The sequence below is a fragment of the Helianthus annuus genome, chromosome 14 (assembly GCF_002127325.2).
Source record: "Helianthus annuus cultivar XRQ/B chromosome 14, HanXRQr2.0-SUNRISE, whole genome shotgun sequence".
In the NCBI taxonomy this organism is placed as follows: Eukaryota; Viridiplantae; Streptophyta; class Magnoliopsida; order Asterales; family Asteraceae; genus Helianthus; species Helianthus annuus.
In genome coordinates, this window is record NC_035446.2 from 60,912,806 (window position 1) to 60,984,894 (window position 72,089).

The following is a 72,089-nucleotide window of genomic DNA, read 5'->3' on the forward strand; positions in this document are numbered from 1 at the left end:
CAATTTCTAACATCTCAAAACTCCTTTTTTCAATACAATTTAGAAGTTAATATAAAACGACTTATAGCATTTGCCAAACACTACAAAATGATTTATTAACTTTTAAAAAGTTAAAAGAAGCTTAAAAATAAGCAATCCCAAACACCTACAAAGTGTTAGGTGTCCCTAATATGATTTGTTTTATAATATAGTTTAGATAGATAGATTTGTTTTATAATATAGTATAGATAGATGAGGTTTAGGATCCTGTAAAAAAGATGAAATTGTGAGAAGGATAAGAAAGAACATGATGAGGACACATTTCATTATTTAATTTATTAGGATAAGGGCAATTAAGTAATTTAATAAATAAACCTAATTAAAGATAAAATTCAAAAACCCACATGCAATGCACATGTAAGTTCCCCCCATGTCTTTTTTAAACGCCAATAACTTTTTATACGTAACTTTTTAAAAAAAAATTAAACCATAATAAAGAGTGTTTTTTTAGTCTTTAATATAAGCACCATATTGCTATACTTATATAGAGAAAAAAAATATATGTTTCAATCGGATGTTTTAGTCCATGATGTTTTCTCTATTTTGTTTTAATTGTATAGTGATCAAGGCGTTGTGTTTTACAGTAAAACACCATGAACATACATAAGATACCATAACATTGCAAATACCATTTACATTCAATCTTTCAGTCTTGTTTTCTATGGTGTTTTATTTTAAGAATTCAAAATAGATTGTGGTGTCTTGTAAAATAAAACACCATAGAAAACAAGATTGAATGTAAATGGTATTTGCAATGTTATGGTGTCTTATATACCTTCATGATGTTTTACTATAAAACACAATGCCTTGAATCACTATACAATTAAAACAATATACACAAAACACCATGGAGTAAAACATACGATCGTAACGTAATTTTTTTCTCTATATAAGTATAGCAATATAATACTCATATTAATGATAAAAAAACACTCGTTATTATGGTGTAGTTTTTTTTTGAAAAAAAAGTTACGTGTAAAAAGTTATTGACGTTTTAAAAAGACGGGGGAACTTGCATATGCATTGCATATGGGTTTTTGAATTTAAAAATATTAAATTTACCTTTATACCCTTAATATAGAAAATTAATTATTTTAATAGTAAACACTATTTACAATTTTTTCATTATAATCTCAACCATTAGATTATAGATTAAAAAGTATATATTTCTTCTTACACTTCTCACAAAATGCATCATTTTTACAATAACGTTACGGTGATGATATCTTACACAAAACTTATGTTTGATGTCTTAAATTTTATTATGAAATTACAATAGATGACAAATAGATCCCAAAACTTATGTTACACGTCTTAAATTTTTTTTTTTTGTGAAATTACAATAGAAAATAGATCCTTGTAAAGTAGTAACTAGTAGGGTGCCCGCGCGATGCGGCGGGGTGACAATTTGCATTGCGGTACACATTTTTGTTAGTTTATCAACTCAGTTGTCATCAATTGTATAGTACTTAGGTTAGTTTTCTAATTCGTATGATGTTCTACAAATTTTTATTACGTTTATTGTTTCCTTAGGTTTTTGAGTTAGTAGCATCAGTTGATCTATATCATAAGTCATTTGTAGCCTTGTTACATAAAATTAGAAACATAAGAAAACTTAAATATAAACCCTGATCTTAACTCGTTTGTGTTTATTTGTGTTCGGTTGTGTTTGTAACCAGTGTTCACGGACTGTTCGTGAACAACTAAATTCCTTAACAGACGGACAAAAACATAAACATATGTTCAACATGTGTTCACGAGCACCTACATTTCCTTAATGAACAAACATGAACATGACCTCGTTCATGTTTTATCGGTTCGTTTACGACCCTTAATTTAAAAACTCTAATAAAGGTGTAACTTGTAATCATAAGTCTGTTTAATATAATGGTTATGCTTTATTTTTCTTTTAACAGTGTATCTAATTTATTTCACCTTTATGGGTTATGCATATTATCATGTGTTGTTTAGTGATTTAACTATTACTAATAATTTATCACCCTTAGCAATAATAGATACTAATATAAATATAAATAAATCAATAACAGATTTCCGTATCTTAAAAAAACAAAAACCTCTAAGAAGCATGATTTAAGTTCATATAAAGCATATAACTCAGAAAATCAGATTACAACAACCACACATGATTTATTTAATGGCAATATGGAACACTTTAATATACCGCCCATTGAAGGAACCATATCAAGATGGTAAGAATAAAGGGTATGGGGGCCGGCTGAGGTCCGGCTAGGACCGGCGCCGGTCCTCCACACCGCCCCCCTGGGCTCGGCTCGGCAAAAGCGACTCCCCACAGCCGGGGAGGACGGGCCTGCTTTCTCTCACAATAACCTATACATACATACATATATATACATAAAGGGGCTCATCCCCCACCCCCTTAGGTCCATCCCCTCCAAGCCGAGCCTACGTGGCGCTGACGTGGCGGCTCATCCCCTTGGGGATGAGACTCTCCATACCCTTTAGCCTAAGGATACCCACCACACAATCAAGTACATAATACAAAAATAAAAACAAACAGTAGCAGTACAACTCAAAATATTACATTCAAAATGCCTTTCCTCATTTGCCAAATGTTCAAAGAGTCATTAGAAAAATTGCATGTGTAACCTTTTCTTTTCTAGCTAACATGCCATAACATTTATACTTAGCATCAACTCTTTTATCGAGTCAACCTTGTACCCTACTGGAATTTCAGCCAGCTAATTATTTGGTCCCAAACCAAGGTGGCAAAAGAGCAAATTATTAAAACATAATCTGCAATCTCTTTCGATGGCCTGCACATCTTGTAAAAGGATGATTGTAATGTCGTATCTCTCGCTGTCACACCCCGATTTCCACGTTTCTCACCGGTGGACCCGGTGGGGGATTATCGTGACGTAGTTGGCAACAATATAGTCAAACCACACAATTATATGAATGCACAGCGGAAGCATAAAGATAAATATATTTCAACGTTAAGTGTAATATCAAAGTATCACTATTGTTGAAATAAAATCCACAGGGGATCCATAATAATAATAAGATATTGTTCAACAGACTTCAGGCATCTTAAGCTTGCGAGACTTCTAATGATGCTAAGGAGAAATCCCAGCCAATTACGCATAGTACCTGCATTTAGTCTTTTGGGGAAAATACGTCAGTTTACACTGGTAAATACATTCAACTGACACTTTTGTAAAATGTTTAATAAAATTGGTTTAAATGCACAAGGCACAAACTCTTTATAACTTGGGATAATTTATAATTAAATCTTGTAAAGAATTACATGTTTACTATGCGTTCGGTCGCCCGAGTCGTGCCGGGTTAAAGTTTAATAGACACACCACATAGTATAAAACCGTGGTGGGAAAACCAACGGCTATACTTTTATAATCATGGACATAATGCCGGGTGTACGCCTACACCCGGATGTCAAGGTCGTGGCCATTTCGTAAAATGCTGCCAAGGATATCCGGGACATGGTCATTAAGCCCCCAAAGGCGTAAAGCCAAACAAAACAAATTTTTAAACGGGTCACATTGATAATACCCAACTACTAATGAGTTGGGGTCAATTGCCCGACCAAGCGGTATTTTAAATACCGTAACCCAAGCCCGTATAACGGAAAATAAGTTAAAAGTATTTACCTTTGCAAGTATAATTCCTTAATTGAAATAAATTGCAGATAGCTTTTACTGGTCCCCTATTCTGGAACGAAGGTTTAAATTAACCTATTAGAATCCTAACGGGTCTTTAATTTAGCCGTAGCTTAGACCGGTCAGTTTCAACGGATAGATACGGTTTAATCGCGTGAAAGGCGAAAACCCGGAATGGAATGTGATTTTGACCCAACAAGTTTGAAGACTTGTTTTATAGGGGTATAATAATCACACTTTGTATCTTGAGGTCGAAACAACAAGATTTGACCCGTTTCGGCTAGCGTATGTAAACTAGTTACATAAACCGAACCGTGCGCGCTAAAGGCGCAACGGGTAACTGTAAGAGTCCTACACTGTTTTCCTAGGTCAGTATGCTTTAAAGAGGTTGTGGTATCAGTAGGATACCTTCCATAATGCCCGTAACGAGTTTAAGTTAATATTATGCCCCGTAGGGGTATTTTGGTCTTTTTAAAGATTATATAAAAGGTTTCTGAGTTCTACAGGAAATCTGAGTTTCCCGAATAGTTTATAAAGTCCAAAATACTTTATTTATTATTTAAAATCAGTGGTCACTGGAATCGGGTCAAAAGACTCTGTAGAACTCAAGTTATGGCCGAAAAGGGTATATTCGATATTTACCGAACCGTTGCCATAACTGCAGGTTATGAGCAGGTTAAAAATAATTACGAATCTTTAAAAATCCCAAAATATTATTTTACATCAGTGTGTAAAAGGTTTGGTGTCGAAATCTGGGTTTAGATAGGCGTTATGCTAATTGCGCTACTTAATTACTAAAGTTTCGCAATTTGCGCTATTTAGCATAACTCCTATTCTGGACCTCGGATTGACATGAAATTTTAGGGACATGCTTAGAAATCAGTAACTAAGGTTATGATTCTTTCACATGTCCAACATTCTCGTTTTAAATCAAAAAGGGCGTTACGGTCAACTTCTAAGCATTTAACGGAAATGTGTAAAAGACTCGGACAAACAACGAACCGGTCACAGAGGGTTATACCATCATGTAACCTGGTCCTAAGAGAGTCCTAAGGCATATCTAATTCATACTTTCACGGGTCAGAACTGAAGTCAATGCAAAAGTCAAAGCTTTTCGACTTTCGGCACCGAACCGGGTCAAAACAGTAAATGGTCGGATCAAACAAGCTTAGATTAGTTAATATACTTATTATCATGTTTTATGCGTGTTTAAACAGGTTACATATCACCTACATTACATATTATGCAAGGAATCGCAAAATAGCATTTATGTTGACTTTTTCTAAGCACGTTTGACTCGACATTTGGACTAGTTAGAGTGGGAATCAGAGGGTGCCCTTTTAAAGCCCACGTGATTACCAACATATAACTATCTTTGATTCGACAAACCACTGGACCATTTGTGACTTATCGCAAAGTCAATCGTTAATTACGACGGATTGACTTTTAAGCTAAACTAAGCAAAAACTAAGCCACAAAAGGGTAGACACACTTACAGAAGCTTGGTGCACGACTAAGGATGTTAGAAGAATGCTTGAGAGCTCCAGAGACGAATTAGAATGCAGGTTTGAGGTGTGTTTCACTTTGGTGCAATGCATTGGCTTTTATAGTGAAAAATTGAGCTTAGGATCATTACACATCAACCTACAAGGGATCATGGATGTTCAGCAGGTGGCCCTGGGTGCTAGGGGTCATGTAGAGGGCGCCCATGCTTCATTAATTGCACATAATGTCGTTCACAAGCTCAAACTATGCATCTGTCCAAAGTTTCTGCATCTGGGACTCGTACGCAGCCCGCATTAGGATTCAGCAACTCGTACGCGGGCCGCATGAATCCTAATGTCAGAAAACGTATCTTCAACTGGCGCGCGGCCCGCATTAGCTCACCCAAAACCTCAACGCGGCCCGCCTGAGGGTTAATTTCCAAGATTTTCAAATCTTTTGTAATGATTAACCTGACCTTTCGGTTTCGAAGGGGTAACTTTGCGATTTGGCCCTCGATTATTTACAATGAAGGGCCTCGCAACTTTTACCCGCATTGTTAAGTCCCCGGTTAGTTTAATTACTATCCGAAAAGCCTTAACTTTTATTGTTGACGCTTTCAACCCCTCGCATCCGAATTTGATCATAACTTTCTCGTTTTAAAACGGAACTTCGCGAAATTTATATAGTATATTCTAGTGAGCGTATTTTACTGTTACAAAGCCTCGGGTTCGTCAAAGGGTCACTCAGAGGTATAAATTGAACATGTTGACACAATTAACCCCTGTAGCTTGTAATCTCTCACTTTCTCTCGCGTTTCGCTCCGTACGATCCATGATTTATTTGTTTGAAGGTACGAGCATTATTTAGGGTTACTATACAGTATACTTACCCTTTGTTGACATTTATAACCCTCGAATTTACATACTTTCAAGGTTTGTCAACTTTAGTCCTTTATTTAATATTTAATGCCACGTGTAAACTCATGACACGTGTTAACACATTATTGGACACAAAATTTCGAGGTGTTACATCCTCACCCCCTTAAAATAAATCTCGACCCGAGATTTACTGAAATAAATAAGGGTATTTCTCTTTCATTGTGGCTTCAACCTCCCACGTGAATTCGGGACCTCTTCAGGCATCCCATTTGACCTTAACAATAGGTATATGCTTCCTTCGAAGCTTCTTTACCTGTCGATCTTCAATCGACAAAGGTTTTTCCACAAATTTCAAGCTCTCATCTATATGCACCTCTGTATGAGGTATCACCAATGATTCATCAGCGAAGCACTTCTTTAGATTGCAGATGTGGAACACATTGTGAATTCCATTGAGCTCTTCCGGTAAGTTTAACTTATAGGCAACGGACCCGACCCGTTCGATAACCTCGAAAGGTCCTATGTATCTCAGGCTTAGTTTGCCTTTCTTACCGAAACGCATCACCCCCTTCCAGGGTGATACTTTAAGTAACACTTTTTCACCTACTTCGAATTGAAAATTTTTACGCTTTGGATCCGCGTAACTCTTTTGCCTATCTCGGGCAGCTTTGAGACGGTCTCGAATCTGGACAATCTTGTCCGTCGTCTCGAAGACTATCTCTAGTCCTGATAATTGGACATCTCCAACTTCCGCCCAACAAACAGGCGATCTACACTTTCTACCGTATAATGCCTCGAAAGGCGCAGCCTTTATGCTGGTATGGTAGCTATTGTTGTAGGAGAATTCGATTAATGGTAGGTTCTTATCCCAACTACCACCCAAATCGATAGCACATGCACGTAGCATGTCTTCCAACGTTTGAATAGTACGCTCACTCTGACCGTCTGTCTGAGGATGGTAAGCCGTACTAAAATTCAAACGTGTGCCCAAAGATTGTTGGAAGCTTTTCCAGAAATGAGACATGTATCTAGTATCTCTGTCGGAGATAATAGACACAGGTATGCCATGTAGGGCTACAATCTTATCAACGTATAACTGGGCTAACATGTCGGAGCTATAAGTCTCCTTGATGGGTAAGAAATGAGCTAACTTAGTCAGTCTATCGACTATAACCCATATTGTGTCATTTCCTTTCCTTGTCTTGGGTAACTTGGTAATAAAATCCATAGTTACACATTCCCATTTCCATTCGGGAAGTTCGGGCTGTTGTAGCAAGCCAGACGGCTTTTGATGCTCAGCTTTGACTTGCGCACAAGTCAAGCATTTGGCTACATAAGCGGCTACAGACTTTTTCAAGCCTATCCACCAATAATTTGCCTTTAGATCCTGATACATTTTATCTGCTCCAGGATGGACAGAATATTTGGAACTATGAGCTTCCTGGAGGATAACATCTCGTAGTCCTCCATAAATCGGAACCCATATACGTCCATTCAATCGTAAAATTCTGTCTTTGCTAAGAGTTAACTGCTCCTCAGTTACTCCCAGCTTCTCTTTAGGATAGTTAGCTTCCAACACAGCTTCTCGCTGTGCAGCTAACAACCTTTCAATCAAATTATTCTTCACTTCAATGCTCTTGGCATTGATTCGGATGGGTTTCACCCTTTCCTTTCTACTCAGGGCATCGGCGACTACATTCGCCTTGCCGGGATGATATCTGATTTCACAATCATAATCATTTAAAGTCTCCATCCAACGGCGTTGCCTCATGTTTAATTCATTCTGATTAAACAGATGTTGAAGGCTCTTGTGATCAGAATAGATCACAAACTTGATACCATACAGATAATGCCTCCACAGTTTTAGTGCGAACACAACGGCACCCAGTTCCAAGTCATGGGTGGTGTAATTCTTCTCATGCACCTTTAACTGTCTCGAAGCATAGGCAATAACCTTGCCTTTCTGCATGAGCACACATCCTATGCCAGTGTGTGATGCATCGCAGTAAACTACGAACTCTTCGGTACCTTCAGGTAATGTCAGCACAGGAGCGTTGCTCAACTTTTGCTTCAGAATATCAAAGGACTCTTGCTGCTTAGGGCCCCAAACAAATTTTATCTTCTTCTTGGTCAGGGAAGTTAAGGGCGCAGCAATCCTTGAAAAATTTTCAATGAATCGCCTGTAGTATCCTGCTAACCCCAGGAAACTACGAATCTCTGTAGGCGTCTTTGGCTCTTGCCAATTCATGGCAGCCTCAACTTTAGCGGGATCCACCTGGATACCACGCTCGCTGACGACATGTCCAAGAAATTGGACTTCTCGAAGCCAAAATTCGCACTTAGAGAATTTGGCATAGAGTTTCTCATGATGCAGGAGTTTGAGAATACAACGAAGGTGTTTCTCATGGTCAGCTCGGTTCTTCGAGTAGATAAGAATATCGTCGATGAAAACGATGACGAATTTGTCTAAGTACGGCTTGCAAACGCGATTCATGAGATCCATGAACGCAGCCGGTGCATTAGTGAGCCCAAAAGGCATCACTAGGAACTCATAGTGACCATAACGAGTCCTAAATGCGGTTTTATGTACGTCTTCATCTCTGACTTTCAGTTGATGGTAGCCTGACCTCAAGTCAATCTTCGAGAAATAACTTGCCCCTTGTAACTGATCGAACAAATCGTCGATCCTTGGCAAAGGATATCTATTCTTTATCGTGACTTTATTAAGCTCGTGATAATTGATGCATAGACGCATCGATCCGTCCTTTTTCTTTAAAAACAGGACAGGTGCTCCCCAGGGAGACGAACTAGGTTTGATGAAACCTTTCGCCAGCAGTTCATCCAGCTGGGTCCTTAATTCCTTCATTTCGGTTGGCGCTAGCCTGTAAGGTGCTCTAGCAATAGGAGCTACTCCAGGGATGATATCGATCCTGAATTCCACTTGCCTATCTGGTGGCAAGCTAGGTAGGTCTTCAGGGAAAACTTCTGGATATTCCGAAATGACGGGAATGTCTTCTATCTTCGGTTTAGGCTCTTCAAAAATCACCTGTGCCATGTAGATGACACAACCCTTCTTTAGACATTTTGAAGCCTTGAGCATAGTCACTTGCTCAGGCAATCCGTACTGGGTATCTCCCCGAATGGTAAGCGATTCACCAGACGGAGTCTTTATCACCACTTGCTTTCTGTTGCAGACGATTTGGGCCTGGTTGTGAGATAACCAGTCCATACCCAATACTAGGTCAAAACCAACCAATTTAAAGGGAAGGAGAGATAGAGGAAAAGAGTGGTTCTTAATGGATATCACACATCCATCTAACACAGTGGAGACGGTTTCTATGGTGCCATCTGCTAGCTCTACCTCGTAATTCACATTTAAGGTTTTGACAGGCATATTCAGCAATTTGCAAAATTTATGATTTACGAAAGACTTATCAGCGCCCGAATCAAAAAGTACTCTTGCAAAGATATCATTTACGAGAAAAGTACCTGTGATCACGTTATCATCTAGCACTGCTTCTTTCGCCTCCATCCTGAAGACTCTTGCATTGGTCTTCTTGGCCTCTTCAGGCTTCTTGGCATATTTAGGGCAGTTGGTTTTAATGTGCCCCTTCTCGTTGCAGTTATAGCAAGTTGCATCTTTTATCTTTTTGCATTCCACGGTCTTGTGGTCCTTGGACTTGCATAACCCGCAAGCAAATGACTTCGATTGAGTCTGCGAGTTTGATTCGAGTCTACACTTTCCAAAGTGATGTCTCTTGCAGTTCTTGCACTTGGGCTTCTCACCAGATTGTTGCCCATCCTTCCTTGACTCAGACCCCCTCTTGTTGTCACCGTTTCCACGGTGCTTCTTGCCCGACCTTCGTGAAGTATCATCTTCACGCTTTCTCTTCTCAGCTTCTTTGTTCCTCAGCGATCTTTGTCGGACCGCATCCAGGGTGAGGGACAAAGAAATGTCAGCTACAGATCTAAAGGTCGCTGGCCGAGAGGCCTTCACGCTTGCCTTTATTTCGGGGGCTAACCCACCAATAAAACGAGCTATTCTCTTTGGCTCCGGGGTTACCAGATACGGAACCAACCGGGACATCGTGTTGAAGCTCGTGAGGTAAGCTTGACAGTCAAGGTTCGTCATCACCAATGACAGGAAGTCAGTCTCTATCTTTTCAACCTCATTTTGAGGGCAGTAATTCTCCTTGATGAGAGAAATGAATTCCTCCCATGTCATGCTGTATAGAACAGCCTTTCCCGAGGCCTGAACCAAAGCCCTCCACCAAGCCAGGGCCTCGCCCTTAAATGATTGTGAAACAAACTTTACCACATCTTTCTTTGTGCATCCACTGATGTCCACCACGGTGTCCATCTCGTCTAGCCACGTCATGCAATCAACTGCGCCTTTCTCCCCAGTGAAGTCTCAGGGTTTGCATGATACGAAATACTTGTAGGTGCAGCCCCTGGCGCGAGATGCGTCAGTATACACTTTTTCAGGACGGACACTGTTTTCATTTGACGAGTGATTATCATCGTCCTTTTTGGGCTTAGATGGTGGTTTGCTGTGAGATTTTGAGTGGGTTTTCGGCTTTGAGTGTGGTTTGGATATGGTTCTGCTCCGGGATTCAGTATACTCCTCGTATTGTCGATCCAGGGCTGCCTTAACAGCATTGTCGACAAGAGTTTTCAACTCTGCGGCCGTCAAATGAACCTGGGCGTTATCGTATTCGTCTTCTTTTGAATGACTATTCTCCCCACTAGGATCAGCCATGGTAACTTGAATCTGTTACAGAAGATAACGAAAAATTTTTATTTCGGAGTTTATTATGGAATTGTCTTTTATGGCAATTCATTAACCATGGTAAACAGAGACCATATCCGATTAATTTGTTACTCATTATTATTTAGGATTTGAACATACTTATCCTAATTACAAATAATATTGTTAGTGGCATAAAAGCCTAGTCACGAGGACGTTTTTATAATATTAGCCGGGATTACAGAGAATCAAGGCATGAAGGTTTGTACCATAGTCCTTTTACCTTTTCTGACAGGGAGTCATAGACCACCACTGCTCTTTGTCTTATATGACAATAATTATGGCCCGTAGGCACTACATCACTAATGGATGTTTAATAATTTGGCCCGTAGGCACTACATCGCTAATGGATGTTTTAATAATTTGGCTCGTAGGCACTACATCACTAATAGATGTTTAATAAGTGATCATATTTATTGATGATTTAACCCATGATTTATAAATCATTAACTTGGGTTTTGGAATCCTTAGAAGGATTCTTATACAGGAATGATGCGTGCGAATTTAACGAATCACATCTGCCATGAACGTTAACATGATTACAGAGGTTAACACGAAATCTGAATCTTTTAATCAGGTCTTACCATCTTGGCCGGGTCTAAAAAGACACCTGGCTAGGTTTCACTCTTAAGATTCTTTATTTAGGCAGATTAAATTAAAAGGAATGATTTTTGATTTATTTCATATATAATAATAACAAAAATGAAATTCATAACATAACATTCCATAAATTTCAAATATGGTTACACGCTGCCCTAAACGGGACTTTTTAAATAAATAAATACCTACGCAGAGGTTTATAGAAAAACAAGTTCACGCAGGGACTAATACTAGATAGATGTCCGCGCAGGGACTAAAAGATAAGTCCACGTAGGGACTGAAATACGATAAATGTCCACGCAGGGACTAAATTGCAAATACAACAATACATAAGGAGATTAATGGTCTCGTTTCTTCCTCCCTTTTAGTAGGTTTGCTAGGCCCTTGAGAAATCCACGATTACTCTTACGTTCTTGTTCGAAGTCTCGTTCCACACGGTTTAAACGGTGGAGTATTTCTTCTTGCTCCAGTGGAGAAAAACGTGGCTGCTGCGACGGTTGTTGAACCGGAGGTCTAGGAGGTATTGGATACCCATGAGCTGAGTAATCTGGTCTCCAAGAGGTTCCATGGAGGGCATTATAATTAGCCGCTATCACATATGGATCGGCATCATAGTTACAGTTGTAGTGCGTGTGAGTCGGCTGCTCAAACGGATTGTACGCCGTGGAAGCGCCGTACGCTGGTATCGGATTGTCATATCCGAATGGTGGCGGAGGTGGTGCAACTGGTGCAGAATTCACCTCTGCAGGGTGTCCCGAAGGTTCCCCTAATTGTGGTTCTTCTTCAGGCACTGATGGAAAGTGACTCGCACTCGAGTGGCGAGGGGTGCTGAAATGGAATTCCCCTCCTCGGGTGGACATGGACATCCGCGCGCCTGATCTTCTACGCCTTGGCGGATCTGGAATTACTGGTTGAACCGGTGGCGGTGGCGGTGGCGTAACTGCCACAAACCGCGAATCCTCAAAAGGATCCTGTTGCTGCTGTTGATCATGAGGCGAGAAGTGGTGAGATGGTGTGAAGTACCAATCACATTGGTCAAATCTTGCCTGATAACTATCGGGACCTTGATAAGGTGTCCCATGAAAGGAGGACCCATCAGAGATCTCGATTGGATGATTGGGAGTACCCCTTGCAGGCTCGACGGGGTCTGTATCCTCGTCCATATCCACTGCATTGTCTTCAGAAAAGTGATCCTCTGGTCCTAAAGGGTTATACCCTATTGGCTCTTGGACATAATCCGCCGGGTTAAACTGTCCTATGAAGAAAGGTGAAGGATCGCCATAAGAACGGTGCGAAGCAGATCGCTGGAGAGGTATAAAGGATGGTTGAGGGTTATTGGGATTGTTTCCGAATCTGGTCCGAATCTGGTCCAAACGAATGACAGTATGAGGGTGTTGAGCTATGCGAGGTCGAATGTCTCGCAGGTTCAAAGAGGTTTCTTCTTCGTCTCTGTGGTTCTTCACTCCTTGTAATGGAAGGAGCTCGCATGTTCGAAGGACCAGCCTCGTGATCATTGTGAGTAATGATCTGTCCCTTGCCTCTTCCTCCTCTTCCTCGTCTGATTGCAGGTGGCATATTTCCTGCTTTCAAAACTTTAAATAGCAATAAACAATAAAAAGACAAACTGGAATAATAATTCGAATTTGTCCTATGTTCTTGTCTAGACTCAAGTATGTGCAATTGTGTCATTGAGATTAAACACATTCGGATAGTGTTTAATTCCCTCAATGTTGGCTCTGATACCAACCTGTCACACCCCGATTTCCACGTGTCTCACCGGTGGGCCCGGTGGGGGATTATCGTGACGTAGTTGGCAACAATATAGTCAAACCACACAATATATGAATGCGCAGCGGAAGTCAACGTTAAGTGTAATATCAAAGTATCACTATTGTTGAAATAAAATCCACAAGGGATCAATAATAATAATAAGATATTGTTCAACAGACTTCAGGCATCTTAAGCTTGCGAGACTTCTAATGATGCTAAGGAGAAATCCCAGCCAATTACGCATAGTACCTGCATTTAGTCTTTGGGGGAAAATACGTCAGTTTACACTGGTAAATACATTCAACTGACACTTTTGTAAAATGTTTAATAAAATTGGTTTAAATGCACAAGGCACAAACTCTTTATAACTTGGGATAATTTATAATTAAATCTTGTAAAGAATTACATGTTTACTATGCGTTCGGTCGCCCGGGTCGTTCCGGGTTAAAGTTTAATAGACACACCACATAGTATAAAACCGTGGTTGGAAAACCAACGGCTATACTTTTATAATCATGGACATAATGCCGGGAGTACGCCTACACCCGGATGTCAAGGTCGTGGCCATTTCGTAAAATGCTGCCAAGGATATCCGGGACATGGTCATTAAGCCCCCAAAGGCGTAAAGCCAAACAAAACAAATTTTTAAACGGGTCACATTGATAATACCCAACTACTAATGAGTTGGGGTCAATTGCCCGACCAAGCGGTATTTTAAATACCGTAACCCAAGCCCGTATAACGGAAAATAAGTTAAAAGTATTTACCTTTGCAAGTATAATTCCTTAATTGAAATAAAATGCAGATAGCTTTTACTGGTCCCCTATTCTGGAACGACGGTTTAAATTAACCTATTAGAATCCTAACGGGTCTTTAATTTAGCCGTAGCTTAGACCGGTCAGTTTCAACGGATAGATACGGTTTAATCGCGTGAAAGGCGAAAACCGGGAATGGAATGTGATTTTGACCCAACAAGTTTGAAGACTTGTTTTATAGGGGTATAATAATCACACTCTGTATCTTGAGGTCGAAACAACAAGATTTGACCCGTTTCGGCTAGCGTATGTAAACTAGTTACATAAACCGAACCGTGCGCGCTAAAGGCGCAACGGGTAACTGTAAGAGTCCTACACTGTTTTCCTAGGTCAGTATGCTTTAAAGAGGTTGTGGTATCAGTAGGATACCTTCCATAATGCCCGTAACGAGTTTAAGTTAATATTATGCCCCGTAGGGGTATTTTGGTCTTTTTAAAGATTATATAAAAGGTTTCTGAGTTCTACAGGAAATCTGAGTTTCCCGAATAGTTTATAAAGTCCAAAATACTTTATTTATTATTTAAAATCAGTGCTCACTGGAATCGGGTCAAAAGACCTTGTAGAACTCAAGTTATGGCCGAAAAGGGTATATTCGATATTTACCGAACCGTTGCCATAACCGCAGGTTATGAGCAGGTTAAAAATAATTAAAAATCTTTAAAAATCCCAAAATATTATTTTACATCAGTGTGTAAAAGGTTTGGTGTCAAAATCTGGGTTTAGATAGGCGTTATGCTAATTGCGCTATTTAATTACTAAAGTTTCGCAATTTGCGCTATTTAGCATAACTCCTATTCTGGACCTCGGATTGACATGAAATTTTAGGGACATGCTTAGAAATCAGTAACTAAGGTTATGATTCTTTCACATGTCCAAAATTCTCGTTTTAAATCAAAAAGGGCATTACGGTCAACTTTTAAGCATTTAACGGAAATGTGTAAAAGACTCGGACAAACAACAAACCGGTCACAGAGGGTTATACCATCATGTAACCTGGTCCTAAGAGAGTCCTAAGGCATATCTAATTCATATTTTAACGGGTCAGAACTGAAGTCAATGCAAAAGTCAAAGCTTTTGCGACTTTCGGCTCCGAACCGGGTCAAAACAGTAAATGGTCGGATCAAACAAGCTTAGATTAGTTAATATACTTATTATCATGTTTTATGCGTGTTTAAACAGGTTACATATCACCTACATTACAGATTATGCAAGGAATCGCAAAATAGCATTTATGTTGACTTTTTCTAAGCACGTTTGACTCGACATTTGGACTAGTTAGAGTGGGAATCAGAGATTGCCCTTTTAAAGCCCACATGATTACCAACATATAACTATCTTTGATTCGACAAACCACTGGACCATTTGTGATTTATCGCAAAGTCAATCGTTAATTACGACGGATTGACTTTTAAGCTAAACTAAGCAAAAACTAAGCCACAAAAGGGTAGACACACTTACAGAAGCTTGGTGCACGACTAAGGATGTTAGAAGAGTGCTTGAGAGCTCCAGAGATGAATTAGAATGCAGGTTTGAGGTGTGTTTCACTTTGGTGCAATGCATTGGCTTTTATAGTGAAAAATTGAGCTTAGGATCATTACACATCAACCTACAAGGGATCATGGATGTTCAGCAAGTGGCCCTGGGTGCTAGGGGTCATGTAGAGGGCGCCCATGCTTCATTAATTGCACATAATGTCGTTCACAAGCTCAAACTATGCATCTGTCCAAAGTTTCTGCATCTGGGACTCGTACGCAGCCCGCATTAGGATTCAACAACTCGTACGCGGGCCGCATGAATCCTAATGTCAGAAAACGCATCTTCAACTGGCGCGCGGCCCGCATTAGCTCACCCAAAACCTCAACGCGGCCCGCCTGAGGGTTAATTTCCAAGATTTTCAAATCTTTTGTAATGATTAACCTGACCTTTCGGTTTCGAAGGGGTAACTTTGCGATTTGGCCCTCGATTATTTACAATGAAGGGCCTCGGGACTTTTACCCGCATTGTTAAGTCCCCGGTTAGTTTAATTACTATCCGAAAAGCCTTAACTTTTATTGTTGACGCTTTCAACCCCTCGCATCCGAATTTGATCATAACTTTCTCGTTTTAAAACGGAACTTCGCGAAATTTATATAGTATATTCTAGTGAGCGTATTTTACTGTTACAAAGCCTCGGGTTCGGCAAAGGGTCACTCAGAGGTATAAATTGAACATGTTGACACAATTAACCCCTGTAGCTTGTAATCTCTCACTTTCTCCCGCGTTTCGCTCCGTACGATCCATGATTTATTCGTTTGAAGGTACGAGCATTATTTAGGGTTACTATACAGTATATTTACCCTTTGTTGACATTTATAACCCTCGAATTTACATACTTTCAAGGTTTGTCAACTTTAGTCCTTTATTTAATATTTAATGCCACGTGTAAACTCATGACACGTGTTAACACATTATTGGACACAAAATTTCGAGGTGTTACACTCTCCCTCTATGCCACAACTGTTGGAATATCCTGGATAAATCGTTCTCTGGGGTTTTCATATCCAGTTGTCTTTCCAATTGTTGCCTGACCCGTTTTACCTAAAAGCTCGTGTCCACATCAGCCTTCCAGCACATAACTAAAAAACCAAGTTGTTATAGAACGACCTAATTAATGAGCAGCAAATTCATAAATATGATAAAGTGGTCTAAGCTTGAGTTAAGTAATAAATGCAAAATTACATATATGGAGAGTGAGAATGGAAAAACAATGGACTAAATCACACAGATGACAGCTGGGGTGGAGAAAATGGACTAATCGAGTGATGATACAGTGAATAAAATGTGGTGGGTTTGGGTTTGTATTCATTCATATATAAAAGGCAAAATTTCCCACCTTTAGCCATAATGTAAACGTCCAAGTTACCTGCAAGTGATACGTATATGCCAAGCCAGCATACATGCTTAAGCATCTTGTTGATAATGCAAGAGCCTTTTAGTAATATGTGATTGCTTTACCGTAGCTCATGATGCAGAGTAATACAAAAAGTAGCATAAAAGTGTTAAAATAGTCACTAAGTAGACATACTTCAACTTTCTTAGATATTGGCTGAAAACGCCCAAGCCACCACCCCGGGTGCTTGGGTTGGGGCGTGGCCCAAGGGGCGGGAGTTTGAAGTCGGGCGTGGGGTGGGCTAGCAATCCTATATGGCTGGCTCCTATTCGCTGTGTTGGCCATGTCCTATTCGCTTTTTTTTTTAATAAACTGCCAAGCCACGCCCCAACCCAAGCCCTGCCATACCCCACGGAAACAAAATAAGAGAATGTGCTTAAGAATTTCATCCAGCTAGCTTATTATGAGAGTTTGATATTTAATATAGCTAAAGCCTTGAAGGCTAGATTAAACTTATTTACCTATATTTCTTGACTTCAAAAGTCGAATCTATTGTAGTGGCATATTATACCTCCATGAATGTGATCTAGCCAGAAACCTAACAAAAAAACAGAAACCCTAAACCAACGAAATAACTAAAAAATCAACAAATTGGATTAAAAAAAGAGAACTATTACAAGTGTTGAAGGGTCCCGGATGAATTCATACGAATCTGCAAGATTAATTAGAGCAAGTTCGTTAAACTGAACAGAACCACCTAAAGAAGAAGAAATCAAACCTGGAATCACTTGAACTTTTAAATCGAACCTGAGAATCACCTAAACATCTTCAAATCAAGCCATTAAACATTATCTACTTCTTGATTTAGGAGAGATAGAGAGGAGAATGTATTGGTGTGAGTTTGAGTTTCAAAACCCAGGTTTGATTTTCACCCACGTATGTTGGGTTTTAAGGGTATGTAATACATGGTGGCGGAGCCAATCAGTACCTTTAATTGTTTCAATTGATTTTGAATTTTGAATTTTGAATTTCCCAAATACATAGTGAGTAGGTTAGGATTTTACAATCCCGGATACATGGTGAGTTGGTTAGAATTTTACGGTTTCAGATTTTAAGATAATAATTCATGCTTGAAAAGCTTGTACATAATGCTTTAACTAATTGTACATTTTTAAAAGTGAAAAATTACTTAATGATATTTCAAATATCTTAGTTACATGTGTTTATCATGTTATTATTTTATATATAGTCGGATTTCGACTCACCAAACAAAACCACCTAGTTTTTATATCGCAATAATCACTTGTATACTAAAGCATTACTTACTTGTACATTTTAATGAATACCTTGATATTGAATAAAATAAGCATCAATAATGACCAAGTATGTTGGGCTTTAATCACTTGTACACTAAGATATCATCTACCTGTATTTATTAATTTGTACGTCAATAATGAACAAGACAACTATCAAAACGTCGACAAAAATGAGTAGATCACCATGGTGCCTTTGGATATTTTTAAAACATTATAGTTTATAAAATATGCCAAGAATAAGTAAAAAATTTATAAGTTTGTTGTGGAGGGGTGAACTGTAACTAATTATCTATAATTTTGTTAAAACCTTAGGGATTTAACTGTAATAAGTTTAGGGACTAAAAAATAAATAATGTTTAAAAGACCAAACTACCCTCATTTTAGGGGTCTTTTTATAAATAAAAGGGGGGAAAAGTTCTTATTTTTTGGGTATTTTAAAATGTCCTTGCCTCATGCATTATAATATAGTATAGATATAGATAATTAATTCTTTTTTTTAGTGCACTACTTTTTTTAAGGACTAAATCTGGCATTGAGTAGTAATCCGAGTACCATTTTCATAAATCACTGTTCTAAATAATAAGAAGAATTTTGTTTCAACACAAAGCAGCAGATTAGGTGCAGAATCGAAGCAGATTGTGGTTCGTCTCGTTGATTAACGGTCAGTTTTCAATCCAATTTCGATTATCTCATAACATATCTCTTGTTTTCCGTATACCAATCGCGCTGCATATGTGTAATTAGGGTTTCTGTTTGAATAGTGAAGTGAACCCTATTATCATGTATTATTTCTTTCTTGATTTAGTTAGTTAGGGTTTATATACAAATTTACAGTGATTAAGTATCAGTTGTTTCAGATATTGTTAACCAAATGAAACACAAAAAACTTTGTGTTAGAACTTTTGGTTTTTTAGTTATAGGTTTGTTATTTAAAGTGTAGCCAGACAATAGTAATCACTTCTAGGGTCTAAACGGAGGCGCAAAGCACATAAGCGCTCGCTTTTTGTACGCGAGGTGTAGTTTGTTATATATATTTATTTTAGGTTGTTTCTTGCATCATTTAGGGGCTGTTTGTTTACCTCTTAATGAGGCTCTTAATGGTTCAGACCTCTTACTGGTTCAGCACTTAATGGTTCAGACTGTTTGTTTCACGAGCAGATGTCTGAATGGTTCAGACATTTGCCTCTGAATGGTTAAGCATTATACAGAGTCTGAATAGTTAAGACCTCTAATCTGAATTGGTCAGACATTTGCCTCTGAACGGTTAAGCATTATACAAGCTCTTTCTTAATGGTTCAGACCTCTTACTGGTTCAGCACTTAACTATTCAGATGTTGCCAAACAGCCCCTTACACAGAAATAAGTTTTGTATATGTTTTTAACATATAAATTACTTACTTGTACAACCTAAAAAGTATGTTGTACAACATACTGCTACACAAAAAATGCCATGTACATCAAACGCGCTTTTTTACCTGCAATTTATACGCCCAAAAACCGCGCCTCACTTGTCAGACCCTCGCCTTATGTAGTCTAAAGTGACAATTACCGAGCCTTGTGTCGCTTTGCGCCTAGGGCACGCTTTTTTAATCCAAGCTTAGGAAAGGTCATGCTGAAGAAGATTTCTTAATGCAAACCACGATAATGAAGGTCCTTAATTTGTTGCTTTACCCTCATCAACAATCATCATCATCATCATACTCAGTAAATCCCACCAATAGCAAAGCTATGGTAGGGTCTGAGGAGGGTAGATGTAGACAGCCTTACTTCTACACCGTAGGAATAGAGAGGCTGCTTCCAATGAGACCCCCGGTTCGATTGTAGTTTTGTATCAAGCCTTGGACCTAAGACACATAACACTCAAACAATCGGGACAGAGACTGATTAGTGCATGTACCCCGTGTCTTTCAGCTATCAACGCCACCACATGATGCATTGATTAACCATCCGCCGCCTTTAACGTTATTTTCACGAAATTAGTAAAATAACGTTAAACTAGTACCATTTCACTTCCCCCCCCCCCCCCCCCCCCCCCGCGAGCACTCACACATATATACATTATATGTTTTGTCTCTATCCTAAAGTTTACTTATTCACCTGTAACCACTGTTAGAATGAGACAATGAGTTAATGTTATGGTGTTAATTTGGGTACATTTTTGGCTTAACAAAAGATTATAATTAATTCACTTAAGTTGCATATCTAAGAACAGTCAGTAATTATAACATTCTTGGGACAGATGTGGGACATCTCACGTTAATTTTTTTTATTTGTGCATGTGAAGCTGACTAATTATCTTTCGTTAGGGGTTAAAAATGAGGCAAGGTGGGCAGTACGTTGATTCTGGTGGGCATGTATACGAAATGCAACGTATGTCTGGTCAGAGGATGGAGCAAAAATCCAATAACTACCAAGGAGGGCACCTTAAATCTGAGAATGACAAGTCGTACGGTGCTCCAAAAGGGGAGGGACAATGGAGATGGGAGAGAGATGGATCATCACACATGTTCAATGAAGGTATGCACCTTTTATATACCTCTGGTTCTAAACCAAACGTTATTCTTGTGTAGACGTGGCACAATGTACTGGTTGGCGGGTTTTGGTAATTGGTTAAAACGTCCGGTTTTTGTCTGGAGATTTTAGTTTTTTAATTTTCAATAAATGCTCCATATATATATATATAGTTGCAATATTTTCATTAATAGTATGATTTTCGAACTAAAATCGTTTTGGCGGTTTCGTGCATTAAAATGCATGATGGGGCGACTTGCGACTTCCGACCCATGTCTTTTTTAGCTGATTTTGTTATGTTTCTAATCCATTCGGAGTAAAACATAACTGAGTCGACTTATTCTTATATAAATAAAGTTAAGATGATTCATGTAGTTGTATTTTACATAAAAGAACATGACTGCATGTACATATATCTAAGCATGTAGTATGATATGTCTTGTAATTGTGTATATGTTACTTAATCCAGGCCAAGGGGCTGATGCGTCTAGATCATATTACCAAAGCCAGGGTCAAAGGTCGGTCTCTGAGAAACAGGGTAATAATGATCTCAGATCTCTTCCTCGTGAGGAAAATATGGAGATAGGTTATGAGGATAATGTTGCAGGCCAGACTTTTGAAGCTCTTGAGCAAAGATTTTATGACGACATCGTGAAACTCACCAAAGAACAAAACGATGCAGAGGATGCCGAGTATGCACGCCACCGAGAGGTTTGTACAATACGTATTTATTTATTTAAACATGGGTGGCTTTCTCTATCTTGAATGTTCGATCACACGCGTCTAGAAAAAGCACTACACAATAGTTTCTCTACAGTTTTCAACTATGTTCAAGAATTATAGGGTGGGAAATGGAGATATCAGAAGTAAATTTCATTTAGTTGAATGGAAGTTGTAGATTTTTTTTTTTTGTAATTGGTTTTCTATGTATGCAGAGAGTAAATGCAATCAATGCACAATATGAGGAGCAACTGGCAGCACTTAGAGCTAGGCACACCAACCGCAGAGATGAATTCTTGCGACGCGAATCGCATGCACGACAGCAGCAGTACCAGCAGGCAATGGAACACCACCAATACAGCTCCAACCCCATGGGGTTCAGTGACCCTCATCATGGTTACAGTGCTGCTGCTGCTGGAGGAGAGTCGCAAAGACCCTATAATAATAATAATAACAGCAATATCCCTCATGTTGATTCTTACAGAGACAGACCGCGGTTTGGTGGAAGGGATTCTAGGGACCCTGGGTTTGAGCCCAGAGGAGGGCAGTACCCTGGTGGTCGGGGTTATGGCTCTGGTGCTGGTTCTGGTTCTGCTTCGCGCTATTATTGATGCCGCTTTTCACCTTCATACTAGTTTGTTAGAATGCGGTTCTCTTAAGGGTTCATCTTTAGCCTTTGTTTTGAAGGGTATGTTTCCGGTCAGATGATGGAATAGCGTTTAGATGTTATTTGTTTCAAATCATTTACCTTCTTTATAATCAAATCAGTTGCTTTGTTATTATTATTATTATTTTCTACTGTTATTACCATTGTTATTATTATCTATTACTAGTACTACTTTATCATTATTTATTTTTATTATATTATTATTACTAGGTTAGAACCCTGTGTATTACACGGGTTGAATAAATATAATTTTATGTATTAAATAATTAAAAATCCTGTATATTTCACAAGTTGAATAAAACTAATTTTATACACCAAATAATAATTATAAAAAGTTTTATTTTTAAAACCCTCATGTATTACACGGGTTGAATATATGTAATTTTGTATAGTAAATAATAAAAGAAGTTATATCTTAAAAAAACCTTGTGCATTACAGTTGTTGAATAAATCTAATTTTATATACCAGATAAGATAATAAAAAAAGTTATATCTTAAAAAAACTAACGGATATACTCGATACATGATAGACAGAGTGATTGCGAGGATAGTTCTTGATTTTTTTTTTTTATATTTATATGTCATTACATTTTCTCAAAACTAAATTAATAATAATGAGGATACACAATGTTTATGTTAACATGGGATTATGGTATTAATTTTTTTATAGTTTATGGCTAATATTCACGTATATGATGATAAAATTACACAATGATCTATGTTTGAATATTATATTTATTTTTATATTATTTTAACAAAATATTAGATTAGATAATAATAATAATAATAATAATAATAATAATAATAATAATAATATTGAAGGATTGGTAAACGGTGATTTGAAATTTGTGATTATATTATGTTTATATTAATTGAATAACATAATATTAGATTTCAAGGATAAATAATTAAATCTGATGAAAATTTCAAAATATTATATTATCTATCACACCCTGACTTTTGCGGAAGCGTGATTTGGTGTGACTTGCTTAATATCATTGCATTCAACCATAACAAACACTTATATGATAAATCCAAGATGTTCATCCATTGATTAAGTTTTGAAACATTACAACAACATTGATTTAACCCCAAAAACAAAGACTTCGTATTCAGAATACAACACCAACAGGTTTTATGTTCCATAAGGACTTTTCAAAAGACACTAAAGATAACCAAGCTTTGAAACATGTATCCTATCCAGAATAGGATACACACTCTAAACCATTCGACACCGGATGACATCTTTTATTCCAGACAACACTTGAAACTTTAACGCCCGCCAGATCCATACTTAGTTTCCTGAAATACATGTAGTTTGAAAACATCAACAAAAGTTGAGCGAGTTCATGTGTGTGTTTGTGAATAAACCTTTGAAACCTTTGAAAGTATGTTTGTATGTAATTGAAATTCGGTATGAAAGCAACAAGGAAACAGATCAATTAATGTGTAGCTAATACATTAATATACGTGACATGGTGCAGGAAGACTCAAACCTAGCAGACTTTGCACCGGGCCTCCGGCTGTAAGACATAGTCACCACATGATCCACTCGACAGACTCATGGGTGGGGTTCGCTACACCCAAATAGATCTATCACTCATGTCCCTTGGTCCTATTACGAGGATTAATGGTCCTACGTTAATCGCCTACCCATTCACATGATCTAGCAGTTCATTCCTTAGCTAACCATACCATTTGTAATCATCGAAACATTTGTAACATGTATTTCACCCCCGAAGTTATAAAACGAAAACAGTTAAAATAAAAGGGGGAACATGAACTCACAGTTTTGCGTTCCTTGTATCCGATGTAACTCAAAGCTTCCTCTAGAACGCACGGCAACCTACATGCGTACTATGGTCCATGAGACGAGCGGGTCGTGCCTTGACTTAGTATTGATTAGTGTCTTTGAGTTATGTTTCATAGTGTCTTCATTATTATTCCAAGTATATAATTATTTGTTAAAATAATTAATATTTTAACTTAAATTATATTTATTAAATTTTGGAATAACTGTTAAAACAATATATATTAACTTAATACTTCCCAAGTATTTATACTTTTATTTCCTTCCCAAGGATAGGGTATCTTATACTTGTATACTTTTGCCATGTATTGTGGTAGTATTCCGGTGTGTATTTATACGTACGAGAATACATATTTTTATTGTATTCATTAAGTATTCTTTATACTTAATTTCATATTAATTATTCCGGAATATTATCTTTTATGAAGATTCGATATATATTTCCAAGATACATATCTGAAGGAATTTCACTTAGAAAAATATTTATAATTTTTCTTTGGCAAAAATATTTGTAATTTCTCATAAGTTCGAAAATAATATATTTTCATGTCTATCTTGGAAAATATGTTTATAAACTCATTTTTCTCCAAAAATGATATTCTTCGTATTTATTTGAGAAAATACATCTTTCATCTCAAAATATTGTATTTCATGTTTGGGTAAGAAGGCATATATTTCTTAAAAATAAAAATAATATATCTTCTAAAAATTTCAAGAAAAATATATATTTCATACTTGCCCAAAAATAATATATTTTTCCTTGTCAAAATATGATATATTTTTATAGTAATTGTAAAAATCATATTTTTATTCCTTGGCGTCCAAAATATTATTTACCAAAATATACTTTGTGAATAAATTTTCGGAATATTTTTGTAGGTTATATTTAATGTTCGGTTTCACCAATATTTTTGTGTAAATGTGTATATTCATTCTTTGGAATTTTGGTAATATTTTGGATGGTAATTCTTGGTATTTTTAATGAGTTATATTATTTCAAGTCCTAAATACTATAACTAATACACAAAATATACAAATAATCACACACATGGTGTCTTCTAAATATATATTTCCGAATACATATTTAGTCACTTTTATTTATGAAAATCAATCTCCAATATTTGTATTTTTGTAACAAAAAATTATGGCAAAGTTTTTGTAGGAAATTCATGGTTAAAATACACTTGTAAATATTTGTTTAAAAACATTTTTCTAAGTGTTTATATATTTTGCCATATTTTCCCCTAAAAATGGAGGTTTCCATGCTTTTAAGCATATCATTTTCTTTTGTAAAAATCGTCATAATCAATTCACAATCATCAACAAACAACCTTTACTTACCAATTTTGCCAAAATCATGCATTTTCTACTACTTCATGAACTTGAATATTTGTAAAAATTTGTAGGAACTTACTAGTGTTATTAGTAAGCCTTGTTACCCTTTAAAATGCAATTAGTTCTTTAACAACTTCATTTTTAAAGAAGTTAGATGTTTACAACTACTTGTCACATTTTCTAAAAATATTTCTTTATGCATCTTCTTGTTACACAAGTGTTTCTACACTTGTTTAACCACTAAAAATAGAGTTTGTTTATGTAAGAACCAAGTTTTAGCAAAACTTATATTTTTAGCTTGGTTTCTTTGAAAGACCATTCATAAATCTTTAGATCTACAAGTGTTACTACCCACTTTGATCATTATTTTTCAAGAAACCACTTTGTTACTTCAAGTTCATGCTTCATGTGTGGATGATCTATCATCCTACAACATTTTTACTTTCTCACCTTGCTAGATTATGTTTTTAATCATGATCTAGAAAGATCTTATGATGATCCACATCATTTCTACGAACAATCAATGATCAACAAGCATAACAACTCATATTCATCAAGTTTACTTCATTAAACAAGCTTATGTTCATGTTTTCTTCTTATGATATTTAGTGTTCTTTAAGATTTTGATTATGATTCTTCTTTAACTACTTAAAATAGAAGTAATATAGCAAGATCAAGACTCTTACCACTAGCACAAGGCTAGGGATGATTCAAGTGTAGAAAACAAGTGTTGATGCATAACGTCTATCGCCTACATCATCAGTCTAGGTCGTGTCAAGTATATGTAATAGCGGTTAAAATGTTAAGTTTATATGTAATTGGGCCAGTTCGCACGAAGTGGCATGTGTAAGGCCAGGTCGCACGAACTGGGAGTTGTCCAGTTCGTGCGAAGTGGGTTGTTCATCCCGTGCAAACTGGTGTGCCTATAAATAGGTGTGTTGAGATTTTCATTTGTAACTTCTGGAAATTTGGTGTACCGAACTGCTGTCCATTTCTCTCCATACGAGAACGTCTAATATCAATGGAAAACCTGTTTAAAGTGTATTTCTACTCTTCTACTCCTATTCTAACACCGATTTAAGGTTTCTAGTCTGTTTCCGCCTTTCTAGACACCTAGATTTGACTCAGATTGACTCATATTGATCGAATCTCGATCCTACAAGTGGTATAAGAGCTCAGGATGAGTCAAATCTGTTGATATCAGTGTTTTGAATGGTTTAGAACTCTATACTTCTACTCTTTCTTGGATTTTTAGACGAATTCATGCACAAAATGGACTGAATTTTGGACATTATGTGTAAAAAACCATTTTAAACAATCCTACAAAGTTACAGACCATAAATCAAACTAAAACTGATCAAAATTGTCAAAAATGTCACTTCGTGTGAAAATGATGCTTACATCATGCGAAATGATCCAGATCGTTTGAGTTTTTACCAAATCGTTTGAAAATCTTGTTCAGCTCGCACGAGTTGGACCAGTTCGCGTGAAAAGTTCAAACCGTTTGACCAGCTCGCACGACTTGGGTGATACCTCGCACGAAGTGTGTTTCCAAATCGTGTGAACTCACCACTTCGCACGAATTGAAATTTCTTTTAAGCAAATTGTGTCACCTCGCACGGTGTGACTGTACAGGTTGTTTGAAAACAGTTCAGGTCGTGTAAATCAGTCCAGTTCACTTGAAAAGTCGAGTTCGTTTGAAAAGTCCAGAAAGTGTGAAAGTTCAGTTCGCTTGAAAGTCTGATTTTTCAAAACTTAAAAATTTTTCGAAACATTTTTCAAAGTACAAAATGGACAACCAAGAGTTTTACAATGCGTTTTTCGGAGGAGGTATACATGTTCAATCTCCAGCGAGTATAGCCCAGAATATGAATTTGGAGAATGAACTTGGAACCATGCAAAAACCACCGAAACTGCTCAACATTGAAGATTATTCAGGGTGGCAGGATAGATTTCGCACGTGGGTTCAAGCGAATCATCTCGAATGTTGGCTGAAAGTTGAAACAAAATATGTAGTTCCTGTGAATGATGCTGGTATTCCGAAAACACTTAACTCGTTAACTCCAGCTGAAGCTGAAAGTTTTAAAGCCGAGAAGAAGATGGTCAGTATATTGCAACAGGCAATTAAGGAAGACATTTTGGTATTACTACAGCATCAGAATGACGCGCAATCTATTTGGAACTCTTTTAAAATGAAATTTCTTGGAAGTGCTGCAATGATCAAAAGCAAAAAGGCACTACTGAAAAAAGAATTCAACATATTTACTGCTATCAGTGGAGAATCAACGAAAGAGTTGATTGAGAGGTACTGTCACTTGGTAGTGGAGATGAAGCGTTTGAGTATAGATAAAACAGACGAAGAGTTGGTTGATAAGTTGGCTGACGCACTACCACAAGAAGTGTGGGGTACGTTCTTAATGGTTTTAAAGAACAACTTGGAATACATTGGTTTCAATTTGAGTACGTTCATCAAGAGAATTGAAGCTCAAGAGCTTGAAATGCGGAAAATGAGTAAAATGAAATCTGCAAACGTACAGCAAGATGTTCAGCTTTATTACAAAGGAAGCTCATCTGCCATATCTACTCCGAGTCCAAAGATTCAAACGGCATTCAGTGCAGATTCTTCATCAGGAGTATCTCAAAGCACGTCTAACAACAATTCACCGTTTCCAAATTATGAACCGAATCCTAAGGTTTAGAATTTTCAAGAACAGGGGTCTTCTCAAAGTTCTTCAGGTTCGAACAATCAGAGTTATAGTCATGGGATACTGTGCAATATCGTTGTTAATATCAAGAATGGTCAAGATTTTACAGAGACAGCCGTAAAGCAGCATATAGCACTTCTAGCTTCTGTACTAGAGTCTTACGAGAGTCTAGTAGCCAGACGAATTGGTAACCCAAACATGACTAAAGAAGATTACGATCAAATTGATCCTGAGGAAATCGAACTCATCGACATCAAATGGGTATGGCAAGCATTGTGAGAAGAGCTCAGAGGTTCATGGAAATTACTAGAAGAAGTAGTCTCGCAGGTCCTGATCCTAAACTTGGATTCAACAAATCAAAGGTGACTTGCTTCAAGTGTAAAGAAAAGGGACACTTCAAGCGTGAATGTCCGAACAGAGAAGTCAATAACCACTAGAATCCATTCACCAACGATTATTACCAACAGGCCATCTATCATAAAACAGTCAACAACCATTCAATCCAAGACCTCAAATCGAAAATAGTCCATCCAAAGAAAAAACTCTTTTGGTGAATCAAGATGATGAAAAGCTTCCAGAAGGTTTCAGTTGGGATAAGTACATTCCAGGAGGGGGTCTTGCAATGATGGCTGAAATTGTTGAAGAGCCGGAACCGGAAATCAGTGAAGTGATGACTGAAGAAAGTTTTGCTGAACTTGAGGAGGCAGCAGCAGCGGTCTAGTATTATCAGTCTGAACAGGAGGTTATTGCTAACACATTTAAATCTATAATGCCTTCTAATGTATTTGATTCTTTTGCAGGATTCTTCAGTGAACTGACTACGGGTTTTTGCCCACAGTATGAAGTTGAAAAAACTCTGGTTCAAGAAATCATTGATGTTTCAAAGGAAATGAATGAAGAGACTTTGAAAGAAATAGCAGACAAAGCTCTCATGGTCAAGCTGCAAGAGGTAGAACAAACTAAAACACCTTCTGATAACAATGAGACCAAAGATGCAACTCAAGAGTCAGTGTCTTGAAAAGGAGTCCGAGTCCGATGGCAAATCAGAAAATGTAAAGACCGAGTCTGATGGCAAATCAGAAAATGTAAAGTCTGAGTCCGATGGCAAATCAGAAAATGTGAAGTCCGAATACGGAGAGAAATCTGAGTCCGAGTCCGGAGAGATTGGTAAAACAGGAAGTAAAAATGATAAACAAGAAAATGTTTTTGAAAAAATTGATCAAATTCTTGAAAAACCATGCGAAAACTGTTTGAAACCATGCATGGATTGTCTTGAAAAAGACAAACAGTTTCAAGAATTGAAAAAGTTTCACGACAAATTAAAATTTGATTTTAATGATGTTAAAGAATCTTATGACACTTTGTCACGATCAATTAAAGCGATTCACAATGAGAGTATAGAAAATGATAAAATTGTTAATCTGCTCAAAGCTACGGTCATGGATAAGCAAATTTCGATTAACATTCATTTGGACAAAATCGCATCTTTAAAGAAGGAACTTGAACTGATGCGCATTGAGACAGAAAGAGTCGACAAAAAGTTGATCAGTTATCTTTCATCTTCATATGTGATTGATCAGATTGTTCCTCAACAACCTGAACGCTTACAAAAATGTTCCACCCCCAATGTGGAATCATTACACTTAGAAGTATCCAGACGGGGTGGAAGAGGCATTGAATCTCAAATTGAGAACAGAGGAGAATGAGTTACCAGAAAACATTGATGTTGCATTCTCTCCGTTTGACACCGACAACGAGTCACAATTGGTTAAAACATCTGTAGACCAAGTGTTGGATGAAGAGAGTGGTAACACTTATTTCGAAACGGTTAAAACTCATTTTGAGAATTCCAGTTCAGATTCTGAAGATGATGGAAACTTTCTTGATAAGTTTATACCAAAATCAGATAAAGTTTTGGATGATGATTCGATCATTGTGGTTTACACGATGACCGGAACTGACAAACTATATACTGACTTTGAGTATCCAATTCAGAATGCGAATCTGGAAAATGTTGAAAAAGTTTTTAAACTCGTGGAAATTGATATCTCAGAAGTCAACAACAATTCGTTTCTATCAAAACCGAAAAAATCTTTTGTTAACAACCCCGGAAAGAAAAATGAAAGGGTGGGTAACATTGCTAACAAGAGACATGGTAATAATTTCAAAAAGAAAGGTGTTGGTTTTGAGAAGCAAATGGCTAAGAATAAGATTTAAACCAAAAGAAAAATTGAGTGAAGTGTTTGTTGCTGGTAATAACACAGAAGTCGAAAAAGATTATATCTTTAGTAAGCAAGCAGTTAACGATTTTATTGCGGCGAAAAAGATAAGAGACGAGGCCAACAGATCCACTTTTGTTGAATATGACAAAAGAATCTGTTATCGCTACAATGAAATCGGTCACATGGCAAAAAAATGTGTCAAAAAGATGATAAAACCAATTTTCCATAAACCAAATCCAAAAATTTCAAAGGATGTTAAGGGAAAATCACCGATGGTATCCCCCCGTGCGTATTCTCAAACGCGGTGAATCATTGAAGTCTGAAGACAAACCAAAATCAACTTTTGAAATTGGTGAATCTTCAAAATCACAAAAGACTACAAAGGTTTATCCTAAAACAAAGACTTCTCAAAGTCAATCATGGGTGGAGAAACCTAAACGTTCTTTTGAAGAAAAGAAAATGGAAGAGGTTTTAAAATCTGAACCAACAATCTTTGAAATCACTGTTGAGCAACTTGAATTTGAATTAGACAAATTGATTGAAGAATTCCCACCTATCAAGGAAGGAACTCTAAAATCAAAACCAAAACCTGATGTTCGACGTTATTTTTAACATTCCAAAACTTGACAAAGTAGCTCCTGATATTGTCTTTGGTAGTATACCAAATGTTGAAAAATCTTGGGCATCATTGATTAAGTAAATGTTCTTTTGATATGTGCAGGGGCTTCCGAGGTCTATCATTTCTAAATGGATAATGGATAGCGGCGCCTCAAGGCACATGACAGGGATGTTAGCACTACTCTACGACGTCAAATCAATCAATGGAGGTTATGTCGAGTTTGCTGGAACTCAAGGTGGAAGAATTTTTGGTGAAGGAATACTTACAAACGGGGTCGTATCATTTGATAAAGTGAATTACATTGCTGAGTTAGAAAACAATCTGTTGAGCATCTCTCAGATTTGTGATAAGTCGTTTACAGTTCATTTCACAAAAGATGAATGTCTGATGGTTTAAGATACCTGAAGAAATGGGGTTGATGCGCGCTCCTCGTGAAAATGATCTTTATGTACTAGACATGAGCGTTGCAGCAACGACAAATAAGAAGGCACAATGTTTTGTGAGTAAGACGAAGGCAACGGAAAAAGAATCAATCATGTGGCATCGTAAAATGGGGCATATTCACGTGAGAAAAATGAACTTCTTATTTCATAATGATCTTGTAAAAGGTGTAAATTTGAAAAGCTTCCATCTGAACGATGATTGTATTGAATGCAAGAAAGGGAAGTAGACGAATAAATCGCATCTGAAAAAGCTTTTGAACTCAATCAGATTACCGCTCGAAAGACTCCATATGGATCTTTTCGGACCGGTAAATGTGAAAAGCATTAGTGGAGACCTATATTGTTTAGTGGTTACCGACGACTTTACAATATTCTCCTAGGTGTTGTTTCTAGAGAGAAAAGACAAAACGTTTGATTTTTTGATGAAGCTATTCAAGAAGATGGAAAATCTTTACAAACTGCCGATTAGACGTATTCGAAGCGACAATGGCACCGAGTTCAAGAACAACCGTATGCTAGAATTCTGCAACGATAAGGGTATTCTTCATGAATTCAACGCACCGTATACTCCTCAACAAAATGGTGTTGCAGAAAGGAAAAATCGTACGTTGATCGAAACAGCTCGTACCATGTTAGCAGATTCGAAATTACCTGTATATTTTTGGAGTGAAGCGGTTGCAACGGCATGTTACACACTCAATCGTGTTCTTACGGTGAAGAAGTACAAGAAAACTTATTTTGAATTGCAACATCGTTACAAACGAAATCTGAAATTTTTAGAACCATTTGGATCACCATGCACATTTATTGATCCAGACGGTAAATTTGGTGCAAAATCTAATGAAGGTTTTTTTGTAGGATATGCAAGTCCGTTGAAGAGAGTATTTGTTCTGAATTTGGGGAAGATCATACAAGTTCAACACGTTGACTGTCAAAAGTTTACTGATCCGAGTCAACTTCCCGTAAACAGGTTGTTATTTGATTATGATAATCTTTGGGAGTCATTCCATTTGCCGATAGAGCCGAATGAAGAGGAACTGACATTCTTATACCAACAACAACAGTCTCTTTCAGAAGAAAAAGTGCCGAGACCGTTGGTAGTTTCCTCGCCCACATTGGGTTCAAATGATCATGAGGCCGGTCCTAGTGGAACTGCACATGAACCCCCAGAAGAAACAGCTCCAGTATTTGATCAATCTGACGACTCAGAATCGGAAACCGATCCGATTTATGACGAGGAACCAAATATTGCGACTTCAAATGCTGTTGATCACACGGGTGATCAGGATATAACAAATTTGCAATCGGAAGTGAGCGTACCGGATACAGTCATGCCAAGAACGTTATCTTACCATCCTTCAGAGCAAATCATTGGTGACCTTCAAAGCGGAGTGAAAACCCGCGATCAAATAAACAAAGGGCTTACATGGTTTTACGCTTCTGTAGCATCTTTACAAGTTGACTTCTCATTAAAATGTTTTATCTCGCAGGTAGAGCCGAAAACATATAAAGAAGCATTAACCGAAGAGAGTTGGGTAAATGCAATGCAAGAAGAGCTACAACAATTTGAAAAGCTTGGAGTGTGGAGGTTGTTTGATCTCCCGGAAGATCAGAAGTTGATCAAGACCAAGTGGGTCTTCAAATGTAAGCGAGATGATAGAGGGGTTATTGTAAGGAACAAAGCACGTTTGGTAGTCTAAGGATTTAGTCAGCAAGAAGGGATTGACTTTACTGAAGTATATGCTCCCGTTGCTCGACTAGAGGCAATCAGAATCTTCTTGGCGTTCGCGTCATAGAAGGGATTCAAGGTCTACCAACTGGATGTCAAATCTGCATTTCTCTACGGAAAGATTAAAGAAGAAGTGTACGTCGGACAACCACCGGGGTTTACCGATCCTGTGCACAAAGACAAGGTGTATCTACTTGACAAGGCGTTATACGGTTTACACCAGGCTCCGAGAGCCTGGTACGAGACGCTTTCCCAGCATCTGCTGACCAACGGTTCACCAGAGGGATTGTCGATAGTACCCTGTTCACTAAAGAGGTTGCAGGACATCTACTCATCGTGCAAATTTATGTTGATGATATAATTTTCGGATCAACGAACGAAGAGTTGTGTAAAGAGTTTGAGAAGGTTATGAAAAAGAAGTTTGAAATGAGTTCAATGGGGGAGATGAAGTTCTTCCTAGGGCTTCAAGTTGAGCAACTGCCCGACGGAATCTTCATACACCAGACCAAATATGTGAATGACGTGTTGGAAAAATTCAATATGTCCGAATCATCTCCCACATCAACCCCCTAGCTTTGAATCATGGCATTTTTCCGGATGAAAGTGGTGAAAAAGTGGATGAAACGCAATATCGATCTATCATTGGATCGTTAATGTATCTGACAGCATCACGACCGGACATCATGTATCCAACTTGCCTCTGCGCCCGGTACCAGTCAAGTCTGAGACACTCACACATGGTGATAGTGAAGAGAATTTTACGGTATCTCAAAGGTTGCCCAAGCACTGGCTTGTGGTATCCCCGATTCGGTGACTTTTCTCTAACTGGTTATGCTGACTCTGACTTCGGGTGCTGTAAGTTAAATGCATAGTCCACAACTGCTGGTTGTCAGTTCTTCGGAACTCGACTAGTCACCTGGCAGTGTAAGAAACAAACCACAGTCGCTCTCTCGATCTGTGAGGCTGAATACGTTTCAGCTTCCAGCTGTTGTTCACAGATCCTCTAGATCCAACAGCAAATGAGGGACTATGGTTTGCAGTTCTTAGACACGCTAATTTATGTGGACAATGAGGCAGCCATTAATATCACTAAAAATCCGGTGCAACACTCAAAAACAAAACATATTGAGATTCGACATCATTTTATTCGTGATTGCTACGAAAAGAAATTGATTCGAATTGATCATATACACACCGACGATTAGAGAGCTGATTTTTACACAAAACCCTTTGATAAAACAAGATTTAATTATCTTTTAAAATTGAACGGGTTAAAGAATTTGTTTTCTGGGAGGGTGGTAGAGTGTGTGGCTGAGGAGGACGGCGATCAAAAGTGATCTGCGTCTAGTTGTCATGTTTTCTGTACAGTTTTCTTTACTGCTTTTAATAAAACCAAAAACACAAAAATATGTTTTTGATTTTAGGGGGAGAAAGTTTATAGAAAATACAAAAACATGATAAAATTTCAAAAATGAAAAAATATTGAAAAAGACAAAAAGAGTTTTGTTTTGAAAAAGAGGAAATGATAGTACATTAGTGGACTGTCACAACATGCTAAAGAAATGGAAAGTCAAAATGATTTTAAACAAGTCTTACTGATGATGTGTCAGTAGACTTCACATGAATAGTAAATTGAATTCGAGATATAAACCTAAATATCAATACTTGCTTATCTCGTGGGTAACATCTCTCGGATATATGGGTAACCCCCGAAATCTTGTTTGAGAGATTGCCTGATTCTGAGATACTAGGTCTTTATACTATTTGATATCTGGGTTATTATACCTGGTCTTCTGATATTGCGGAAGCAATGGCCTAGACCTAGTATAATACTTTACGCGCTTTTAAAGCTCACCCTCTGCATAAAAATTGATAAAATATCGAAAGATACAAATCAAGTGCAGTTGTAAAGAAGATTCCCAAAGGGAACACACCTAAAGTCGAGCCTTCATCTCTTTGATTGAACGGTAGTTCATACCTGAGCTCTCAAGGTCTCGCACTAACCCAAATACAGATATCAGATTGGTATACTCACCTGTAAGACTGAATCCAGGGAATTTTGATACAAGAGTATATTCTAAGGTGGGACACGCGAATAAGTTTAAGGCTTTAAAACACTAATTCATATCTTGAATCAATTGAAACTCGTGAAGAAGTTTAAGTGGACAACAATACTGACAATCAGAAGTAAATTTGTTTAAGATTTAAAGTTAAATCAAGATCAACGGTGTTGGTGATATGTCTCAAAAACTGATATGATCCTCTTACGCAAACTCACAAAAAGATGTCTGTAAATATGTTTGTACAAGTTTTCAGTTTCTTAAAATCCAAAAATATTTCCTGTTTGTTTAGCAAAATGTTGTAAAATCCAAAAAAAATTGATATTTCACCTTATTTTCGACAACAGACGTTGGGGAACTTATGATCAAAGTCTCACAGTGCTAAACATGTTGGATCATTTGGGTTGGATAAGAAAAGTTTGTGAAAGATGATGGTAATTGCTCAAAATTTTCAAAAGTTCATTAATTTGAACTTAATTTGTTTCAAAATGTCAGCGAGATCAGAATTTGGTCAGCCAAGGTCATTAACTTGGACTTGGCAGGCTAAACGGTTGACCAGGGTCATTAATTTGGACTTGGTTAACTGAGTGTGTTGGTAAATAGTTAATAAAAATAAAAAAAAATAAAAAGTTAAAAATTTGAAAAGATAAAAAAAATATACCAACTCGTACGAACTGGCCAAACCATTTCAAACAAGGCCAGTCCGCACGAACTCCTCAAAATCATTTCATCTCGCATGACCTGGCTCTCCTATATAAGGAAGAGACCAGATCGCGTGAACACATCAGTTTCACCACTCCGCACCAAACAGAAACCCTTTGAGTGATCTGAAGCAATTTGTCTGATTCCTTCGTATTCAAGTCTGAATCTTGTGAATCTATGTTCGTAATCATCTTATAAGTTGGTTTGCTCAACTTATAACATGGGAAAGGTACTGGATGATGTTAATTTGAACCAGATCTAACGAAATCTCATGAACTCTTATGAACCAGAACTTTGAACTTAGATCTAGGTTTATTTTGTGGACCAAATTGAATAAAAAAACACATCAATGTGATCGGAATTCATTATAGAACAAATCTATGACTTCAATTTCATCATCAAAACATGTGTTTAGTCAACCTGCAAATCACTGTTCATTTTGGGTTATTCAAACGAAGCCACGATTCAGTTCGCACGAAATGGCCACACTGTTTGAATCATTCAGTTCGCACGGGATGGCCAGACCACTTGAGATTGGCCAGATCATTTGAGTGCCACATCGTGTGAGTTGATCAGTTCGTTTGAAGCTACATCGTATGAAATTGTTCAGTCCGCATGAACATCAGACCGCATGGAGTGATCACTTCGCATGAACACCAGTTCGTGTGAATGGTAGTTGTGTTTTGAAAATTGTATTAAGTGTTTCAGGCATCGAACGTGCAGTTTGATCCAACGCACAAAATTTCCTGGGTTTATGATGAGACGTTATCAAAGATGGTTGTATTCAAGGATATTTTGCCGTTCGTGAAGCGTTTACCGATTCAAAAGGCGTTGACGAATCAGCACCAAGTTTTCAAATCTCATATTGATCGTTTCTGGAAAAAGGCTACTTATGATGAAGTGAATGATGTCATTAATTCAATTGTTCATATTGATGGTGAAGATAAAGAGATCATAATCACTTAACAGCTTGTTCGAGAAGTGTTAGATTTTCCAGATGATGAAAATTCTCCGACAGGTTTTCCAGAAAGAATGGTCAAAGGTTGTATGCTGAGAATGGGATATAGTGGTCCGTTGAACAAAGCAATTATCTAAAAGCATGTTTTACGAAGCCATACAAGTTCTTTATTCACTCAGTTATTCATGCGCTTAGTCACAGAAAGGGTGGTTATCATGTGATGAAAGATTATCAGATGTGTATGGTGACAGCGTTGGTGTTGAACAAGAAATACAATTTTTCTAAAATCGTTTTCCACTACATGAAAGATAACATTACTTCAGGAAGTCGAAGTTGGGTGTATCCGAGATTTGTGCAGATAATGCTGGATCACGCCTATCCGAATCTGGTGAAAGATGAACAGAATGATCTCATGGTGTTACATCATATGGATAACGAAACGTTGATCAGATTATCCAAGTATACCAAGAATTGGCCAGAACCGAAGAATAAGATAGAGTTCTTTGGATTCATCAAAAGTGACAAGTATTAAGATCCTGATCCATTTAATCATTTGAAGTGGAGAAATGATGTTGAGATGAAAGAAAAAAGTGCAATCGATGAATTGATGAAGTTGGAAGAGTTCGTTGAAACTCGAAATGAGTGGTGTACAAAGGTTGAAAAAGAAAAGAAAAGAGGTGGAAAGAGAACTCCAAAATTTCAAATAGAAGAAGGATCGTCTTCTCAACCTCAAAAGAAACTCAAAAAGAAAGCAGTTGATACAATGTTGGTTGATGAATCTGAAGAAGATGAAACAGAAGCTGACGTTGAAAAAGATCAAGATCAACTATCTCCTGAAACTGAGCGTTTGTTGAAATCTATTGATGATATGTTAGAATCTGTGAAATCAGCTAGTCAGAAAGCAGTTGATGATGAAGAAAAGAGTTTATCTGCTGAAGAAGGTGATTTGGATGCTGAAGTTGATCGTTGGATCAAAGAAAACTTCGATCCAAGAGATAGAGTGCAACAAAAGAAAAGAAAAAGGAGTGTGGACGATGATGATGAAACGTATGTACCACCAGAAAATGTTCAGGTCGTAACACCACCATCTTCTGAAGGCAGAAAGGAATCTACATCAAGGAAACGTGTTGTAACTCCTATAGTACGAAAGTTAAAAATCAAGCTGAGTTCAAAATTTATCCAAGATCCACAACCACCATCACCACCACCTGAACCACAACCAAAATCACCACAACAACAACCATCACCACCACAACAACCATCACCACCACAAAAACCATTACCACAACATTTTCAATTACTACAATCACCACCACAGCATCACATTTCTTCACCCATTCATGAACAGCCTCAAATAACTTCACCACAAATTCAACAAACACCACCAATCCCACAATCACCAATTCAAACAACTCCTGGATCATCTGTTTTTACAAATTTTCCACCTATTCCAGAGATATAGGTCTTGAACAACTTGATGATTTTAGCTTCGTAAATGATGATCTTGTGAAAAAGCTGCAAAAGAAGGTAGAAGAAGTGTCCAGTGAGAAAAAGAAGTTGGAAAAACGTGTAAAGTCTGTTGAAGCTGAAATTCATCTTTGTTGAAGAAGGTTGAAGCTGATCAAGTTGATATTGATATTCTGAAAGTTCGCATAGCTATTTTGGAAGAAGAAAAGGCTCGAAGGGATGAGCAAAATGAATACTTCAAGTTGAAAAATAAAGAATTGGAAGCCCAAAATGCTAAGAAGGAACATGATAAATATATGTTAAAGAAAGTGATTGAAGACTTGATTGGTAAGTCGATAGAACAAAGATTTGAAGAGATTGAGCTTGAAGAAGTTAGAGCGAAACGTAAAGCTGAAATTGAAGCTGAAATGAAGAATAAGGGAAAAGATGTTCAAGTTGAAGGTGTTGCTCAAGTTACGGAAAGGGCAATTGTTCCATCAAATGTTCCTGAATCATCTATTCTAGATCCTTGTCCAATTACTTCAGTATCTGGTGAAATTGACGACGATGATGATGATATTCTGAAAGATGATGCAGATGATGTATATTCTGTTCACAGTGATGATGATGATGATGATGGTAATGATGATGATCAAGGTACTTCGGGTATCAAAGTCACTGAAGCGTCATAAGAAGAGAAAATTGATGAATATCTTCATGATGATGCTAATGAAGAACCAGAGAATGCTAGAGGTGAGGGGGAGCATGATGATGCTGAAAAGGTTGATGAAAGTGTTGATCAGAGTATAAGGTTGATTCTACGTCTTGAACATGATGTAGAGGAAGAGGAAATATTTCATACTTACACTTTAGCTGAGATTGTTAAGATGACACATGTTGAAGAAAATAATTTTAACTTTGATTTTGAAGAAGAGTTGAACAAGTTTGATATCAATCAGCAACCAGACTATCAGTACAAGTATGTTGAAGAAGCTGATAACTATGACAAAGTTGAAGTAGAAGACTGGAGTGATGAAGATCAGTCTGAGAATGTGAATGTTGATACTTCTAGCTATCCAACACTTGCTGAATTTTTCAGTCAGGCGAATGAGGATGAGCTGAGAAGAAAAGTTACTGAAAGTGTCAAGAATAAAAATTTTCAAGAAATGTCAAAGGAAGAACAACGCGAAGAACGTAAAAAGTGGTTCAGGAAAGATACAGAAAGGAAATTCAAAAGACCACTGAAGTATTACAAAAGAGATAGAGAAGTTTCTTTGGGAGATATCATAAGTCGGGGTATCTGCCACAAGTGAATGCTTATGCAATTCGAAGAGAATTTGGCGTTCAGTATTTCGAGTATATTCAAGATATAATGTCTCTGCCTTGGTGGGATGTTGAAGAATTACCCAAAGTCAGAACATTATCTTATCCGGTCAGGGTTCACGATATTCCTACATGGGGTTTGATGAAGTTTGAAGCATTCAAAGAATTCAAACACTGGAAGGCACATTATAGGAAGAAAGTCAAAAGGATAGATCCAGTTACACGCATTGAAGAACCAATTTTGCAGATCAAGAAGCCCATAGTTATAAAGAATATTCCATTGCCAAAAATGGAACAGAATTTTCACAAAGGGTTCTTATGTTGGGTGTATAGCTGCATGTCGACTGAAGCAGTGATTACGTACAAGGTTGAGAATGAAGTCAGATATATCCATCTGTATGATCCGATGTGGATAGTGAACTGTTCTGCAAAGGATATTGAATGTTTGTTCGTAAACAAAATTGGATACAAAGCTGAAGACAAAGATCAAGCTCTACCATTTCAAAAGATAGCTACGGTGTGTTTCCAGAAAGGCATAAGTTCTGAGAATATGTGGTTATCGAATTGGAGAAAGATTGAAAAGGAAGAGTTTCTGAAAGCTGAAAAGGAGAGAAAGGAGCGTGAAGAGAAAGAAAAGAATGCTAGATTTACGTGTGTACAAAGGCTAGCTGAAGAATAGCAGAGAGCTGCGAAAGAGAATGAAAAGCTAAGGAAAGCGTTACTGAGAAAGCCAAAGCAAAGAGAAGAGATTTTCAAGTCTTTATGAAAGAAAGTTTTGAAGACAGGCTGACTGAAGAATGCGGCAATATCCAAGGGGAAGTTTGTTGATGTATAATGTCTATCGCCTACGTCATCAGTCTAGGTCGTGTCAAGTATATGTAATAGCGGTTAAAATGTTAAGTTTATATGTAATTGGGCCAGTTCGCACGAAGTGGCATGTGTAAGGCCAAGTCGCACGAACTGGGAGTTGTCCAGTTCGTGCGAAGTGGGTTGTTTATCCCGTGCGAACTGGTGTGCCTATAAATAGGTGTGTTGAGTTTTTCATTTGTAACTCTGGAGATTTGGTGTACCGAACTGCTGTCCATTTCTCTCCGTATGAAAACGTCTAATATCAATGGAAAACCTGTTTAAAGTGTATTTCTACTCTTCTACTCCTATTCTAACACCGATTCAAGGTTTCTAGTCTGTTTCCGCCTTTCTGGGCACCTAGATTTGACTCAGATTGACTCGTATTGATCGAATCTCGATCCTACAACAAGTGGATAAAAGCAAACAAGAGAGGTCCTTCAAGCTTCAAGGCCACCAAGCTTTCTAACTTAGCTTCTTACACCATTGTATCATCTTAGAAAGGTTGGAAGTGATTGAAAAATGGGGGTGTTGTGGTGGTGGTGTGTGGCCGTGAGGTGAGGGAGGCAAAGAAGAGAAGTCTTCAAGTGTTGGTGTGAAGGTTATGAGAGATAGTGAAGGTCTTAAGGTTTATATAGACTTTTATCCAACATAACTTTAACTAATGTGCATTGTGTTGGAAATAATTAGACAAGATCAATTAAAATAAACCAACAAAATCCATGGTGGGGCCATGTTGGGCGATTACATAGGGGGGGGGGGTCTAGGTGTAGGCTTGAACTAAATAGTTAGTTATTAAGTTAAAATCCAAGTATTAGTTAGGATTCAGTTACTAGATATTTTTATGATGTGTTATGGTGTTCGGGGATCATAACTAGCTTGGTAATGTTAAAACAGTGCTTCTAGTGTAAATTTGGTGTTTCGGGTAGTGTCCGGTTGTTCGGTTGGTTACTGGTTCGTTAAGGTGCTAAACTTGCAGTTTAGTGTTTAGTGTGCTTTATGTACCCTTTTATGACACTTTCGATTTCTCACACTTGGGAAAGCATTCAGGACCATTTAACCATATTTCTGCATAAAATTAGATTGTTAAATTGCTGATTTTTGCTGAATTTGCTGATTTTCTGCAGAATTCTGCAGTTTATGTAAGTTTTAGGCACTTTCCGGCACTTAAAATATCACTAGGAAGGTAGTTTTGTGATCCTTACTTTCCTACACACTATACTAGTGTAACTCTTGGTTTCTGGCCCACTCTGTATCTCAATACCATGTCTATCTATCTACTGAACTCTGTCAACATTTTTCTGATTTACCGGATAGCTGTGCTAACTGTGTTTCGTGCATCATTTAAGTCAATAAAGCTCTCATGCAATAATGATATGACACTAAACATTATGTGATGCACATGTAAGCATAAAACAATAATCAGAAAGCAATTCAAACAATCAGTTGTAATTCAACACAGTCATTAAGCACTTAATCATTATTTATTAATTGTACGGACACCTGGAATTTTGACAGTTGTCACATTATCTCCTATACGAATTGTTTTTATGAAGTTAAGATATGAGTGTAAAATTAATAATTGAATTTATATTACATTCAATTGTATAATTATCTTTTAATTAAATTAATTATTGATAATTCGGTATAAAAATAGGTGGGAAAACTAAAAAATAGATGGCTCCAATGAGTGACATGTGTCCTATAAACGGTTTCTTTTATTATATAGTATAGATATAGAAGATTGAGTTTTTTTCCCAAAGAGGTGTAGGTGGAAAAAATATTTACTAAAATAGGTGATTTGAAAAATATTACCAAAATAGATGTTTTTCTTTATTTTCTTTCTTTTACTAATTATATTATAAATCTTCTTTTTTAGTTCAATCAACCTATTATCACTTTTATACTCTTTTTCTTCAATCGACACATTTTTTAAACAAATAGAAATTGTTGAGAAAGATCTCTCACCTACTTTTTTATTTATTTTCCTGAGCTAATATTTCATTTATTATTTGGTTTGTGTAAATAATTAACAATTCAATACTCATGTTAATTTAATTTTATGAAATTAATAATGAAGAGAGAAAACTTTATATTTGAATTATTTAACTTGCGTAAATATAAAGAAAATAAAAGAAAAACCTTAAAAAAGAAAAAAGAAAAAAGAAAAGAGATATAATAAGTTAGTTAAAAATAAAATAAAAAGCATTTTGAGTTGTTTGAAAAAAAAAAACGTGATATTGAATAAAAACAAAAATAAAAAAAATACAATATATTTGTTTAAATTAATAAAACAAATAAAAATACCCATTTTGGTAAATATTTTTTCTAAATCACCTAGTTTGGTAAATATTTTTTCCCATCACTATAATTTTGGAAAAAAAAACTTAAAAAAACACCTATTTTAGTAAATATTTTTCAAATCACCCATTTTAGTAAATATTTTTTCCATATAAGCGAAAAAACTCCTTTCCTTATGGATCAACAAATAATGTGTATTAATAGTTCATGTTCACTTGTGAGTACATGCAAGTGCCATATATTTTATTATTTTCTGTGAATCACACTATTATCAAAGTGAACGTTTTTCATACCAAAGGGCTTCTCTAACGGTATTAAGGAGGTAATCCTAATGCAATATCTTGTGACGCTTCCGTAGAAAATAGTGCAATGCTTTAGACAAACGAAACAAGTAATAGTGTAATCACGATGAATACACTAATGTATCCTCATAATCCACGAATAGAGTTTTCACCAATGAATATACTAGAATATCCAATACTAGGTTATTGCCTCATGTAATACACGGGATGAATCATAATTATAATGTGAAATAAAAAAAAATATATTCATAATATGATCTAAGTATATATAATATAGAGTAATATGCAGACCAAATATGAAATAAATATTGAAGTTTGTATAGCCATTCATAATAATATGATATATTATTTGTTTTAAGATTTGTCATAGGAACTTAAAATTTTATACCACTACTAATATTTATTGTGACATTTTCTTGTTCAAAGGTAACGTGTCTGATTTTATCTGATAATTGATTATTCTGACGGTTAATGTTGGCATAATATGATATTTTATACCATCCAAATATAGTTTCCTCACTTTCGCTATCATTAACATTAATAAAAGGTATGCTCGTATTCAAAGCTATAAACCAATATGAATTGTACGAAATAATTACTTTTATCACAATTAGTAAGGAACCAATAAAAACTATTGATAATGTAATATGTCTCATACCATTTGAAAGGTCTGAAAATGGACTTCTAGACAGATAAAAGTAATGTAAATGAATAGACAAAAATTGAATCAATAAAACCAATTAACTATAGTTGAGAAAATACTATGTATAGTGTAATACTTTACATGTACAATTGAACCAATGAAACATATATATAAGTGAAAAATAGAAAGAAAGACATGAGACCCCATACGACAACTAAGTAAATCTAAATTTAAAAAAAAAAAGTTATGACATTCCGGACAACTAAGTAAATCTAAATTAAAAAAAAAAGTTATGACATTCCGAATGTGAAGATACCTTTCACAGACCTCTACATCTTAGTTACAATAGGAAAAAATATGTATCTTAAGAGTTTACCTTGTTTTAAAACACATATATCTAACTTATCTAAAAATACATGATGTTTTCTATGTGACATAGATATTATACATATCATATGAAGAGTAAAAAAACATACCTAGTATTTAGAATGAAGTGGAGTTTAATTCTAAATATTTGATGTAATATATTGAATATTAAATAATGATTTTTATATTCTTGACAAAACTTTAATTATCACAAAAATCTAATTTGATTCTAGAAGGGAAAGTAAAATTTACGAAATTGATTAAATGGTTACTAATTTTATGGGTTTTTGTTTAACGATTTCAAATCAAAATTAAATCCATAAATTATAGATTAGATTTAAAACATATTTTAGACTTTAGATTTACAATCAAAATAAAATTCTAATATAATATTTAAATCTTTTTAATTTAAAATTTATCATTAAATTATTGATGCCCTCATTGAATGACATGTGTCTCAAATCAGGTTTCTTTTATTATATAGTAGTATAGATAGATTTACTTTACCCGATTTAAATAAAATTAGATTGGATAAGCATATAAAAATACAAGAAATAAACGATAAGAAATAACATATGTTTACAGATTGAGTGATATAAATTTTTTACTCAAACTTTAAAACATGCTTTATGAAAATTATGAGAAGATAAACTAAATAATGTAACTAAAATTAGTAGAAATCCACGTTATTAACCTCTTTGAATAACAAGAAGCGTATCACATATAACAAATTTTAAAATATTGATATGATAACTATTTTAACTCATTACATATAAATTTAATCTAATCTAATTTGATTAATAAAATGTTTTTGTTTAATAATTTCAAATCAAAATTAAATCCATAAATTATAGATTAGATTTAAAACACATTTTAGACTTTAAATTTACAATCAAAATAAAATTCTAATATAATATTTAAATCTTTTTAATTTAAAATTTAAAATTTAAAATTTATCAATAAATTATTGATGCACTCATTGAATGACATGTGTTCCAAATCAGATTTCTTTTATTATATAAGTATAGATATGGTATTATGTGATTTATACATTTGTTCACCGATGTATACATTCAAAACTCCATATTCAAAAATAGTGTATTCACCGATGAATACACTAACGTGTCCTAAGAATCGACAAAATAATGTGTTGGTCAAAAAATTACACGAAAGTATCCTCAAAATTCCACAACACATTCTTTTAGGTACAAAATGACGTTTATTTCACTTATGTCTGACAGTCAGCATAAATGTGCTACTTTAGGGGAGGCATTGCTTAATGGTGGTGGTATTGACGGTTACAAATGGGTTCTTAAAGCACATTGTAAGCAACCGTATTGATGTTATTGTTTTTACTAATTCAGAACACATAATTTACATGTGGTATATTGTGAACAAACTACCCCACCGGTTCAAATCTTATTTCCATGTGTTTTGGTTTTCCATCATGACCTTTTGAAGCCACCGGTTCAAATCTTATTTCCATGGGTTTTGGTTTTCCACCATGAAGACAACAATTCATCTGGTCCCGTTGGTTGCTTATTGAAAGGGTCCATAAGTTTTCTGATAATTGGTTCTCATCTTTTTATCTTTTGTGCCATTTATAAATATTTAACGTCGTGTAAGGTTTGTACAATTATACTTGAAACATGTATATTTATCAAACATTAAAAAGGGGAAAAATAATACACAAGTTTAATCTATATTTTTAGAGTTGGTTGACGGATATGTTTGTACAAAAGAAACGCATATTCTTACATATTCTAAAGATCTGCTTACATATTTTTTTTTATTTATTTATTTCATTCGAATCATCAGGGCAAATTATATAAGGATAGCAGGTAGACGAGCAACAAACTGCGCCGCCATCCCTTCAAAACGAGCACATATGGTTTCAGGAAAACAACTTTGAGACTAGAGAGGTCAAGATTTTTATTTTTTTCTTAAGATAATGTGTAGTGGTTCAACTAAGAAATGAGTCACCTAGGGACTTTAACTAACTAAACTTTTAAGTGTGTAATGATTTAATTAAACAAGTTAAATAGAGTGATGTATAATTCTTGGTTGGCTAAAAAAAAGGCTTTCACGCCCGTTACCAGCTTAACAGAGAAGGGGCCTTGACTAATTTTGGTGCCTACCCGTAGTGGTTTGGATGGTGCTAAAGATGAGGTGGAGTGGGGTTGGGGCTCACTACGCTTATAAGATTTCAAATGAAGTTGATGTGCTCGTTTTGATGTTGTAATGTAAAGGCAGGGGCACATTCAAAATGTCGGCCACTTGACACATTCGACAACACCAAAATTGATGCAGTCTTTACATATTAAACGCCACGCCTCGACCTTGTACACACACGTCATGTAATCTAACGAGGTTCAAAAATTGAAGATATAACTTAACATCCTACTTGTCCTTATGATTACTCCTTTCAATGGTACATACGTTTATTCACGATCGGATACACTATAGTTGCTAATGGTTCTACATATTGTTGATTAACGATCCACTTGGATTATATTGCTAGCTAACATCAAGAACCCTAGATCCAAGAACATTACTAGCTAAACCTTATTTAGTAATATCATATATTATTAATCTATAATCTATTCTTTCAACTCCCTAAAGAAACATCTCATAATTTATCTAATAAATAATCCAGCCAAACAGGCTATATAATCACAAGATGAATAATCACATGATGAATGTACATATATAGTTTAAAAATCCTAACCATCATCTTTCGTTTAAATTTGGTTTTGACCAGATACACACCCACACCCCTGGGCTAACAAGGCCGGCATGCAACCTTGATAGACGCAAAGCGATTCAAAAGCGGACCCACAAATAAATCGGCATCCGATACGAGTAGCGTATAGATCTCAAGTCTTAAGTCAAATACTACAAATTTTTGTAGTTTATATGAAATTAGTAACAAGATAAACTATAACATGTCTTACACCGGTGGTGATGGTGGTGGTGGTGGCGGCGGTGGCGCACGTGAGCCCATCATCTCATTCCGACTTCCAGAATTGTTGGCGGAATTGTTAGTAGAGTCGCTGGTATCTGAGACGGGTGACAAATCGTGTTGCAGATGGTCCATCATACGTGAGAGTGTCGCGATTCCTGCACTGCCCTCACCAGTGTCCTTAGAACCATGATCAGTGGGACTGTTGCTGCGAGAGAATAATCTTTCCTTCCAATTCTTTGTGGTTTTTGTAATCGATTCTTTATATCTTTTTTGAAAATAAAAATAAGTTAATGACGAGGTCGATTAAATACGTCGGATGAATAGATGTAAACATATGTTATACTTGTACCTACCTCATAGATATTGCATTAACTCGGGTTTTGAAATCTGAAAACGAGTTCTGTTCAGAGGGTCCTGCCCTATCTTGGTTGTTCGGAGATGACTGCATAACCGACCTACTAAAAAATGAAGAATAATCAATCTGTGATTATAAAACTATATTCTTAATCATAAAAAGATAGAGTAAAATGCCATTTTCGTCCCTGAGGTTTGGCTAGTTTTGCGACTTCCGTTCAAAGGTTTTTTTCCGCATCTGGATCCAAAAGGTTTAAAATCTTGCCATTTTCATCTGACTTGTTAACTCCATTCAATTTCTCCATTAAGTCAGGGGTATTGTCATCTCTTTTGTTAACTTAAAGAGCAATTCGGTCATTTTCACTTTATGTACAAGTGAATCCTTAAGTGAAAAAGACCGAACTGCCCTTAAAGTTACCAAAAATAGAGAAAAATATCCCAGCCTTAACGGAGAAAAATGGATGGAGCTAACGAGCTGGATGAAAATGGCGGCAAGATTTCAAATCTTTTGGACCCAGATGCGAAAAAACAAACCTTTGGACGAAAGTCGCAAAACCGACCAAACCTTAGAGACGAAAATGACGTTTTGCTCAAAATATTATTATAATAATCGCTGAACCTTTCAGTAGAGGGAGATTCACGTGGACGTGCAGGAATGATGCTCGGGGTCAATGGTGAAGAAGGCAGTTCACTAGCATGAACAGAGGACGATGATGATGATGAGGGTGCAGTCCCTCCTAGCGGTTCCTCATGCACAGTTACCAAGGGGGGTCCACCACTAGCAGGGGTAGTAGGTTCAACATCATCAGTTGAAGTAGGTCGGGTAGGGGAAGGTACACTAGGTTGTGCAGAAAAGCCCAAATATCGAGGGCGGGCCTGGGCTGATGTTCGACTTCTATGACCCTCCCGTCTTGCCATATGACGAGCCCGGCCCATTGCTGCTGCAGCAGCCAAGTGTTGTATAATACGCTCCTCAAGCTCAGCCTCAGTTGCACTAACAGGCAACTGCATCATTATGATCATTCATGTGATTACGTAAACTGATTGGAATTAAATATTGCACATGCTAGAATATAGAGATAGGTGTGTACATGCTGTAATTCAAAATCACCAAAGGTTGGATGATGAAATATTGTAGTATTCATAGATGGGTTGTTTGCCATGCTTCTTTCCTGCTCTATTGCATCAAGCAACTCCTGACTGCCAATCAGAATATCGTGATGTAAGCACAGGGTGATACAAATATAAATATACACCAAGGAAAATGACAGAGGGGTAATTTATAAACAACATAACCTGCTTGGGTCCTTCAAGCTTATAGACTGCCAACACATTGGGCATTGGGAGCTCCTTTGACACCTACATTTTTTAGTTGAACAGAATTTAGTTAAAAGTGATGAATCCCATAGCAAAAAACCTAGAGGCGATAACTTTGACACGTATAAATCTGCTAACTTGGGTTATATTTAATGAGTCAGGTTGGTAAAATTCTAAAAGGTATTTAAATCAAATGGATTGGAAGGCGCCCAAAGTGTAATTAAAAGCCATTAACCTTCTAAATTGCTTTATTTTAATAGCATTATATTATTATTGTTATAATAATACATCCTTTGCGGTCAGATTTAACATATTAATTATTTATAAAGCAGAGAAAAAAAAACAGAAGTGCTTCTGGTCAACCCAACCCAACCCATTTTGACATGTACCGCAAAAGTAGGGTTTATCCAATCTGCACATTTTGCCACCTATGTCATATATAGCATATCGAACAATCTTACTCTAAATAGTTGATAGCCGGCACATCTAAAGTACAAATCAAAACATCCAACCATGTAACAACAATACAAAATTTTGGTTCCTTTCTTTCTGCGTGTTCTTATGTAACTTAAATTCAAAACAGGCAGGTGACAGAATGTTAAAAGAAGCGAATAGTGAAGAATTCTTGTACAAAATAAGAAGAATTAAAATCACACTGCTACGTGATTCTAAATCACATAGTCGTGTGACACTATAGCAATATATCCCCTCGAAGAACATTTCATAGGCGTATGTGGAAGTCCTGAGGTTGAAGAAAACAAATGTGTGCATAAACCTATTTACATAGCCGTGTGGTTTTGTTGTTTTAAGAGAAACCTGATTCAGAAACACATGGGTGTGTAAAACCATATACAGAACCGTGAACTAGATAAATCCGCTGAAGCTCCTGCATACTTTTCAGATTACACGTCGATGTGAATCCAAATCGCATAGGCGTGTGGTTTACGACTGAAGTGCCTATAAAAGCTAGGTCAAACTGTTGACCATGTACCCACCACTAAAGAACTCGACAGAGCTTTTAAGCAGCCAAATAGATCAACTTTTCATCTTTTTTCATTCAAGTAGCTAAAGACAAGCTTCCAGATCTGAAGTAACAGCATTTGACATGTGCAGATTCAAGATTCAAACTTTTCTCAATTTTGTTTTAGTTTTTGTCAACTTTCTTATTTACTTTTCTAGAAGTTTTATATTCTTGTTTCATAATCCATGATTATGAAGTAGTTCACTTGAGAGGTGACTATTTTTATTAAAAGCTATGATTTTTATATATGGTTAATTCGTTTCAAGACTTTGTATTAGTTCCACTTGTTTGTCTAGGTGATCGGTTCAAACTAAATGATTACTCTTTTTGGTCGTGAATAGACATAGAATCTACGTATTATAAATGTAGTTAACACAGAATCGTCTATGATTAAGTTATGCATTAACACGAGAACTTGTGCTTAAAATTAGGTTTTTAGACTAACTGATTCTATACAAAAGAGTAATTGCATACAAAAGAACTTTTGGTGTAAAGTAATTTTGCAGCATGTTTTTGAGATTAGTAACAGAACCCTAAGTTAATTTTCCACTAATTAAAGTTAGGTTAAAGGAAGTTGATAACCATAATTGATAATTTACTGAGCTTTAATCTTACAATTGGAATTAGTTAGCATATGGCAACATGAAAACTTGGCGTTAAATAATTATTTTCAAGACAGTAGTAGATAATTAAGTTGATAAATTTAACTTGTTTGGGTTGATCTTGCGAGTACTTTTTCTGTTGTTAAACTTTAAATTGTTTTCTTCTTAAAGTTCTAGGATTTCCAATTTATTCTTATTCCAAATTAATGTTTTCAAACTCTAGATTTTTTTTAGATTAGAAAGTGATAAAAGACTTTTGAGTATTATGATTTTTTACATCATTCCTTGACTTCCACAACCCAATTGCTTACCATCACCTTTGCTACTATCAATTTGGTCATTACGTCACACTTGCCTATTCGTACATGAGTATATTTAATTGTGTTAATTGGACGTGCCTATTCATCCGACGTCAGTCCGTCATCATCTGTGTTTTCATCCAATACCTCAAAACAAATAGATGCCAACAAGCGCCTCGTGATAGGGCTAATTATGGCCCCATCTCCGATCTCTTAATTATTATATTCTAGTGTGAAATGATAACCGTGTCGATATTTCTTTAATATACAGCCTACAGATCAGGAACATTCTCGTTAAAATTTTGTTTGTTTAGAACCTAACTTCTTTAGGAACCATATCTCATTCAAGAAACAGCCTACTCCCAAACTCGAGCTCTCTAGATCTAACATACTAATGAAAAATAACACCAAATAACTTTAAAAATGTTATATCTGATTCAACAAGGCCTTTTACCTTAAGCATTTATAGTGACTATGAAAGATTATAATTAAAAAAACTAAAGTTAATTTAAATACATGAAGATTATCTACCACAAGAGAGTATCTACCAAAAATAAATCACTTCTTGTATAACAAATAGGTTGTCTTTGTTATGAGTAGGTTATCATCTGTTAGTATCTTTTTATGTGACTGTACCTAACCTACTCATAAAAAAGACGACAACCTATTTGTAATACAAATAGTGATTTACTTTTTATTAGAAAAAAATTTTCTACATACAAACCATGCATGTTGCACGATTGTCTTTAAAAAATCAAACCTGATTAACAGTTCTCTATTCATAAACCTAAAATGGTTACTCTGACAAGTGACTTCTTCAGTGAATTTGAGATTAGAAGGATACGTAATTATACTATTTTCTAATTAAGAGAAGATTATATCTACAAAAAAAGGAGTATCTGCATAACATCACCAATTATGTAATTGGAAAAGATCACAAACAAGAATTTAGCATGTACGGAAATAGTAATAGTGTCTACATAACATCACAATTTATAACACACCGAGTATCTCCACAAAAATTGAATGATAGTTAGATCTGGAAGTAGGTTAACAATAGAGCTAGCATGAAGCACCTGGTGTTTAATATTTCACCTCCCTAACCTATATCAAATCTACTAGAAGCTAGGTTTTGCTAAGGTTATTCAATAATTAATGAGAGAGATTGACCTAAACAACAAGCTCCACTTTATCATCCTAATAGACAACTTTCAACCACTCCTTTGAAATTATGAGTAGTAGTAGTTGGACATATAGTTTGGGTTTAAAATTAGTATGTAGCTATGTATGCATTAAACTAAAATCATAGATAAAAACATGCACAATATGAGCTATTGAAGCATGAGAATAAGAGATACAAGTTTATATATAACAAATGTGGATGAATAAATCAATTCATAGCAGTATAAGTAAAGTAGAATGCAGTTTAGATTACCATTCAAGAATGCACTGGAGATGAAACTCGTGCTTGCAACCCGTAACCTGCAGCAAAAAGATATAACTACTTGGTAGAAAGAAAGAAAGAATACTGTTAGTTAACGGAAAAATGCAGTCTCAAAAACGTACCGTAGGAGGATCACTGTCAGAGAATGCTTCAAGGCATATGCTGCAAGCATCGTCACAAGCATCTTGAGCTCCAGCTTCAACAAAAGCTGCAGCTGATATCAAATGGTCCTTAGACTTGGTGCTCTCCTCCATTGCAGTAATAAAAACCTTCAAACCAATTCCATTTCTCAGTTCTCAACACCAAAACAAAATAAATTTATATGCTGTCGCTTGCAGTTGGCCACTCGTATAGTCGTATCACGTTACAGAAAATGAGACAACCATTTAATACTGAAACATCACCCAGATAAACCCCCAAATTTTCACCTAACAGTAAACTAACAACTTCTCATATCAATTTTCCAAGACAAATGAAATATCGTACAGTCATACCCCAAAAACTACCCCGATCGAAGTCAAAACTAAAAACTTAAAACATAATTCTCCTTCATTTCAATGAAAATTGCAAGGTTCAGTTTGTTTTTGTTCTTTTTCAAATTTCAAGTTAAAGACAATTATTTGCCCATAAATCATTACAACGAATCTATAGTGATAATTTGGCTCCACAGAAATTTGTAATTATTTGATAAATAGTCAAAACTTCCAATTATTACAGAGACTGAAAAACAAAAACCTATCAACAAAATGAGAAAAACTAGGAGCACAGACACAATCAACAAAGCTCCAAATTTCCAAACTTCATACACAAAAGCCAAAACAAACACAATCAATCAACGTATCATGAATCAAATCAAACAAAATCTTTTCATACAACCAAAACCTACAATCACCAAACAAATCGATACAAACAGCATCTGAAAGCACAAACGTACACAGCTTCATCCACACAACAAGTTCAAACCTAACTTCTAACACAACGACGATTCAAAATCAAAGTTAACCTGAAACGACAATCACCGAGCACATAACTACGGAACAAAGAGCATCTGAACACACAACTTCATCCACACAACAATCACACACAGTTTAAACCTAACTACTTACATCACGAACAAATCAAAACTAACCTGAAACAACAATCACCGAGCACATAGCTACCAAACAAACCGATACAAACAGCATCTAAACACACAAACTTACACAGCTTCATCCACAGAACAATCAGACACAGTTTAACCCTAACTTCATACAAAACAAACGAATCGAAATCAAAGTTAACCTGAAAGAAGAAAAACGTTACCGGAGTTGAACGGTTCAGAAGATACGGTTGAATCGGAGTTTGATCGATCGAGATTGCGTTGACGGAGCTGCAGATTGATTCGGTGGTTGAATTTATCGGTGAGACAAGGATCAAAGGATGAAGATAGAGAGAGAAAGAAGAGAGAGAGAGAGAGAGGCGAAGAAGACCAAGTTCCTTTTCAACTATTCTTTTTCTTACAAATTCCAAAGTACGCGTTAAAATAATATCTTGCCGACCACAGTAAAAACTTAGGGCTAGAAGGGTAATTTCACTCTTGTCATTGTGGAAAAGAAGTAGAACTTTGGAAGTGTCTAGTGAACAAAACCTTTTTTGAATTGCTGAAAGAATAAAGAAATTGTTTTAGGGTGTATTATTGGGACACCTTGAGGATTAAATTGACACCCTCAATACGCATCGTATACGTATTGAGGTGTGTTCAAACTTTTATGTTTGCCAAAGGTTGTCAATATCCCCTTACCAAAAAGTAATACGCATCGTATAGGCCTATATGATGCGTATTGAAGGTGTCGATTTAATTTTTTAATTTTTGCAAGGTAGCTTCATGTCACGCGGTAGCTTTTCGTTACGCGAACGAAGAAGCAGCACTTTGGACATTCGTCGGTCTTCAAACATCTAGGAAACATTATTTGAGATTACCCCTAAATTTATCGAAGCTGTAGAATGAGATCCTCCACTGTTGGGTTGTCATCTTTCAACCCCATTTTCCCTAAATTTGTCGATTTTGTTTTTCAACAGGGATGTAATGCAATGATTCCTCTCAATTGAATAGACCGACACTTGCTTCATAGGACTCACCTGAATCGTCTCGGATGTAACAACAGTATGTAATGCAATGATTCCTCACAATTGAATAGACCGACACTTGCTTCATAGGACTCACTTTTATCGTCTCGGATGTAATAACAGTATGTAATGCAATGATTCCTCTCAATTGAATAGACCGACACTTGCTTCATAGGACTCACTTGAATCGCCTTGGATGTAATAACAGTATATAATGCAATGATGACTCTCAATTGAATAGACCAACACTTGCTTCATAGGACTCACTTGAATCGTCTCGGATGTAATAAAAGTACGCTTAGCATCCGTGCCTGCTTGAATTGCAGAAAGCAAAGGATAACGAAGATGAACATTGTATTTATCACGAAAGTACTGAACAAACGAGATAACAGCTCCGGTTTCATCAGCTGCATTTGGAACAAGAGAGTTGAAAAAACTGTAATTGGAATTGATCTTGGAACAGCATACTCTTGTTACCATATGACACATGATAAAAACGCTTCTCTAGAAAATCTGGGATTATGTTCCGCAAATTGGGAACCACATATTTGCTTCAAGATTTACGTCTAATGTCCATGTTTGATCACATTTGGCTTCATCTGCGATAGTCCACTGACTTTCTTCCCCCGTGTTTGCACCGTGATCTTCATATTCTTGGTTCAATAGCAACTCATCTTTAGTAGTGTTTGTTTGAGAACCTGATTCAGATACACAACGGTTCTCAAATTCCAGATCAGCAAGCAACTACACAACGGTTCTCAAATTCCAGATCAGCAAGCAACTACACAACGGTTTCAGTTTTTTTCCGACTGTTTCAGTTATGTTTCAATAAATAATATCTGATTGAGAAGCACTAGATTAACAACGGTTCTCCATTTCCAGATCAGTAATGGAAGGAGAAGCGTTGAGATAACGGACATCCATCAAGCTCAAAAAGAAAACTTGTGTTTCCCATAGTCACAAACGATTGCGATTTGTATCTCCCATAGCCACCGTTTCCGTAGTCAAAAACGGTTGCGGTTTGCACATTCAATCTTCAATACTTCATTAAAATACCACTAGTAGAAGAACCCGACACATCTTCATGTAACGGAGAATGTTCTCGAAATTGAAGGAAAAGGAAAAGATTTGTTGAAATCGAAGAAAAGAGTAAAAAAAATGAATTGAGGCGTGCATTGTTTAAATCTGAATCAGTTTGTATGTGTTCATATCAGCGTTGTTTATCACTCTATGTGAGCATTGGAAGCCCGACAAACAGTCTTGCAATTATATTGTGTCAAGATGTTTCAGTTTGCACATTCAATATTCACAGTTGCATTTGGAACAAGAAGTCCAACAATCCGTTTATTATCTATTGTTGTCTAAACAATATGAATGCACGCAACGAATTTGACAACTGTGATAGCTTATTAAAAGTACACGTCACCTCTAATCCTTTCCTGGTCAAATCACACACTATAAAGTTTAAACTTATCGTGTGTTATAGTTTGGAAAGATGACTGAATAGACATCTGAATAACAAACTGTGGAGAACTTGTTTGCGTTATCCTTCAACATAACCTAAAATACGCTAAAATACGCTAAAATACGTTAAAATACGCAAAAATAGGTTAAAATACGCTAAAATAGGTTAAAATACGCTAAAATACGCCAAAATATGCTAAAATACGCTAAAATACGCCAAAATACATTAAAGTTCGCTAAAATACGGTAGAATACGTCGAAATACATAAAATACCCTAAAATAGGTTAAAATAAGCTAAAATACGTTAGAATACGCTCAAATACGTCAAAAATACTATTAAATACGCAACAATATGTTAGAATACGTCAAAATACGCAAAAATACGTCATAATACGCGACTAATGATATTTCCACACGCGTATACATATAACACGGCACTATGGAGTACAAGCGGATTTCAAACTGTACGTAATCATAGAATACGATATTCGCACGCAACCGAACGGCACCGAAATGACTTATGTTGAAGGTATACGTCATAAAACGACAAAATATGCGAAAGTTCGGCAAAAAATGAGACGTATACGCGTCGAATCGAGGGAAACACGATAAAATTAAATTTAAAATAATGCCATGTACGATCGTACAGGCCTATGTTGTATCGTATGTCAGCTTAATACGGATCGTATAGGCCTATACGATGCATATTGAACTTTGAATTTTCTCAAAAATACCCCCGAATTTATCAGGAAACCAGGGGTATTTCAGTAAATTCATCGATTAATACGCTTCGTATAGGCCTATACAATGCGTATTGAACTATAAATTTCTCAAAAATGTTTTTCAAATCAAGGGTTCCATCATTACAACCACTTGTTTTCAACGGGGATGTAATGCAATGATTCCTCTCAATTGAATAGACAGACACTTGCTTCATAGGACTCACTTGAATCGTCTCGGAAGTACTATTCGTTTGCAAATTCAATCTTCATTGCTTCATTAAAATTAACAAACGATTGTGTCTTTCAAACTCAACGGAGATAGCATCGTTTTCCATATCCGTCTTTCAAACTCAACGGAGATAGAGACTTTGAAGAGACAATCTAGAGGGTCAAAACGCACAAAAAGTGGCCCATCGAGTGGGCATCAGGAAAGAAGCATATAAAGAACCTTCAAAATTTAAACATATTTTATTAGTTATTATACCTCGTTTAATAGCAAGATAAGAAGGATGAGATATCGGCAGTTAGCTCGAAGAATTTTCTCTCGATCAGGTGTTCCAATAGAATCCCCCTGTTAACAATGTCCTGTTAATTTTTCAAATGACATGCTTGGTAACAAAGAGGAACACTTTCTTTTGTTTTATTTTTTTCTAGTTTTAGAAAGGTTTGATCATGCCATATCATGTGTCATGTGTCATAAAACGGAACATAATCCCAGATTGCCTAAAGAAGCGATCTTATCCTGTGTGATCCAGAGGTCGGTCTCGGGTGGGCATAAGATCCGTGGGCCCTATTGTCGGATCTGTGACTCCATGGAAGATGTGATTAAGGTAAGCGTGTCGTGTCATGTGTCATAAAACAGAACATAATCCTAGATTGTTTAAAGAAACGCTTTTATCATTTGTCATATTAGAGTAGTATGAGTCTGAGTCCATTTGTGGTTCCTGAATGTTTCGAATCATCATAGAAGACGTGTCGGGTTTGTATTTCCCATAGCCACCGTTTCCGTAGTAAAAAACGATTGCGGTTTGCACATTCAATCTTCATTGCTTCATTATAATTAATAATGTGGTCTCCATTGAAGATGTAATTGCAAGACTCTTTGTCGGGCTTCCAATGCTCACACAAGTTGATAAACCACTAGTTTGTTTTTTTTATAATTTTACAGACGATTTAGAGAAACAAAGAATACGTTACGAGATTCTTCGAGAATTAGAAAAGGAGAAAATACGAAACGACAAGGGTGTTGGTCTTTTCTCCCACGTGTGATCCAGAGGTTGGTCTCGGGTGGGCATAAGATCCGTGGGCCCTATTGTTGGATCTGTGACTCCATGGAAGATGTGATTAAGGTAAGCGTGCCGTGTCACGTGTCATAAAACGGAACATAATCCCAGATTGTCTAGAGAAGCGCTTTTATCATGTGTGATCCAAAGGTCGGTCTCGGGTGAGTTGTGGTTGATTTATAGGAGGAGGTTATGAAACGAATATATGTTTTATGCGAATTTAAAGGACAATACTGAGAGGGGTGCTGGTCTTTTCTCCCACTGTGCAAACTTGAAAAATCTGACCATAACACATTGTAGACTGGTGGGCTTAAATGGTTTTAATATATTTCATCCTGAACCGTGATCTTCGTATTATTGGTTCAAGCAGTTGGTCGATGACATGATAGATAAAGATCTTGATGCGAAACGAAAGGGATTTCAAGAAACCAATGATGTATACAGATCTCTATTCGGTCATCTTTCCAAGCTTTTGCACACGAATATGTGGTTCCCAATTTGCGGACATAATCCCAGATTGTCTAAAGAAGCGCTTTTATCATGTGTCATATTAGATGCGTATCACGTGTGAGAAACTAGCTAGGACTAGACCCCTCAAGTTTTCATTTGATAATCACACCTGTTTCTTACAATCCCTGTTTCCAACTGCTCGAAATCCCTTTCGTTTCTCGGGTTCGCATTCGACAACACAACAAAAAATCAGTGCCTTGATACGCATCGTATAGGCCTATACGATGCGTATCAAGCCCGCCGCCAGACATAACCTACACCTGTCATCCGGCCATGTTTATTACTTTATTTCAATACGCATTGTATAATCCTATACGATGCGTATTGAATTGAAAAAGTGCGCGGATAAACAGGGGGTGTGCCATTAGAAATCCCCTTGTTTTATTATAATATAACTAGCGGTAAGACCCGTGTGCAAACACGGGTGGTTTCTTAGAAAGCCATGCATAACACATATTAATAGAACGTATAGATACGTGTATAGATATTGTACCAAAACTTGTTATCTATTATAGATAACAGATACCTATAAACATGCATCATCAGTTAATATATAAGATACATATGAGTATTTCCATTGTCCTATCCAAAAAAAAAAGAGCAGTGTAGGTGATTTAGATAACGAAACGAGTGTAATACAATAAGAACATGGTAGATACGCCGCTGGTACTTCCTATATATAACTGTTCTTATTGTATTACCCTTCGTAGCATTATCCGAATCACTTTAGGATTTTAGGTTTTGATGAGACAAGACAATGACACAAGCCAAATCCTTATAGGATCTTTCTATCTTAATAGTTAGATTCTTATAGGATATTTAATGTACTAATTCAATTCCTTGATTGTATTTCTATGAGTACTTTATAATGTATGAGACAAGACAACGAGACACAAGCCGAATCCTTATAGAATCTTTCTATTTTAATAGTTAGATTCTTATAGGATATTTAAAGTACTTTTCAGCGTATGAGACAAGTCGATGAATGCGTGTTTATGTGTTTAGTAGTGTAAGTGATTTAGATAACGAAACGAGTGTAATACAATAAGAGCATGGTGGATACGCCTCTGGTACTTCCTATATATAAATGATCTTATTGTATTACCCTTCATGGCGTTATCCAAATCACTTTAGGATTTTGTGTTTAGATAAGACAATGTTCAATTGCCAAATCCTTGTAGAATCTTCCTATTTTAAATATTTTAGATTCTTAAAAGGATACCCAAAGTCTATTATAAATTCTTGGTGGATTTCTAAAACTACTCCCAGAAGTCCTTGACCGAATTCAATGTTATAACGAAACAAAGTACAAGACAAACAAAGAACAAAGTAAACTTTCAATGACATAAAAATCACTTAATATTAATCATATTGCCATTTACAAAACACTTTTGCCACAAGTTTTATTATCAAGACAATGTATTGCAATACTAAACTTTTTGCCATTTATTGGTTTCAAAGATTCTATTTTTATTTGACAACTCGCGTAGTTGTCAAACCATTGCTATACTAAACCTTTTGCCATTAATTTGGCCAACAAAACCTATGTCCTCAGGTGCTATTATGCGTAAATGATTATTCAAGTATGCTACACATAGGAACGGACTCGGGCCTTAGTCTTCTAAACTTAAAAACAATTACTTGTATACTTGTGTTGTAAAACAATGTTGTTAATATAATGAATAAATGGATTATTTTTGTGATAAACGATACTTACAAAGTGTTTGTAAACATTGCATTTAGGCTGATAGCATGGTTGTAAAAGTCCCTTCTAGGCTCCGAGTACTCTCCAAGCACTCACTACAAGGTAGGTTGCCGAGGCCCTAATACTGTTCACCTAGGCTGATCACTCCTCGAGTAATCTCCGCATAGGCCAAGTACTTCCCGAATACTCTCGTGTACTCTCAAATCCGACTAGGGAGCGTCTAGCGACTTTCGCAACCATGGCTGATAGTGCTCCTTGTAGCAAGCTTTAAGATAAGGATAATTTCCTGACATGGAAAACTATATATTTAAAAAAGCGATGCAGAATATCATGTGTATTAAGATTAATTAGTAAGATTAATGAAGAATTGGAACTTATGGAAGTAATCATAAATAATGACCTCATTGCCTCATAATAAGCAATTGGTTGATTGCACACATGGCATCTAAAACATTCTGGATACACATAAAAAAATCTCACCAAGAATCTTACATCAAAACTGAAAATGGGTCTCAGCTCACAACCAATACACAACAAGTCTTCCATCGTTTTCAAAAAAGAAAAGAATAACTAATAGTTCGAGAAACCATCACTAGTGCTCTAGTGGTGGCCATGGGTATTTAAGTTTCACTTATGGTGGGCACGGGTGAGTTTTCCCCTCCAGGTCTCAAGTTTGAGTCTATGTGATAGGGATTTAAATTGGGGGTCTATTGTGCGAGGGGGCTCTCTAGCGCGGACCCGGTTAAGACAACGTATGCTAGGCCTCCCGACATTCACAAATAATTCACATATTTCAAAAAAGAAAAAAACTAGTAGTTCAAGAGGAAGAAAAACGATTATAGGTTTTGGCGTCGTGGGTACCAGACGAAGAAGAAAGGGCGATGGTGTTGTGTAGGGTTTGGTTGGGTCGTGAGTATAGGAAGGGAAGAGAAAACAAAGTGATGGGTTTTTACAAGGGTAATTTCTCACAATAAAAAAAAAGGATATATGTAATTGAATTTTTTGTTTGGGAAAATATGTCATAACTCCTATTATGAGAGGGAAATATGTAAAATCCCTAAAAAATATTCAAAAATCATGCGACTATTTCCAAGCCTCCAGCATGCCAAGTCCCAACGGTCAAAACACACTCGCAAATCAACTAGCCGTTAGCAGCTTTCAATACCCATTTGGGATACCTTGTTCCAAGCGGGTTGGGGCTTTCTACGGTGTAGATCAGCGACCCGCATGAGCCACGACCACTGTTAGGTGTAGATGAGCTACCCGCATGGGCCCAACCACAGTTAGGATCGCGTTAATAGCACCCTTAAACATCACTTTTTATCTTCATGACATAACCCCGAGCACTCAAACACTATGACTTAGATGATTTATCTAGAGATGGGCATAATAACTGGTTCCAAACCCGATCTAGAACCGGTTCCAGTTCCTACCCGCTTTATTGAAGAACCGGTTTCGGGTTCAAAAAACCTGTAGGTTCTTACCTGGTTTCACATTTTATAAAAAAAAAAATTGGTTCGTGCCCGGTTCCTACCCGGAACCGGTTCCTCCGTAACCAATTTCAACCCGGTGCATTAAATTCTACCATTTAATGGTTATGTTACCTTTGGAATCGATTTCTAGCCTTTGGAACGATTCCTAGCCGGTGCAAACCACCCATTTTATGCATTGTTACCGTTGGAATCAATTCCTTGCCATTGGAACCGATTCCAGTTAGTATATATAGTGAACATAATTCATTTGATTATAACACCCATCTTCATCTTCTTCTTGTTTATCACCCATTTTATGCGTTGTGTTGAACATATTATTAATTTAGTTGTGCAAACGGGGCTACGGAATAAATATGTTTCAGATTTAATTAAAGTTTTTAGAATTATGCTACAAGATGTTTTCAAAAGTGGAAAAGAAAGATATCAAGATTATAAAAAAACTTTGTAAAGATGTCAATCAAAAAAATTATTGTACCTAATTAGGATGTACCAACTCGTTGGAATTTGTAACGCCCAGATTTCCTAATTCGAAAAAGTACTATTATCATACTATTATTTAACAAAATTCGGGTATGACCGTTCGTATTATGAACAATTCCCTGTAAGACCAACTTGTAAGAACTTAAATACGACACAATGGAAATTATGAGCCCATAAATTTCGTTCTTAAAAAGTCATATTATTACATGAAGACTCAATTGCAAATTGTAATACATTCATTAGAAAGGATTCACAATGTTACATTATATCAAGGGTTCATGACCTGTTTAAAACAAACTATGTGACCTTTCTTTCTCGTACAATCCTTGCTCTCAACTCGATCTATGTCTGCTTCACTTCGCTAGTGGTAGAGGAAACCCGAACGACACCTGTGGACACCACATACAACCCAACCATTAGTCATTAACACACCATACGACATTAAAGCATATAATAGAAATTCGTAAAGCATTCTATGAAGTAAATGTGGAATTGTCCAAGTGCTTTCTTAAATACTCTTTATCCAAACCTGATTTGATTCCTTCATGAACCCGACAATCTCATACCTGCATTACATTCCAACTCAAGCACATCATTAGTAATCATAAATACTCAAACGCCTTGATAATGTTCATACATATGTCTCTAGCATTGTACATTCATTCACACATACATTCACAATTACGCACTTATTAGCATATATACATCTATACATACGTACCTTCATACATGCCTATGTCCCTTCCTACGCACAAACAATTATTCACGAATATATACACAAGTTCCTGTTTACCACTTCTTACATATAGGTTTATGCCGAAATGACATGTTCATAACTTTACATAGTATAGACGATATACAAATCGACCCGCGTGCCTTCTAGATTCTTATACATATATGCTTATAAAATTTCCTACACTAACACGAAACAATCCGTTCAGTCACTAACCGACGACCTTTAACATCAATTAAATTCGAAACCATTCTTAACATAAGTTATGAGCCCTTAGAAAACCCTTTTTAGTCAAGTCCCATGCTCAGAATATCAAAAATTCAGCAAAATGCCAGCCGCACGGTCCCTCGCGGGCTGCGTAAGCCTTGGCTTACTATTTCGCGGGGCGCGACAGCTCCACCGTAAGCTACGGTGGCCATAAAATCCTTACGGTGAGATGCTACTGTCTTATGGTGGCCAAAAAGACGTCAAAACTTACCGTAGCTTACGGTGGCTACCGTAAGCTACGGTAGTGCCCAGTTCAACTCCCATTTTAATCACTAAAACTCCCATATCTTGACCCATACACATCCGAATCATATAAAACTTGTTCCTAACAGTCCGTAAAATATTCCCCTTACATAATTGACTAAAAATCCTTACCCCGGAGTCCTAACCATTAAGAATTACGTTAACATTATATTATTCATGCGCATTAATTTGACCCGTTTGATATTTATTATGCACTTCCCGACTTACCTAACCACATTCGACTCTTTTCCATTGGACCCATTTGCCTTCCATGCTCATGCGATACCTATCCTTTCATGCCATCATTCCCATGACATTGTCAGTATATATGTTCATTCCATATCAACATCCATTTTAATTTCATAGTTACATTGACTTTTCTTAATCAATCATTCATCAACGTGCATAAGACACGAATCAGCAATCACATTGTTCCACATCTATGAAATCTAATTCCTCATTATACATAGCACATAATTAGTCTAACATATATCATATGATTCCTCATAATCTTTCGTTCATATTCGTAAATCTAACCATGCTATTAACTTATTCGTTGACTTTTTAGAAAGTCAACGATCAAGCATACAAACTCCCAACTTAGTAACTTATGTCCATATTGATGTAGTAGGCCCTAATATCGATACCATATGTATTTCATACTCATGTTTTAGAACACATTCAATCGCATGATCAATTAATTACACCATACACATGTATAGACAATTCATTACAACTAACGCTTTCATCATCCTACAATTGTCAACCACAATCAAAGTTAGTACTTTAACATAATCTCAATGTCATTCTTTACTAATAAACCCACAAGCTACACATTTAGTGTACATCCATTTCTATATTACCATTGAACAACTAGTCCGACACATGAGGTGCACCACACCATTCAAGTATAGAGTACAAACTCCTAAAACATACTTTTTACCAAAATCATCTCGTTAACTAATGCCCACATGTATTCCATGAAAACATACATCTCATGCTAATTTCACTATCAAACACCTCATTATCACATTCTATACCTAACTACCAAATTCTTGCATACAAATTTCACCTTCTAACTTCACCTAGTCATTTCATCAAACACTTGGCGCGCATACAAAAATTTAAGCCTAATGTACAAGTATTTTCATACTTTTTCTTCCTAGTTCTTCCTTTCAATCATCAACAACACAACATATCCAACTAATTACATACCATGTTCAACCTAACTAGCAAGGATTAATCATGCCACACCTCAACCGATGGCGGAAACATCAGGGTGCGAGCACTAAGCGTTCAGATTGTTCAAGAGAATTCCACAACTACTAGATATTTCAATAGTTTTAAATAGATTTCATAGTAATTGTCTAAAATAAACATCCATCAAACAAATATCAAATTTCATCATCAAATATTGTTCAAAAGTCTTAAATTAACTAGGTGGCGTTTCTAGGCATCATCCTAGCTTGTTTTCCATGAGTTCCACAGCAACCTATCAGCCTGCAACATGTATTAAAATATCAATACAAAAGTATTGGCGAGTATTCAAGTTTGATACTAGAATAATAGATTAAAAACAACTCATATCCACAATGTAAGTATATAAAAATAGTTCAGCTGTAACAACTGCCACTAAAATCCATAATTAGGATGGTAATTAGGTAATAAGGAAACCCTAATTGAGAAACCCAAGTAATTCTGCACTAACCCTAAAAATTCCAGAATAATCAGAATCAGGATCAGGGCCCCTAAAACTCAGGGGGGGCAAAACCCTAGCTACGATTATCATCATAACTCTCTGTTGAAATAGAATTTTAAAAATCTATCGACTCAGCAAGCCTACACACGCAAAAACCTAGTCTATGAAAATAGGGTGGTCACTCGCGTAGCGCGACGCCTAAAGGGGTACCCCCTCGCGCTACGCGACGGTGACAAATTTTCAGTATAAATAGCAGGGGTTGGGACTTGAAATCTGGCACTTGAACGACGTTAAAATTCATAATATACGTCGAGTTATAAGCAAAACAGTCCAACACACACACAATTATCGAAACGCTGCCGCAATCAGGGTAATAACTCGATCGCTATTACGATTCAACGTCCGATCGATTATAACTATCCAACGATAGTCCGGGTGCTGCTCAATTGAGCTTGTACTTTGATTATTCGTCGTGATTTCGACTTGAATATTAGAGTGCTGTTCGAATTCGGACTATGCTCTGTTATTCGTTGTGAATCCGATTGAATTAACGAGTATTGCACTGATTAATCGTTGTGAAGGTTTAATCTCGTGAATTGATGTAATTGCTGTATTAGTTACTAACCTGTGTGTGTGCATTGTGTTAAATTAGGTTTAAGCAAGGCTAATCAGTAGGCTTATATCTATTGCTCGTTAATCTGCAATGTGAGTCATTCTCCTTTTTAAACTGTTTTCTCACAGTTTGTGAGTAAGTATTACAATACCTCAAATTATTTTCAAAGGTTATAATTACAGGGATTAAGTCTTTGTAATCACCAAATTACAGCTGGTATGTGGGGTATTGTGCACAGTACTGTTATTATCACTCTATGTGAGTGAATATTACTCTATGTGAGTTATTTCTACTCTGTGTGAGTACACCGTCACTATTTGGGCAACGGGACCCAATAGTGGTATGACCACAGTCACAGAAATGAATCGAGTGACAAATACCCATTCTTGATAATTGGTTGATAGAAACATTGTAATCGCTCTTAATACTGTAAATTATAACTAACGGGTCGTTTTAGAAAACAGAATGATTCACTCAGTATTTCCCCGCTGACAAAACCTTTTTCAAACATGTTTCAGGTGATCTGTGTGATCCAGGAAAAGTGCAGTAAAGCACTATCAAGCTCAGAGAAGTGGCTCAGTGTAAATAAATGAATAAAACGTGTTTTGAAAAATAAAGATTTCTATGTGAAATCAACTTACTGTAAATTATGGGATGTATCCCTTAAACTTGGTGTAATATATTAAACGAGCATATTTCACGGATAAAAGATCCTGTTATAAAAAGACTTCCGCTGCCGCATTAATTAAATACCACGGGAACTGTCTCGCGGTTCCCCGACTCCGTCCAGGGTGGGTCGGGGAGCCGTGACAGCGAAGGTGGTATCAGAGCTAATAATTAAATTGAGCCACTGATCGAGCCACTGATTAAGCCTAAATTAAAGCATTATGGACCACGATACTTAATTTTACTAATTGTTATTCTGTGATTATTTGTTTTATTAACTGATTATTTGATAGTTACAGTATGGGTAAACAAAAGTTGTCTGCTATCTACCACAAACTAGATGTGGCATCTTCTTCTAGAAATCCGGTAAATCTAGAAGAAGGAATCTTTGTCCGCAAGGCAAACTATGAGAATCCACTTTCCCCAGAGAAAAGGGATTCGATACTTAAAAAGAGTCAGGAGACAAAGAAACCCCGAACCAAGAGAGTTAGGTTTAACCCCGAAATCCAAGAGTTGGGTAATAGTACACCTTGGGAAGATAAAATAGACGGGAAATGGGCAAATCTCTATATGCTAGCTACTGTAGCAGAAAATGCTAATCTTTAAATATCCGATAAGTTGGGTCTAGTAAGAGAAATCACAATCCCGTAAATAAATAAAGTCCTAAGTGTGTTTATTTCTGTTGTTCTTTGTATAAATTAGTATGCAATAAAACTTCAGTATTTTGTTTGTTAAACTTTGTTCCAAAGTTTTAACATTGCATTTTACATATATGCTATGCAGCATGAATGAGATGTCGGAAACATTCCAGAATCTCAACTTATATCCAGTGCCTATCGAAGTCTCTCACGACTTTACTGGTTACATTGCTGACATAGAAGAACCTGTGGAATTCCAAGCTCCACCGCTGGAAAAAGCCAAACCTAAAAAGAAGAGAAGATATGTAGGGTGGAGGAAAGTGCGCCGTAGGAAAACTGCCACTAGGAAACTCCCTAAAATAGAAAATCCTGTGAGTGTGAGCAAGGGAAAGGAAATAGAAACTGGAGAAGGTTCGAAATCACCTGAAAAAGAAATAGGAATAGATCTGAAACAAAAGGGAATAGAGATTGGCGAAAGCTCTAAACAATCTGAGGAATTCACGTTCCAAGACGAAATAGATCGCCTACTGGAAGAATTGTGATGTTTTAGAACCTATCAACGATAATCTCTTTTCTTACCCGGCTACAGTTCAATTTCCACTAAACCTAGGACCAGCTATTCCAGACCCACTAGTTCATACCAGACCATTAGGCCAAATGGAGGAATGGTGGACTAATGATTGGCAATTCCAAAACATAGTTAACAGTCCTTATAGCTTCCTTCCACAATTTGACCCAGAACCACTCCCAAATCCTCCCATGAGTAATGAAAACCTAGCTGAACTCCGTCAGTTCGGTGAAGAACTGATAGGTACAGGTAATAGGATCAGGGAAATGGGGGAGCATCTAACTTGGAAGTACGATGAGAGGGAGCACCGTTACTAGAACCGTCAGTTAAACCACAGAAAGCCGTATTATATGATAGTAACTTAAAATTCTGTAAAATGGGCAATAAAACTCTGTAAAATACGATGTGTATGGATGCATATACAATATACTAACAAAGTAAAAGTCAAGAAATCGACAATTTTGGTTATATTCGTATGATGTGATAATCTATGTGTATCTATGTGAATGTTGTCATTGATAAGTTAGACACTAATAATTTTACCAATTAACAGATGGAAAACGCTAATAATGAACCAATTAATGAAGAAAATCAATCTGAGCAAGAACAGGAAGATCAATATATAACTCGACAAGATATCGAGCATTTTATCGCCCAAGGGATAGCTCATGCTATTCCAGAAATTGTAGCTGCTGTTCGAAAACCTGCCGAACCACAATTAATTCCTAGTAAACGTATTCCAGAAGATAACGGCAGTAACAGCATAAATGGAGGCGGTAATCATGACAATCATGATCCGCAACAGGCCCCACTCCCTAAAAGAATGAAAGCTGCAACGCCTGGTTGCACTTACAAAGAATTTCTTGCTTGCAAACCCGCTGAATTTGCAGGTAACGAAGGGGCAACTGCAACACTGCGTTGGTTAGAGAAAACCGAGGCAGTAATTGCAATAAGCAAATGTGCCGAGGGAGACCAGGTGATGTATGCATCAAATCTGTTCAAAGAAGGAGCACTCGAATGGTGGAACACGGTCCTCCAGGCAAAAGGAAGAAGGATAGCTTATGCAATGAGTTGGGAAGAATTTAAGAGTTTAGTAGAAAGAAAATTCTGTCCCGAATACGAGAAGGAACAAATGGCAAACAAGTTCCTAAGTCATCGTATGTTAGGAGTAGATTGTCGGGGATATACTTCGACATTCTTTGAATACGCAAGGGTAGTGCCATCACTGGCTTCGCCAGAACCGGTACTTATCTCTCGTTACATCTGGGGGTTAATTAGTGAAATCCGAAACATCGTTAAAGCTGCGAGACCTCGTACTATTGACGATGCTGTAGAATTAGCTAATACCCTAACAGATGAATTGGTACGCACAAGAGAGGAAGATCGCAAGAAGGAATTAGCTCACAAGATTACCCAAGGATTTCGTATGGGTAATGTCAAGAAGAGAGGAACCGGACAATCCTCATCATCTCCTTTCTGCAAAGTTTGCAAAAAGAAGCATTATGGACAATGCAATATGGTTTGCAATTTTTGCAAAATGAAAGGACATCGGGAAGAAGACTGCAGGAAGAAAACAAAAGTTTGTTACAATTGCAGAGAGAGGGGACACTTTCAATCTGAATGTCCTAAGTTAGCTAAACCTATAGTTAACCAAGCCAGACCCACGGAAGGAACAACCAAGAAAAATGCTCGTGCATTCCAGCTGACCACTCAAGAGGCCGAACTCATTCCAGATGTGATAGCTGGTACGTTCTTAGTTCACAACGTCTTTGCAAAAGTATTATTTGACTCTGGTGCGAACCAAAGTTTTATAAATACTTTATTTTGCCAAGACCTTAAGTTACCTTTAACCCCTCTTAGGCAAATTTTCACAGTTGAAACCGCAGAAGGAAATTCTGTGAACATAGATAAAATCTGGCAAGGAGGAAAAATAGAACTATTAGGCCATAAGTTTTCCGCAAATTTGTTACCAATGAATTTAGCAGGATTCGATGTAGTATTAGGAATGGATTGGTTAATAGCCAACCATGCACGAATCCTATGTGACAAAAATGCAGTAGAAATTCAAACCCCTACAAGAGAAGTAATTTTGATTACTGGAGATAAACCTCGAAAACCACTAAAATTCATCTCAGTAATGAAGTTGGCTAGTTATTCGAGAAAACAGGAAATGATGTATATGATTTCAGTAATCATTAATACTAAGGATAAGGAACTTCAGGACATCCCAGTAGTGTCAGAATACCCAGACGTTTTTCCAGAAGAATTACCTGGATTACCACCTGATAGGGAAGTAGAGTTTAGAATTCATTTAATTCCAGGTACTGCACCAATAGCTAAAGCACCATATAGATTAGCACCTACCGAAATGCTAGAATTGAAAAAGCAATTAGATGAATTATTAAGCAAAGGATTCATACAACCTAGTTCATCCCCTTGGGGTGCACCGGTACTGTTTGTGAAAAAGAAAGATGGATCGATGAGAATGTGTATCGATTATAGAGAATTGAATAAGGTTACAATTAAGAATCGATACCCATTACCTAGGATTGATGATCTTTTTGATCAATTGCAAGGAGCTAGGTATTTCTCTAAGATAGATTTAAGATCCGGATACCATCAGTTGAAAATACAAGAAGAAGACATACTTAAAACTGCTTTCAGAACTAGGTATGGTCATTATGAGTTTACAGTCATGCCCTTTGGATTAACGAATGCCCCAGCAGCATTCATGGACATGATGAATCGAATCTGTAAACCATACTTGGATAAATTTGTGATCGTTTTCATCGACGATATACTTATTTACTCCAAAAGCCAAAAAGAACATTGTGAACATTTACATGTTCTCTTAACCTTGTTAAGAAACGAAAGGCTTTATGCCAAATTATCAAAATGTGAATTTTGGCTGCAAGAAGTACAATTCTTAGGTCATGTGGTAAATCACGAAGGTATCCATGTAGATCCTGCTAAGATAGAAGCAATTACGAGGTGGAAAGTTCCACAAACAGCTATGGAGATAAGAAGTTTTCTAGGCTTAGCTGGATACTATAGACGATTTATCAAAGATTTTTCTAAGATAGTCGTACCATTAACTAAGTTAACCTGTAAAGCTGCTAAGTTTGAATGGGGACCTAGACAAGAAGAAGCCTTTAAGATTTTAAAGCATAGGTTGACAAATGCACCAATCTTAGCTTTACCCGAAGGAACAGAAGATTTTGAAGTATATTGTGATGCTTCAAAATTAGGATACGGATGTGTGTTAATGCAACGTAAGAAGGTAATTGCGTATGCTTCTAGACAATTGAAAAAGCACGAAGAAAATTATACGACTCATGATCTAGAATTAGGAGCCATAATTTTTGCCCTTAAGATATGGAGACATTATCTGTATGGAAGTAAGTTTACTGTCTATACAGATCATAAAAGTTTAAGATATATATTTGGGCAAAAAGAATTAAACATGAGGCAAAGAAGATGGATGGAGATGCTAAGCGATTACGACTGTGATATCCAATATCACGAAGGAAAGGCAAATGTAGTTGCAGATGCTTTAAGTCGTAAGTATCATGAGAAACAGAAACGAGTCCGTGCTCTGAGGTTAAATCTACAAGTAGATTTAATGGCACAAATTAAAGAAGTTCAGAAAGCAGCAATCCAAGACGATGCTGAAGGAATGAAAGGTTACCTAAAAGAATTAGAACAAGGAAATGATGGAATTTGGAAATTCCATAAGAAACGAATTTGGGTACCTAAGCAAGGAGAATTAAGAAATAAGATCTTAGAAGAAGCTCATAAATCTAGGTATACTATGCACCCAGGAAACAATAAGATGTACCAAGATTTAAGGAATAATTTCTGGTGGATAGGAATGAAAAAGGATATAGCCGAATACGTATCCAAGTGCTTAACTTGTTCACAAGTTAAAGCTGAACACCAGAAACCTTCAGGACTACTACAACAGTTAGAAATGCCTGTATGGAAATGGGAACTTATAACAATGGACTTTGTTACAAAGTTACCCAAAACCAAAAGAGGTAATGATGCGATTTGGGTAATCGTAGACCGATTAACCAAGTCAGCTCATTTCCTACCAATGAAAGAAACCTTTAGCATGGAAAGGTTAGCACAACTGTACGTGAACGAGGTAGTATCCCTACATGGAGTCCCGCTCTCCATTGTATCGGATAGAGATAGTCGATTTACTTCGCATTTCTGGAAAAGTTTTCAGAAAGCAATGGGAACTCGACTAAATCTAAGTACTGCTTATCATCCACAAACAGACGGACAGAGTGAAAGGACCATACAAACGTTAGAAGACATGCTCCGAGCATGTGTAATTGACTTTGGTGGTAATTGGGATAGCCATTTGCCATTAATTGAATTCTCCTATAACAATAGTTATCATTCAAGCATCGAAGCTGCACCATTTGAAGCACTCTACGGACGTAAGTGCAGAACTCCAGTATGTTGGGCAGAAATCGGAGAAAGTCAATTATCAGGTCCTGAAATTGTACAAGAAACTACTGACAAGATAACTCAAATCAAGGAAAGACTAAAAACAGCTCGAGATCGTCAAAAGAGCTATGCAGACAATCGTCGCAAGCCTTTAGAATTTCAAATCGGAGATAAAGTACTTTTAAAAGTCTCTCCTTGGAAAGGAGTAGTACGATTCGGTAAGAAAGGAAAGCTAAGTCCAAGATACATTGGACCATTCCCCGTGATTCAACGAATAGGACCAGTTGCTTATCGTTTACAACTACCAGAAGAATTAGCTGGAGTACATGATGTATTTCATGTATCCAATCTTAAGAAATGCTTAGCAGACGAATCCCTGGTAGTACCTCTTCAAGATGTAGAGGTGAACGAAAAGTTGAAGTTTATAGAGAAACCACTACAGATCGAAGATAGAAAAATCAAGTTTCTCAAGCACAAACGATTAGTGTTAGTAAA

General features: G+C 36.6%; 4 protein-coding genes and 1 long non-coding RNA gene across 11 annotated transcripts; 3 read left to right on the forward strand and 2 right to left on the reverse strand.

The window, feature by feature from the left end:
* Positions 1–13,322: 13,322 nt before the first annotated feature.
* LOC110940213 lies at positions 13,323–17,938 on the reverse strand. 6 transcript variants are annotated; one of them, XR_004879064.1, is made up of 5 exons: positions 17,727–17,938; positions 17,597–17,631; positions 17,441–17,517; positions 16,923–17,318; positions 16,443–16,665 (listed from the first exon to the last, which is right to left on the reverse strand). It is a non-coding gene; the product is annotated as an uncharacterized LOC110940213 (long non-coding RNA). The 6 variants fall into 6 exon arrangements; XR_004879063.1 differs by having other exon boundaries at positions 16,953–17,318; positions 17,727–17,936; XR_002592904.2 differs by lacking the exons at positions 16,443–16,665; positions 16,923–17,318 and adding an exon at positions 13,323–13,495 and having other exon boundaries at positions 17,727–17,926.
* An 823-nt stretch (positions 17,939–18,761) lies between these two features.
* On the forward strand, positions 18,762–22,270 carry LOC110940212. Its single transcript, XM_022181766.2, has 4 exons — positions 18,762–18,896; positions 20,542–20,752; positions 21,216–21,457; positions 21,682–22,270. Exons 2-4 carry the CDS (start codon positions 20,551–20,553, stop codon positions 22,075–22,077), a joined length of 840 nt encoding a protein of 279 aa, XP_022037458.1. The 5' UTR covers positions 18,762–18,896; positions 20,542–20,550; the 3' UTR covers positions 22,078–22,270.
* A 6,338-nt stretch (positions 22,271–28,608) lies between these two features.
* On the forward strand, positions 28,609–31,220 carry LOC110942838. The gene is made up of 6 exons (XM_022184601.1): positions 28,609–28,666; positions 28,784–28,932; positions 28,976–29,551; positions 29,631–30,138; positions 30,248–30,480; positions 30,927–31,220. Exons 1-6 carry the CDS (start codon positions 28,609–28,611, stop codon positions 31,218–31,220), a joined length of 1,818 nt encoding a protein of 605 aa, XP_022040293.1.
* Positions 31,221–37,293: 6,073 nt separating this feature from the next.
* Positions 37,294–39,475, forward strand: LOC110942837 (glutamic acid-rich protein-like). Its single transcript, XM_022184600.1, has 3 exons — positions 37,294–38,142; positions 38,324–38,819; positions 38,898–39,475. The coding sequence occupies exons 1-3, from the start codon at positions 37,294–37,296 to the stop codon at positions 39,473–39,475; spliced, it is 1,923 nt and encodes a 640-aa protein (XP_022040292.1).
* Positions 39,476–46,594: 7,119 nt separating this feature from the next.
* On the reverse strand, positions 46,595–53,444 carry LOC110940211 (E3 ubiquitin-protein ligase RHF2A). Of its 2 annotated transcripts, none has more exons than XM_022181765.2 (8): positions 53,248–53,444; positions 52,068–52,214; positions 51,937–51,983; positions 48,559–48,621; positions 48,354–48,462; positions 47,882–48,267; positions 47,262–47,366; positions 46,595–47,173 (listed from the first exon to the last, which is right to left on the reverse strand). In XM_022181765.2, the coding sequence occupies exons 2-8, from the start codon at positions 52,197–52,199 to the stop codon at positions 46,894–46,896; spliced, it is 1,122 nt and encodes a 373-aa protein (XP_022037457.1). In that variant the 5' UTR covers positions 52,200–52,214; positions 53,248–53,444; the 3' UTR covers positions 46,595–46,893. The 2 variants fall into 2 exon arrangements, with proteins under 2 accessions (XP_022037457.1, XP_022037456.1); XM_022181764.2 differs by having other exon boundaries at positions 47,262–47,363; positions 53,248–53,439.
* Positions 53,445–72,089: the final 18,645 nt, after the last annotated feature.

What these genes read in the sequence shown, in the direction of transcription:
- LOC110942838 (XM_022184601.1), top strand. Translation starts at nt 28,609, where the DNA reads ATGGCTGAAATTGTTGAAGAGCCGGAACCGGAAATCAGTGAAGTGATG. An exon ending in TGAAGTGATGACTGAAGAAA is followed by an intron (nt 28,667 to 28,783) that starts GTTTTGCTGAAC and finishes ATTCTTTTGCAG; the next exon opens with GATTCTTCAGTGAACTGACT. An exon ending in CATTGCTAACAAGAGACATG is followed by an intron (nt 30,139 to 30,247) that starts GTAATAATTTCA and finishes GTAATAACACAG; the next exon opens with AAGTCGAAAAAGATTATATC.
- LOC110940211 (XM_022181765.2), bottom strand. Translation starts at nt 52,199, where the DNA reads ATGGAGGAGAGCACCAAGTCTAAGGACCATTTGATATCAGCTGCAGCT. An exon ending in CTGACAGTGATCCTCCTACG is followed by an intron (nt 51,984 to 52,067) that starts GTACGTTTTTGA and finishes TTTTTGCTGCAG; the next exon opens with GTTACGGGTTGCAAGCACGA. An exon ending in GAATCTCCCTCTACTGAAAG is followed by an intron (nt 47,367 to 47,881) that starts GTTCAGCGATTA and finishes TTCATTTTTTAG; the next exon opens with TAGGTCGGTTATGCAGTCAT.
- LOC110942837 (XM_022184600.1), top strand. Translation starts at nt 37,294, where the DNA reads ATGAAAGAAAAAAGTGCAATCGATGAATTGATGAAGTTGGAAGAGTTC. An exon ending in AAACAACTCCTGGATCATCT is followed by an intron (nt 38,143 to 38,323) that starts GTTTTTACAAAT and finishes TCTTTGTTGAAG; the next exon opens with AAGGTTGAAGCTGATCAAGT. An exon ending in TGGTAATGATGATGATCAAG is followed by an intron (nt 38,820 to 38,897) that starts GTACTTCGGGTA and finishes ATGCTAATGAAG; the next exon opens with AACCAGAGAATGCTAGAGGT.
- LOC110940212 (XM_022181766.2), top strand. Translation starts at nt 20,551, where the DNA reads ATGAGGCAAGGTGGGCAGTACGTTGATTCTGGTGGGCATGTATACGAA. An exon ending in ATCACACATGTTCAATGAAG is followed by an intron (nt 20,753 to 21,215) that starts GTATGCACCTTT and finishes TACTTAATCCAG; the next exon opens with GCCAAGGGGCTGATGCGTCT. An exon ending in AGTATGCACGCCACCGAGAG is followed by an intron (nt 21,458 to 21,681) that starts GTTTGTACAATA and finishes CTATGTATGCAG; the next exon opens with AGAGTAAATGCAATCAATGC.